The sequence below is a fragment of the Netta rufina genome, assembly GCF_964035555.1.
Source record: "Netta rufina genome assembly, chromosome: 5".
Lineage (NCBI taxonomy): Eukaryota > Metazoa > Chordata > Aves > Anseriformes > Anatidae > Netta > Netta rufina.
This window is the reverse complement of record NC_140128.1, coordinates 38,555,232-38,624,265: the sequence shown is the minus strand read 5'-3', so window position 1 is coordinate 38,624,265 and position 69,034 is coordinate 38,555,232. Positions and strand designations below refer to the sequence as shown.

At 50.0% G+C, this 69,034-nt stretch overlaps 5 protein-coding genes across 7 annotated transcripts; 1 reads left to right on the top strand and 4 right to left on the bottom strand.

The window, feature by feature from the left end:
- Window positions 1-8,589: 8,589 nt before the first annotated feature.
- Window positions 8,590-13,949, bottom strand: TMED8 (transmembrane p24 trafficking protein family member 8; the record flags this gene model as incomplete). Its single annotated transcript, XM_084287918.1, has 6 exons — window positions 8,590-8,807; window positions 9,790-10,089; window positions 10,367-10,508; window positions 11,423-11,552; window positions 13,689-13,767; window positions 13,877-13,949. The coding sequence occupies 6 exons, from the start codon at window positions 13,947-13,949 to the stop codon at window positions 8,590-8,592; spliced, it is 942 nt and encodes a 313-aa protein (XP_084144044.1).
- A 6,273-nt stretch (window positions 13,950-20,222) lies between these two features.
- Window positions 20,223-25,849, bottom strand: NOXRED1 (NADP dependent oxidoreductase domain containing 1; the record flags this gene model as incomplete). Its single annotated transcript, XM_084287917.1, is given in 9 exon segments — window positions 20,223-20,514; window positions 21,156-21,378; window positions 21,575-21,729; window positions 22,343-22,523; window positions 22,881-23,053; window positions 23,358-23,530; window positions 23,534-23,682; window positions 24,380-24,509; window positions 25,808-25,849. Coding segments are annotated over 9 exon segments (1,518 nt in total).
- VIPAS39 (VPS33B interacting protein, apical-basolateral polarity regulator, spe-39 homolog) lies at window positions 25,229-35,848 on the bottom strand. 2 transcript variants are annotated; one of them, XM_084287311.1, is made up of 20 exons: window positions 35,794-35,848; window positions 35,615-35,707; window positions 35,431-35,530; window positions 34,499-34,642; window positions 33,814-33,852; window positions 33,422-33,486; window positions 32,455-32,511; window positions 31,422-31,514; window positions 30,739-30,772; window positions 30,190-30,292; window positions 30,076-30,103; window positions 29,810-29,883; window positions 29,175-29,250; window positions 28,743-28,877; window positions 28,138-28,179; window positions 27,631-27,720; window positions 27,124-27,210; window positions 26,650-26,739; window positions 26,364-26,468; window positions 25,229-26,139 (listed from the first exon to the last, which is right to left on the bottom strand). In XM_084287311.1, exons 2-20 carry the CDS (start codon window positions 35,705-35,707, stop codon window positions 26,119-26,121), a joined length of 1,476 nt encoding a protein of 491 aa, XP_084143437.1. In that variant the 5' UTR covers window positions 35,794-35,848; the 3' UTR covers window positions 25,229-26,118. The 2 variants fall into 2 exon arrangements, with proteins under 2 accessions (XP_084143437.1, XP_084143436.1); XM_084287310.1 differs by lacking the exon at window positions 35,794-35,848 and having other exon boundaries at window positions 35,615-35,748.
- A 152-nt stretch (window positions 35,849-36,000) lies between these two features.
- On the top strand, window positions 36,001-41,738 carry AHSA1 (activator of HSP90 ATPase activity 1). Of its 2 annotated transcripts, none has more exons than XM_084287206.1 (9): window positions 36,001-36,184; window positions 36,318-36,508; window positions 36,665-36,747; window positions 37,100-37,217; window positions 38,814-38,902; window positions 39,198-39,329; window positions 40,078-40,179; window positions 40,877-40,928; window positions 41,331-41,738. In XM_084287206.1, the coding sequence occupies exons 1-9, from the start codon at window positions 36,105-36,107 to the stop codon at window positions 41,501-41,503; spliced, it is 1,020 nt and encodes a 339-aa protein (XP_084143332.1). In that variant the 5' UTR covers window positions 36,001-36,104; the 3' UTR covers window positions 41,504-41,738. The 2 variants fall into 2 exon arrangements, with proteins under 2 accessions (XP_084143332.1, XP_084143331.1); XM_084287205.1 differs by having other exon boundaries at window positions 36,003-36,184; window positions 39,195-39,329.
- A 9,722-nt stretch (window positions 41,739-51,460) lies between these two features.
- Window positions 51,461-65,191, bottom strand: ISM2 (isthmin 2; the record flags this gene model as incomplete). The annotated part of the gene is made up of 6 exons (XM_084288388.1): window positions 51,461-51,978; window positions 52,396-52,473; window positions 53,169-53,309; window positions 54,111-54,492; window positions 54,801-55,061; window positions 65,054-65,191. The coding sequence occupies 6 exons, from the start codon at window positions 65,189-65,191 to the stop codon at window positions 51,461-51,463; spliced, it is 1,518 nt and encodes a 505-aa protein (XP_084144514.1).
- Between the last annotated feature and the right edge of the window lie 3,843 nt (window positions 65,192-69,034).

Sequence of the window (69,034 nt, the reverse complement as noted above, 5' to 3'; positions counted from 1 at the left end):
GGGACAGGACAGCTGCTTCCTGACCCATACCCACCCTCAGTCCTTACCAAAGCCCCTCCAGCCACTTTCCCTCTGAGCCGCAAAGAGAAGACTCGCAGCAGGCTGGGAGGACAGGCAGGCTGAGCGACCTGGGGAAGGTGCCAGCAGCACCCCGTGTTTTTAGGGCACCCCAGTGACACCCAACAGCACCCAGCCCTGCCACTACCTGCGGGTGGGCCCCAGCGTGCCGACCCGCTGCGCTCCAACACCGGGCGCCACCAGCACATCCACGGCGACGCTCGTGTCCGGGGAGTACGAGCTCCAGTCCCCCAGCCCAAACACCACCAGCTGCTTGGGCAGCGGCAGGGGCAGCCAAGCCTGGTAGCCCATCTTGCTGGACTGGCTGGGAGAGAAAACAACAAAGAGAGAAAAATCACAGAGAAGTACACAGCAGGCTCAAAAAGACATGCAAAGGTGTGGAAACATCTTTATAGTGGAGGAAGGAGAGAAGGAGAGGGTTTGCTTTGGGGTCGGGACAAAGCGAACAGGTGGCCTGAGAAGGGAGCAGGGCTGCTCAGAGCCTCCAAGCCCGAGGGGAGCCCGGCCTGCCCGCACCTGCCCAGCCGCCGCGGCCGCTCCCGCAGCCCCCACAGCGCGTAGAAGGCGAGGCCGCCCTGACGGGCACTGCCGCCCGCTGAGGGGCCCGGCCCCGGCCATAACCCGCCCCAGGCGGCGGGGCGGTGGCAGGCGGGCAGCATGGCGGCCGGGCGGGAAGGGGAGAGCTGTGAGAGGCTGCGGGCCGCCGCCATTAAGGCGCCGAGGGGCGGCGCAGCTGAAGGCGTGGGGCGGCCATCAGCAGCCCCCGCCGCCTCCTCCCTGCCTGGGGGAGGAAGCCCCGAGGCAGAACTGGGGGACCGAGCACTGCTGTGACCGTCTGTCCCTGCTCGTGCTTCTGTGGCCGTGCCCTGGTGGCAACGAGGAGGGACAGCGAAGTGCTCTCACATCCTAAACCAGGCGTCGTCCTTCTCTGTAGCGAATTATACAGCCACACATCCCCGTCTGGGGGAGTAGTTGTCTGTGATACCTGAGTAATGTTATCAGTGAATGTTTCTTGTAGCTTGCAAAAAGAGGAGCTTGTATTCAGCAGTTAGGTCTACCACCAAAAGAAAACAGGATGGGAGTAAATAATAATAATAAAAAACCAGCACATCCTTTACTACAGTGTGTATTCCATTGCGTATCCAAACCCACCACAATAGTGAATAGCACTGCTAAGTGTAAAACTGCTGTTGATAACGAGACAACACTGAAATCAGTGACAGGACTTCGTGAACAAAGGAACAACGCCGCCCACACACACCTGGAAAGGAGAGTGGCCTCCAGGCAGGGCAACCCAGCCCACCCAAGTGAGACCTTTGCTGAGCTGCATGGGATCATACCATTCCTGCTGCAGTCCAACCACAAAAAACAAACAAACAAACAAACAAACAAACAAAAAAAACAAACATGGAAAGGGTAGGAAATGACTAACCTTGCAAAATTTCACATCATTGCTCTGCATCCCTACCAAGTTGCTTCATTGTCCTCTTGGTCTAATGCCTGAGCCATGACAGAGGACAGAGATTCATAGTGAGCTAATGGTTATCAAATAGCTTCAGCACTGCTTTTATGTGCTCTTTAAAATAAATAAATAAATAGAACAGACGAAATGTGTAACTTGGCAGTCATCTATCCCTTTGATCATCTTTCTGTATGATTGCGCCTGCCCATCAATTATTTTGTAGAAAAGTTCCAGGCAAACACAGGATGAGAACAAAGACATCTGAACTTCTGCAGTACTTGTCCCAAGGGGTTTTAAAACAAGACAAGTGAGAAAAGATGGCTAAAGCTCATTTCTCATTTTGACCAGGAGGTGTTCTCTGAAGATGTTTTCTTCAGGCTATATAAATACAGTCTTCGTAGCAAGATGAAGCCCAAGGTCAAGCAGCTATGAGGAAATTGTGAAGGGCACTTTTCTTTAGATAATTTCATCAGTATGTGATAACTGAAAGGATGCTTTTAAACCTTCAAATTGAAGGCTTTAGTACCAGATTAATTAGTTAGCCATAGGGGATCTCTGCAAATTGAGGTGAAAAGTACCGGTATTAAGCACTGGGAGGAAGACCATTCAAATTCTACCTGGTTAAAATTACATGAGCTTGGCTACTAGCTTGTTCCTCTCGAGTTCTTCAAATATTCAGTATAATCACTAGTGCTGCAGAGAATATGAAGAATAAAAAATCCCTGACAGTCATTTTAACAGACAGAAAAATTCCTGGCTAAAGCCATAACCATGAGCTGACAACAGAGCATTTTCCTATCCATTTGCAACTAGAACGTTTGGTACACTCCAAAGTATATCTTTAATACCTACTGCTTCTTTGCTCATAGAAGTTTTAGTGCATTCATGTTTTGTTGGAAATTCTGTAGTTTGGTTTCTCATATGAAGACATTCACTTGCTTTCAACAGGAGACAAGAGGAATGATTGCATAGTGAAAAGTTTATTTAAAGGGAATAAGTTCCAATATACTATTACAAATCAGCCACAACACATTAAATATAAACAATACAAACCAAGCCTAGAAGGAATGCAAGCACGCTATAAATATATCTTCACATGTGCCCTTCAGCAAGAGAGAGTCAGTGCCACCTCTCATTAAAATATCCTGTTCTCCACTTAAAACTCATCTCTGGGGAAGAGATGAAAAGCAACAGGTTGGTGCAGAGAACTCAGTTTTGAGATTACAGGACATCATAAATATATCACATAAATAAGGACTTACAGACAACCATTACAATTCACAAGAATATACATCTGGGGGGGAAAAAAAAAAAAAAAAAAAAGCACAACCAGCTACAAGATACTCTCCATTGAAAGACTGTGCTAGCAGCCTGGAGCAGCAAGTTGAGAGCAGATTGTTTCACCCTGAGGTGAGCAGTTAGTCACTTGGGCATCATGGAGGTTGCACAGAGATCATCACCAGCTGTTTAGTTTCTGAGAATAGTTCCTAAACTTCAAGGTTTTTACTTGGCAAAGCCTCTTTAGCTCTGAACTTAGTGCTTTAGCATCCAGCTTCTTATGTAAGAGACTTGACTCACCAGTCCAAATGGCTTAAACTAGATAACCCTAACCAACAAATCACAGAAGTCTTCCTCTCCCTAACTGAGAAAGGGTACGTATTTATTGTGATGATGCTTCTGAGAAAGCAACATGTAAAATTCAGAACAGAATACAGAAATGTTGCGTGGAGTCAGGTTCACTCAGGCTGATGATCTGTCTTCAGCTGCAACAGCACAAGTGTTTCAGAATAAGATGCCAGAGACTCTTTGGAGGCAAATGTGTAATACTCCCACAGAAAATTCTCCTCCTAGCAACATCTGTTTGAACTCTGCAGTTTGATGTACACTCTAAAGCCCTAAAGTTAGTTTGTATATACTACAAATGCACTTATTTAGATGACTTAGCACGTTGACTCCTGCTTAACTCCTGACTTCTTTCACAGTCCAATTAGCTAACATATTTAACAACATTAGTTCACAGTTTTCCCTTCTACTAATTCAGATGTTCTGCTACATCTACATGACATTAATCATCACATACGATATTTTTCCCAGATACGAGAATTGGAGAAATTTCTCTCCCACTTGGAGATCAAAAAACCTGTGTTGCTTTGGTCTCTCATCTGGTCTCAATACACATAAGCACACACCCCTCAGCACTGAATTCAGATGCTTCTTAGGGAAAATGGTGAATGGCCACAAGGAATGCTATCTATGTCTATCTATCTAGTGTTTTTCTGGTCCTCAGGCTTAGCATCAGCATATCAAAAGGAGTAGTCCTCTGGTGTTCTCCAATATCTGACAGCAGCATATGATTTCCAAAGGCAAAGATCCTATGGTGCCAAAAAACTCAAACACAGTTTTACTATCATCTTACAGCAACAAGGCAGTCTAACAGACAGCTTAAATCTCCAGGAACGGCCTCCTGGGGCTCTCTTGCTTGACCTCTACTTGTGTGGAGTGCTTCCCCTCTACTGGAACGGGCAGAGAAACAGGGAGAAGAAACCCCTTGGCTTAATGACATCTATGGCTCTTATTTCAGACATGCTCCCTGCTCCTAAGGCACCTTGTGATAAATCCTCTATAGAGTGGCTTTAGTTGGGGGTAGAGACGAGGAGAAAGGGTATAAGCAGTGGAGTTAAAAGAAAAACAACACTCATTTAGGGATTCATTCTCTACCCCAATTCTCAGCTCACAAGAATGAGTACTTCTTTCAGCAACTGGACGTGTGACAAGGGTCACGGCTAGCCCACCCCGCCAGGTCCAGCAGCACAACAACCGGCCCCACTGCAGGCTGTACGCAGTTACGTGCACACAGTTACAAGGAGACAAGTGCACAGGACGGAGCCAGAAAGAAAGGAGCGTGGCTACCTTTTAGGCCGAGTTGCATAGTAACTCAACTTTCATTTCAGCACCGTAAATCAGTCAACTAAGCTCTTTCTCTCCTTAGATTTAAGCACACATTTTAATCTTTTCATCTTATGTTTGTGTAAGCGGCTCTTTAGCAATATTAATTCACATAACTATTAAATGGGTCCCAAACCTTAGTTTGCAACTAGCCTATGCCTGACACCAGTAATCTTTCACATGAATCTATATTGCAGGCCTCCAAAGAGTTTGTGAGTAAATTCAGTCAGTAATGTGGTCCCCGATTAAGCAATTTTAACCCTCAGTCCTCAGTGAAATGCATGCATTTTAAACTCCTGCTGCTACACTACTGCTAAGGGGGAAAACAAGAGGAAACTTAACTTATGACCTTCTTTGACATTAAAAAATGCCCAACAGATTGTAACAATTATTATAAACAAACAATTATACAACCTAGTTTTTATGCAAGTCCTATGCTACAGGACTGTCTAATGTCTCTGGCTGAACACCCATATCTTATTTTTTAGATCTAAATTATATTCGAAACAAAATGGAAAACAATTTTATGCTTTCACAAAAGCAAACCCAATTAAAAAAAAAAAAAAAAGACTGGTTGCAAAATGCAAAAGAAGCTTATCCCTTAATTGAGCTTTTTGAATTTCTAGACACAATCTACTGGAAGAAACACATTTTTTAAAACTGATCTGAAATCTTCCTTCAGGAGAAAAATAAGAAACTTTCCTTTCTTGAAGATTAATTTCCCTCTCTGAAGCGCAACTGCCTTTTAAATTCATTTTTCTTTCTAGACCCAAGGTCTAGTTCCATAGGTCTCCAATTAAAATAAGAAGGGCTTCCATCACTGCCTCAGCAGATAGCAGGATTGGATACAAGTCCAGGAGACACAGAAGGCAGAAAAAAAGACACATGAGAAATAAAATTATTTCTTTGAACCAACTGTGGGTTCAATTTTGAATAAGAATGGCTGCTGTTAATCACTAGCCATACAGCCAAGCTAGTTAATTTATCAGAAAATGAATAAAGACTACATATCCTTCCAAAGAGAAGTCGTCACTTGGATAATGAATGATATTTGAATACCTGAGAAACAACATATTCATGTAATGTGGAAATTAAAGAATAAATGAAGAACAATTATCCTGTACAACTGTGAAGCTTCTGTTTCCTGCAGATGAAATATTCCATGTCTAAAACTATTTTGTGTTCCTAAGAGATACCAGATACATCTGGGAAACAGAAGTAGCAAAATCACATGCAGCAAGCACTTTCAGTTCCTCCGCAGCAGGCCTCTTTATGGGCACAGTGTTTGCAGGACAGGCACATACAGATTGGGATGACGTACTGTACTCAATGCTACTGTTAAACTTAGGTCAGTGGGACTAGGAGATGGGGACAGTTCCAAACAAGTGACCGGAGCCTCATTAAAATGTTGTCCCATGCTTCAGAAAGCTAGAACTGAGCAATAGGATCACCACCTACGAGGCAATTTATCTTCACTAAACCACTAATACCGTGATAACTTGCACATAGTATTTGTTTCGGTAAGCAGCCAGAACGGGTAGCGAGGCAGGCCTTATTAACCTCTTATAACATGACAAAATGTCTTTTGAATTGTGATATAAGCAAAATATAGATGGCGTGGGGGGGAAGTGGCTGTGAATTAGCAATATGGAGGCCACGTTATATGGGCAACAGTTCTTTAGTGGTAAAAACCCACTAGTACAGAGCACAGGAGAACCCACTAAAAAAAGTAAAGTAAAAACCCACTAGTACAGAGTAAGTCGTGTAACTGAGGGTCAATAATTCTAGAAAATCTAATATATGTACAGATGAAAATTCCCTTTGTGATAAAAAAAAAATCCTAATTGGAAAGTGGATCAGGTTCCAGACAGTGCCTCATACATTAACCAGCAAGCGCACACAGCACCCTGCAGATCATATCAGAAAGGACCAAAGGCAGTCATCATGTGGGGTGACACTGTCGTTTTTGCAGGCAAACTGCAAGGTCTTTTCTGCCATCTTCTGCTTAGTGTCTAAGAACTTGATAGGCAACAGAAGAAAAAAGGGTAGAACCTTATGCAAGTTGCTCAGGCCTGACTCAAGTGTTTACAAAGGCTGTGGCATGGTCCTTTGTCTCCCCAGGAGTGGCTAAAGGAAGGAACAGTCCTCCCTGGGCTGCTAAATGAAAGATCACCTTGCTCTGGCAGATACCAAATCCTACTGTTCTACCTCCCTGTAAGATTGTCCTATGCTTCCCTCTACTTGAATAATGCAGCTTTGCAGTTCCCCTCTTGCCAGGTTCTCTCTCTCCTTTGAGAAAGGTGACTGCTTTTCCCCCCCATCACAGGCCCCAGAGTGGCAACAGCTCAGCTGCTTACCCTGATCAGCTCTGCTCCCTGCCTGCTCACCCTGAAAGTAATTGTGGTCCAACCAGTCTTCTGGTTTCCACTCTCCTCTGCTCCCAGCTCGGGCTGCTCCACTGTAAACGTCTCTCTCACACTTTCTTGACCTCCTAAGTGCTCTGGGGTAATGGAAAAGTAAGCAGAGATAGTAAAAAGAAGAGCTTGAATATAGAGCAAATTGCACAGCATTACCATATAGCCTTAATAGGAAATACGCAGCCCTCCTAGGAGAGTTAAATCTTTGGCTTTAACTACCCAAAAATCATTTTGTCCATTGTTCCCTCTCAATAGAAGGAATGGACCAAGTAGAGGTGCTTTACCTGGAGGATTTAAAAATAAAACTCAGAACTCTAGTAGAATCACCATGCAAACAGCCATTTTGTGTCTCTGCAAAGAGGTATCAAAATGTAAATACAGCAGTATTCTTAAAAAGAGCATGATTTTAAGTTAAAAGTAGTAAAATAAACACCACTTACAGATAAATGTGATTTAAAATTAATCTCCAAAGGATTAACTTAATCCTTGTTCAGCTCTGCCAATACTCGAGCAGAAAGTGATTACTAATGCCATCGCTAGCCACCAAAACAGGCAAGGAACTCCATCCTTTACCACATGGTCAGGGTTTGCAATGGCCTAGCTGATTCTGGTTTACAGAAAGGTTTGGTTAAATTCCATCCCTTTTGATTTTCTGAGCAGAGATACTCGTTTGCAACAATACCTTTGTAACAGAAATAGCAGCTGACAAACTACACTTCCCTGGGGAGCATTTTCCTTGCTACATATGCTATTACCCAGCTGGCAGCAATACCAGTGAACAAACATGCTGCTACTGAGAAACATTTCCTGTATATTTATTGGTTGTATCCTAGCCGTTTTGTACTTACTCAACACAGCAGTAAATCATTTCTTCTGTTTTACATCTGGATTACAGGAGGGGAAAAAAAAATAAAAATCTTTCGTTGGTCACTGGAACTTTAATCATAACTTTTATATCCCTCTAATCAACAGCTGCAACATCCAATTTTTAATCCATAGGAAAGTTTTCCTACGGACTTCTGGTTGTGCACCTTCCTCCCCAGCTCCCACACCTAACTCCTAACCCTACCGGAGGTTGGGGCTGGCTGTTGTTAGCTCGGCCTGGCCACCAGCACTGGCTGCCACTGGCCATGCTGCATCCCCTCCCATGAGGATGAAGGAAGCACTGGCTGCTGGTGACATTAGTGGTGGCAGGAGATAACATTATCGGTGGTTAGGAGCTAAGCCAGCCATGCTTTTGTCTCACTGCAGCTGACAGCTGCCCTCTAGTGATCCAGATGCAGCAGAAGAGTCTAAAGAATTATTTACAAAACAGTAACATATCAAGAATATTTTGACTTCATTTCGTACCAGTGCAACAGAACGAAACCGTGACCACCTGAACCTGGCCTCCAGGCATTTACTGGCTCCAACAAAGCCCGGCCGGATGCCCGCACAGAGCAGGACTTGTGAAGTTTTACAGACAGAACAGCTGCCCACGGACAACCAGAGTCACAGCCACCTTTCTCCACTGGGACAGCCGGGAAGGAGGATGCGAGGAGAAACCAGGTTGTGTCTGAAGAGGAGGTGGCAGAGTTGTGCCTTGGTTCTGTCACACAGCAGTGCCCATCGGGGAGTACCAGGGCTGGGTGGCAGCCTGCCATGCTCAGTACTGCCTACCTGCCATCCCTGCCCCTTCCCATCCCTTCAGCTAGTGTAATAGACATGAAAGAAGAGAGTCTTATTGCGGAGGAGAGAGTAGGAGTTATCAAATTTCAGCAGGTAGATGCCCTCGCCTGGGTAGTCGTGGCTGCCTGCCTGCACCTCCCGGTGGCTGTCCCTTCGGTACACAGGCATGATCTCTCCGTAGCGGTTCCGCAGGTAGCTCTTGGAGCCCCTCTCCACATCTCCAACAGGGGCGAGTCCTGAATGGGAGAGAGTGGAGAAGTAGGACAGAGCCTGTTAATCTACTAGATGGTCCAGAAAAAGATAAGACCAGATTACAGACACACAAATACACGGAGGGCTAACTACGATAGCGTTACACACAGTGTCTGCCCTCAGCTCTCTGCCAATACTGCTAACAAAGACCCACTTTCCTTACCACACCAAAGGACATGCTGAAAAACAGTTCTCTTGGGAAGACAGCATGCACTTGCCTGCCAGCCTGGCCTCCTCTCCCTGGACTTACCTTCTAAACAGCTCACTCCTTTTACACGTACCACAACAGGGACTCCATAAAGTGGTCCACTGGTATGGACATGGAGCAAAGGAAAGGCAGGGAAGGTCTTAGCTATAACCTCGCAGTGTTTGTACATCCTTGATTCACTTCTCCAAGAATAAACTCCTCACATAAGAACCTATGTACTTTGGAGAACTTGCAAGATTAACTTCAGACAACAAACCCCCAGCTGCACTGGTCACAAATACTCTTAAGACAAAGAATAGGTAACATGCTTTTCACATCTACAAGGACACAGGCAGCAGTCCTCTGAAATGCAGTCAACAGGAGCTCCTGCTATACTGGGAAAAGAAAAAAAAAAAAAAAGAAGAACCTTTTTGCTCCCACCTGCCACCAGAAATTTCTCAGCCTCAGAGGCCGAGCAAAACACTCAAGTTAAAGTTTCAGACCCTAATCTCATTATCGGCTGGAAGCTGAACAAGTGATTTCTGATTTATTTTTCGGCTTGCTGGATTTCAGGAATGTTCTTGGAGAACAGCAGCCACTCACATATGCTGAAGCAGGAAGGGTTAAATGCTTTCTCACTACAGCCTAACCAAAACCCAAAAGGCTGCAGAGATAAGCAGTCTGGGTAAGCAAAGTAGATGGAAGTTACAGCATCTGAAAGACAGTCAGCAGCATGGCAACGAGCGCCAAAAATCAACCCTCATGAGCTTTGCACCAACCTTCGATTTCTTCTTCCTCCTCTTCATCCTCCTCATCACTGGATTCGCTGACCTGAACAGTAATGGCAGTGCTAGTAACAGTGGTCCAGTCAAAATAGACTCCAAATCCAATGTCGTAGTCATCTGTAGCAAACTCCCAGCACAGACGTTTCCCATCAGGATGGGTTGGCACACGGACCGTCACCACCTCGCCTCGCTTCACCACCATCCTAGCATTCTTCTCCTTTCCCATCTTGGTTTTGAATTCCTTCATCTTCCCCATGGTCCATGTAGTGGGTGGAGCCAGAGGGGGAGGCTGAGCTGAGACAAGGGAGAAAGATCAGCAGCTCATCTTACTTTTTACTATTGACAAACTGTTATATGAAAACAGTGAAGCTATTTCTGATAAGACTCTTTTATTCTGGAGCCTGCTCCCAGAAGCAGATGTGAAGTTTTCACACAACACTAGCCAACAACCCACGCTTCCAGCAGGAGTCAGCAGTGTCTCTGACACAGCCTCTGCTCTTCTCTGGCCAAGGCAGGCACTGGCACTTTAAAAGTGCCCACACAGTCATTGACAAGTCCTTTCAGGCCTCACCTTTCCTCTGCTCCCCAAGGAGGTCTGCAGTCTCCAGCTCAGCTGAAAGGATATCCACAGCACCAGTGTGATCCGACTGAATCATGACGATATCCCCTCCTCCTTGGTGTATGTGGTAGTTGGTCATTCGAACAACAGCTTCCTGCACAAAGCACAGAGTCACAAAGATTATCACAGTAAGAAAGTCCTCAGCTGGACTTAAAACAAATCAGTAATAATCTAAAAATCTTTCTGAAGTCAAGTCAGATCCTGCAGAAGCTTCTGTTACAGCTGAAAAGAAATGGCTGGCTCTGAGGCATCTCTGCATTACTACCCTCCACAGCACCAAATTCATAAACTCTGGAGAAAAATGCTGCATTAATGTCACAAATTACTGACCCCTCAGCCTCCCCAGGAGTCTGGGCAGGCACATGTTTGCATCTGCCTCAGAGCTGTCATCTTTCAGCAAAGCAACAGCCTTGCAGATTTAGAGGACTACTCTTGGAAAGCACTCCCAAGGCTCTGCCTCTCCAGGGAGAGCTTTTCAGCTCTGTCTGCATTTAGACTGCACCATGATCACACTGACATTCACTGCATCCTGGGTAAAGGTTCATCTGGTTTATTAGCGCCAGCCCTCTCTCCTAATGCATAAAAATGCACAGCTCCTGAGCTGCAAAGTATTTCCCAAATGTATTTGTAGTGCAAACAAATTGGCTGCTCACCAAAAGAAGCAAAAGATGGCAGATTCCCTTCAGCTCCCTCTCCCATAAATCTGCAGGAAGGGGATCCCAAAAACACCCACACAAGATGCAGAAGGTGAAAATAACCTTGAAGCCTTAGCAAGCCAAAAACTGCAGGGAAGTAAGGACTAGCCAAAGACACAAGGGATTTCACAAAGCTGATTGTTACTTCCCACTAACATATAGAAGAAATATAATCAAATCTACATTAATATTATTTTTATCTTAACACAACCCTTAAAGCCTCTGTCCCACAGTTATTAAGCACAGCAGCAGGGTGGAAGAAATACTGCTGCACCTCTTTCCTTTCTGTTCAAGTTAAGAAACCCCCACTTACCTCTTTGGTGGGCTCGGTTTGGTCAGGCAGCTTCTCTTCTAGTTCAGCTGCTTCCTGGTCCTTCGAAGTGCTACCTTCTTCCTTTGAATCCTCTGTCACTCCCACACTCACAGGCGACCTAATCTGCGACCTCTCGGAGGAAGAGAGCACTACAATTTAGCACTTACACCCAGGGCACAAGCGGCAGAGTTCAGCCGTGACCGGGGTCACTCTACTCTGCAATTGGAATTCAAGGGGACAGAAGGCAACCAGCTTCCTGCGGTCAGCACCCACCACCTGTGCAAAGAGCCCCCCAACACCCCACTTCTGCCCTCATCTCCACAGGAGGAACTCACTAACACCGTACGAAGCACAGAAATCAGCAGTAACTGTTTCTGCTCAAGAAAGGACAACTTCTGCTGCGCCAGCTACTACTTGACATCTGCATATTCCAACAAAGGCCAGCTGGATTAACGAAAGGATTTGAAACAGTTTGGACAGCCATCCCGAAAATGCCCTCAGTTTAAGTGGTCCATCACACCTTTCCCATCAGCAATCCCAAAAAGTACAGAGAACACACAGGTCCCTTTCTGCTGCATGCAAATATGCTACACAGACAAGCAAGCTGTAAGTCACACAATGACAGCACAAGAGGTCCAAGATCTGCACTGTGACAAGAGGAGATGGACGTGTCAGAACAAAAAAGAAAGGTACAAAGAAGTAAACGAATGAGCAAGAAAGGAAACAACATCCTTGACATTCTTTCTCTTGTGAAGATTTTTCTAAATGACTGTTTAAAAAACAACTTCCTGCATGTTGTATATAACTGGAAAGAGTTGTCATCCCAAATTAACTCAAACGGATGCCAGAACAAGTCTTCTCTGTCATATTGTTAGACACTATGCGAAACCTCCCCGAGAAGCAACCTAGTCTTTAGTAACAGTTTCCTTTTTGAAAAGTTCAGCCTTCTCTCAGCACCACAAGACTAATGTAAACTGCCTCTGTCTGAAGGATCGTAAGTGTGAGAACACAGAAGTAATGAAAACTACATACACATTTCCTCAAATTTCTCCTTTCACAAAGCACAAATATTCTCATTAACAAGAGATCAGACTATCAGTCTAGTCTGGAACAGTTAATTTTATTTTTTTTTTTAATCGCAGCTCAACTCAGAGACGTTCCGTGCTGCATCTGTACAGGTGGCCAGAACAGGGCAAATGTGACTTTTGTTTCCAGATCTATACTCTGACTGGGAGAACGTACAAGCTCTGTGAGCAGATCCACAAATAAAGTGTTCAGCCAATTCCTCTTTAATTAACCCTTTTGGACCGTCACCCTTCCTTTCAAAGGAGATTCAACTTACACAATTTATCAGGTAACTTTCATGAGTATCCAGCATCTACTTTGGCTATTCTGCTCACAGCCTACATTCATTCTTTAAAGAAAATTAGAGGACATAGTAAAGAGTGATACAGGAACACATTTGGAGTCAAGAAAGTTGATATCAATGTCATTTGCATCAAGCCAAGATGACATCAAACTGCTATTTTACTAACTAGGGTCATTTGCTGATTTTTTCTGAATTTTCTTAATGAGGTAGTTATTTAATGAATTGTGTGATCTTCCGCCTGACAAATTTAACTTGCAAATTTCTAAAATCGTGCCACACGCAACACATGCATGCTGGTAAGTGACAACTCCGCAGCACGCAGTGTTTGTGCGTGCAGCCAGCGATACTGACCACAAGCACCACCTGCCCAACAGGTAATAACAAGCCCACGGCCGATATGGTGGCTGAATGGCAGCATTAAGGGAAGTGTGACGAGAAAGACAAAGGGTGAAGAAGAAAAAGCAAACAACACTGTCAAAAAAAAAAAAAAAAAAACGAAAAACGGTAAGATGCATTTTCTAGCTCAGCTTTCACCAGAACTATACAGGGTGGGAATGCTTAATTATTAAGTTGTCCTTCAGTGAGGACAGGGCAGATTTCCTGCGGAATTGGTTCATGGAGTTCATTAGCTCCTTAGTTCTCGCTGAATACAAACCCACCGGTGTTCCCTGCAACCTGACTGAGTCTGGGATCTGAAGAGGTGAGGCACGAACTGCACTTGGCTGTTTTGCAGGCTTTGTAACAACCTTACGCCTACAGGAACAACCCCTCCAGCGCTGATTCCCGCATGTACTGCCTGAAAGCCGACAGCTGCGTCCCGTGCCCTCTCCCCACCCTGACAGACCCCGCTGTGTGCCGAGGCGGGGTGTAGGGCCCGCAGCCCGGGGGGCTCCCTACCCGCACTGCGAGGCGCTGGGCTCCGAGGGCTCCCCCGGCTGCTCCGCAGGCTCCGTCTGTGGGGCTGCATCCTCGTTTCCTGCCCGCAGAGAGAACACACGGCGAGATGGAACAACCCGCAGCGCTGCAGGGCACCCGGACAAGAGGGAAAACACACCCAGCCCCCGCCCGCCGCCCCCGCCCCGTACCTGAGGCGCCGCTGAGGCCGCCCGGGGGCTCGAACCGGGGTCCCTGGGGGGCTGCGGGCGGCGCGGCCGCCATGGGCACGGCCGAGCGAAGCCGAAGCGCCCCGCCGGAAACAGCCGAGCGGCGCCGGGGCCGCGATGGCGCGGGGCGGCCGCAGGAAGCGCCGGTTGCCGGGGGAACGGGGCCCGGCGGCACGCGGCGGCCGCCATGGAGCCCGCGGCCCCGCCCGCCCTGCGTTGGGGCGCCGCGGAGGTGGCCGAGTGGGTGTCGAGCCTCGGCTTCCCCCAGTACGAGGTGCGCGGCCCCGCGGCGAGGGGGTGAGCGGTGAGGGGGGGGCTGAGCCCTCGGCTGACCCGCTTCCCGCTGCGCTTCCCCCTCAGGAGTGCTTCAGAGCCAACGGCATCACCGGCCGCCGCCTCGTGCTGGTGACCTGCAGCAGCCTGCCCGCCATGGGCGTCACCGACTTCGGCCACATGAAGGTGCCCCGGCTGCGACACCCTTCCCGGCCGCCTCAGACGGGTGCTCCGCCAGGCCCCTCAGCCTCACGGGGGGCTCACGAGTCCTCGGGTGTAAATCCATGGACACCGCGTGCCAGCAGTCCCTCAGGAGCGCTTGGCCGAGCTGTTAGCCTACACTCCTCCTCCGACCCCACAAAAACCCCTAGCAGGGTGCACGCGGCTTTCCTAGAAACTCCCTCAGAGTTTCTTCTCAGTAGTTTTCCGCTTGCTGATCTGACTTGATTCGTAGAGCGTCTGTAAATCTGGGCGGCTTTAGCGTGCTGCAATCGAGGCACAGTTCTCAAGCAGCAGAAGGTCAATTCGTTATTGCTTCCTTGCTTTATGCCCTGCCGAACACAACATCTCGGCCTCTTCCCTGTTTTATAAACATGTAATTTGCCTTTCAATCCGTCCTTTCTTTAACAAACAACAATAGTTAAGCTCTTAGCTGTAGTCTGGCCTTCCAAAGATTCCTAAAAGTTTCAAAAAGAAGCATTTCATATCTAAAATATATGTATAACATTTTTCTATCCTTTTATATTCATTGAGGTTTTCACTAGAACCATGGCGGAGGAGCGTGTTCTTGATCTTTTATTGCCTCATTTAGGGGTGCTAATAGGAAGCAAGAAACCGTACCTGAACAGCTCATTGCCTAGGTATTACAGCTCAGTATTTGAAACACCCTGGAGTTTACTCTTCATTAAATCACACTGCTTTTCTACAGAATAGTGTAATTATATTAAAATCAGCAGAGGTGTAGTGGTATAAGATATTAAGAGATTCTGGTTATGAAGTCTAGGTTAACACCAAAACAGTAAAGGACCGACTAAAACTTCTAGCTTTGGTGATTATTGTTTTGGTTTACTTCCCATTACAGCTCCAAACCTAACCCAAAGCAGGCTTTAGCCAAAGGAGATGTGGATTGTTGAAACAGGTCTTGCACATGCCTACACTGTGGAAGCAGCACAGGTGTTGCCTGTGCTTTACAGAGTGTAAAATGGAGAAGTTAATAGCAATTTGTCTTTCTCTTTCCTGGGATCTGTGGTTTGACTGCTGTGGCTTACAGTTACCACACCCTTCAAGTCAGTAAACACAACAGCTGAAGATAAATACTAGCACAGAGGTATCTAACAATTAGCATGTGCCCTACAAAGCAGTAATCATCAACAGAGAAGCGTGAGCTTAGGTTTGTTTGAACAGATTCACGAGAGAGAGAGATTTCAGAGCCTTTAGTTGTGCAGGGATGGACCCACTGTCTGAATCACAGGCATCTACTGTTGGCTATGGGTTTAGTTGTGCTGATCTCATGCTCCCCCTTAAATGCATTCTTCCCTTTGACATCAACCTGTAGTCTGGTCTCTTGCAAAGTCAAAGGGCTGTACCTTGAATCCAAACAGAGGGTAACATAGGCCAAAGCAATCTATTTATGTACCAAAAAAATCTATTTATGTACCAAAAAGCACTTTAAAATAACAAACATAGAAGTAAACCTAGTAAAACTGCTTTAGGCTGATTTATGTTGTTGATGTTAGCAGAGATGCAGCTAATACAGAAGGATCAGGAGGAAATCTTATTTGGGATCAGAAGGTACTAGCTTTGAGCAGGAGTCTCAGTTCAAAGCAGGTATGCATACACCTGGTGGTCACAGCCTTCCGAGCCTACAGAGCATAAACACAGAGACCTGGCCTGAGATGTGAGCTCAGACTGCAACAGAGTGACTGCAGTGAGCATCAGCATCCCTGGGAGGTCCTCAGAGCTCTACAAAAATAGAAGCAAAGAGAAAAATACCAATTCAAATATCATGTGATGGAAGTAAGACAAGCCCAGGAATAAAACAGGTTTTGCTTCAGCTGCAAACTAACTTTGGTTGAGTTGCAGGCCTGTCTTTTGTTCCTGTTTTCAATATCGGCTGAGAAATTGAAACTGACCACACAAGTAATTCTAAAAGGGAAAATGTAATAGAAAGTTCAACTGATAAAACAGATCCAAAAACTTTACAGATGTTTCCTGGAAGAGCAAAGCTCTTCATAGAATAAGGACAAGACTGTGGGTCACAGATGGGAGAAGTTATCTGGTTTTAAAAGAAAGGTGGTATCCAATTGCATTTTTTTCAGGAGTTAGAAGGGATAATTTACCAAGTCGCAGTACTTTGAGAAAGCAGTCTGATTCTGCTAGAACTGATTCATTAATGCCATTCTTTATCAGAACAAGTTGACTTAAATTTCATTTTCTTCCTTCTCCTTCTCCGTAATGGAAACCACAGAGGGACTGGAGGCTGCAGTTACTGAGCAAAGTCGTTTGTTTCACATTGTGATTTACAGTTGCTTTCCCCAAAGGACACAAAGTAGAAGTTCAAATAACCTGGGAGAGAGAAAATCTTTATGCTCCAATGAATAGAGCCTGAGCACTGCTTTTTTATTCTAGAGCACCAAAAAGCAGTTTCACCACTAAGCTGAACAATCTTCAGTCTTTGTTTGGAATGGAATATGCCACCAAAAATATTAATTAGCACCACCAGTTTGCCTGTTGGTCAGAGTCGAAGGCATCAAATCGCAGTGGTGATTTTTTCCAGACAGCCACCTTTCAAGAGTATTTCTAGTGCAAGCAATCGCAATCTTTGTAGTCAGTCATTGGCACTTGCCAAAGGTGGCGAGTATTTTACATGCTTTTTAATCCTCCCCCTCACATTGGGATACAGGGATTTTGTATGGCGGTTGTTTAACAGCTGAGAAACACTAAGCCACAGGCTAGAGAAATCAACTGCAAAGCCTGTTATTTCTCCTGCGGAAACTGAAGAAATTAATCAGAGCTAGAATAAGTGATAGCTGGCATAATTCAGCAAGCTTGGAGATGAGTCTCTTTCAGTAATGTTTTCTGAAGCTTGTAAGTGTCTTAGGAACATCTGACAGACTTCAGTGGAACCTAGATGTTCTTGAAGACCATGCTCTCCCCTGCTGTTTGTGTTTTCTAACTCTGCCCTGCTCGGCTGGAACCCAGGTTCACAGAGCTCTGAGCAAACTGGGGCCCACCTGGGTCTGTCAGTAAGGGTGGACTGGGGCAGGTGCAAAGGTGAGGCCATAAACCTGTGTGCAGGGGCACACCGGCTTCCCAGTAAGAAATATCAATGAAAGGCTGTAAATAGTCAAAACCCAGATAGTTACCATAGAAATTAGCATGATAGCATCGGTTCAGTGACACAGAAACATTTTGAAATTAGGGGAAATGGCAGTTTGATACAGAACTCCACATTACATTTCATGAAAGCTACTCAGCATGGGCAGGTGAAGTTACTGCTGGTTTTAATTCCACTGTATTGGTATTGAAAATGATATCAAAACCACTGAAAATATCACTCCAGCGTTTGTTTGATTTCAGACAAGGTTCTTCAGTGTCAAGCCAAGGCTGGGGGAAGGTTTTGAGGAAATGCTGTGAAAGATGAGTAAAACCTTGAGAACTGCATGTCAAAGCCTCAGTCAGATCAGAAGGGTACGTTCTCAGAGGTGACTCAAAAATAACGGCAAGTCTCTTCACTGAGGGTGCCAGGTCCAGCCAGCTCTTACAGCCACTCACCCATGATTTGAGCAATAGGGTTTATTGGTTTAATTGGTTTTTCCACCTCTTCTTCTGTGTATAGACTGTTGTTGACAATGTAACTCAGCAAACAGCAATGTTTTTGCGTTAGGCAGTATAGGCTCCAGCTCAGTCACCCATAACTTGTTTGTTCTGCAAGTGCAAACAGGAAAGCCAAGCTATTTGTGCCACTAAAGAGAGCAGCTCTGATGCTATCACCCACAGCAAATCTGGAGAATGAGCGGTCTGCTCTCCTTTTACAATGTCACGCCAAGATCGTGGCCCTTCTGAGTTGCAAATTCAAGAGTGAAAATGTTCCAAAATTCAGGAACTCGGTTCATTTTTCTGCTCAATGAATGATATATTGCCTATGAAGTGAGAATTCCTGACATTTTTGTCTTGTATTTCAGGTGATTTCACGACATGTGAGGGAGCTGCTGGGGATCGAAGAGCCAGTCTTCAGCAGATCCATTGCCCTCCCGTACAGAGACAACATGGGCCTCTTCCTGGAGCAGAAGTCCCGATCGGGAGAGAAAGCAGATGCCCTCACTTTCTCGCAGTTTGTCCAAGAAGCAGGCCTAGAGCCCTATAGCACAGTTCCTCCTTCGCAACAAGCCCAGGCTGGGTTAGAGGCAGATGCTGTCCCTTTATCGCAGGACACCCAGAGGCAGGATGAGAGTCACACAGCAGTTCCACCTTTGTAAGAAGCCCAGGTGGGACAGCAGTATATACCTTTATTACCCTGCAGTAAGGAGGTACAGTTCCACATTCTCCCCATAACACAAAAGCCCATTGCAGCTCTTGGCTGTTTGATTACAACAAACACATCCCTACACCGGCTCTTTTCCACAAGGATTTTCTGCAGTCCTTCATTTGCTTCCAGGATCTAAGAGAAGCAGAACCCATAAATCAGGCATGAATTTACCACCGTCTTTCCTTTCTGTTTTACTGTTGATTAAAGAAAAAAACCAACAATCATAGATGTGTTTTAATTACCAGTTTCTGCCATCAATGATCTGAAGGGGCTTAGTTACAACACAGACAACCAATCCCTGTCCTCACCACGGAAGTGATTTCCTGTGAGACAGAACCCGGCACTGGTTTATCGTAGTGAACAGTACTGCCACACAAGGCAGGAAGTGTGAGAGAACACTGTAAGGTAAACCAGAGAAGTTAGGGAATGAAAAATGATCTCTCCTGGGTGGATCTAGACAGAACACCTAGTTAAATGTTTTTTCCCTGAAGTACCACAGAGTCTGTAATGGTGGGGGGACTTCAGTTTTACAACCTATCTGGAACATGTACTGTCACCAGCAAGGAAGTATGAGTAAATGTCGATTAAAGCCTGGCTCAACAGAAAGAGTGCTTCTGACTAAATCATCGCAATTTTGTTTGGCCACAAAGCCTTCCTTGAGAAGGGGAAGAAAAAAGAAAAGGACATGGCCCAATCCTGATTAATTATTTAGACCAAAGCTGTAGCCAGTACAAAGCAACTGTAATTCAGATTTCCATTGGAACTGCAACAGAAACCAGTGAAGCTGTATCAGGTCATAGTCTGAGATGACTGTGTGATAAGTAAGTTAAGATTAAAACAAGGCAAGATTCAGGCAGTCAGGAAAAAAAAAAAAAAAAAAAAAAAGTTTACCAAGCAGTCTGTTGTATAAAACTTGTAAAAGCAAATGCATCAATAAGGTTATTGGCTGGAACATCTTCTAAGGAGTTCAAGAACAAATAGTGCTGCTTCTCTCAATCCCCAGTCCAGTCTGAGGCAGCACTCATTGTCATATTCCACAGCTGTCCAACAAGACCTTTGTTCACAGCAAAGCCATCCTTAGCAATTTATTCACAAAGAGGATTAGGCTTCAAGTACATGGAGAGGTGGTTCTTGTCTCCAAAGGTGAGAATCAAGAGACCTCAGTGCTGATATGTTAGTAAAAATGCTGGTTTTATGCTTGGCAAAACTGCAGATTGATGCAAAATGGTGTTTCAGGAAAGAGGAAAAAGAATGAAAAGAATGTAATTCTAGTTTGTAATCTTTTATAAGAGAAGATCTCCATCAATAGCTTGTATTACAACTGAGCAGTGGATAAATAAAGGTTTATTAGCTTTTTGGCATTATTTTTTTCCCAGCAATACAACGTCCTTACAGTCTGTTCCTCTACCAAATAAAACTGCATGAGTCCAGGAAGGAGAAATGATGGAAGAGGGTTATCAATATCTGGGATTTATCCCTTTGGGATGAGATCTCAGCAAAGCATTCTGCCATGGGCTTCATTATAGCTTATGAGGATTTAGAATCATAGTCAGCAGTTTCCTCTGGGATTCCTGAGAAAATGTTGGAAGCGGTTGTGGGCAGTGAGGTTTTGTGAGCCAACACCACGCCAGGCTCCACTACAGCTGACGTAAGAGATGTCTTGGTGCTGATCAGCCCACGCTGCTTTGTAGGCCAGTCTCCAAAAGACGCCTGGTACAGCAGAGCAAGATGCTTCTGAAGAAATTCACTCTTGTCTAGCAGCTGGCTAAAGGGAGACTCTCTCAGCTGTGCAGCTGTCAGGTCAAACCAGGGGAAGGTTCTGGGAAGAGAGAACAAGCAGAATCTTTTATTGTAGCTTGCTAATAACTTAACAAATAACGTCTTTCTTCAGTGTCTGACTACTATTTTTTTTTTTCTGGTCTTTGAGAAACAATCAGACTTCGAGACGTGAAGCTGAGGTGTTCCAGGCATTACTGTGCCAGACATAGCAGAACCAAATGTAACGCCTGTAGAGAGATCCTGTACCAGTAGGAGCCTTTTCCCTCAGTGTTCCCCTGACTTTACATCCTCAGTAACCTGGTCTTGAACTAATGTACGTTCATTACTCATAAAAAACGTCCTCTCCAGGTATTCCTTTTTTTTTTTTTTTTTTTTTTTTTTTTTTTTTTTTTTTAATCCAGTGTCCCGGTCCTGACCAGAGGCTTCAGACAATCCCAACTACCAGACAAACAGGAACAAGGGAGCAGGACAAAATAACTCAGGGATGATAGTCTGGTCTTTTATTGCTAACATATCTAAAGCAATCTTTCCCGGCAGGTGTGTGGTCCTGAGAGCAGCACACATTTCAGCACCTTCCAACCCAACAAGACAGCCCCGTGCTTTGGCTGTGGGATGTGGCACGTTTCAGAGCAAAGAGAAAACCCGGACAAGCAGCACCTCGGCATTCAACCTTTTACTTACTCCTCTTGAGTCATTGAAGAGGCAAAATTTTTGCTGACAAAACTCTCACGCTCAAACCGCGGGCAGGAAGCTTTCTGCTCGGCACAGATGGGGCAGTGTGCAGGAAAGCAGAGGTCATTGAGCAATTTCAGTGCCTTCTGGTGAGGCAGGCTCTGCCACATGCTGCTGTTCAGGGCTGCATAGAAAATGCCCACCAGCCATTTGCCATTGACTCTGATTTTCCCTGCACAACAAACAAAATCAAATGTCAACGACCAATATGCACACAGGTGTGAAGAGATTCTCGACTCACGGGCCTGCAAAGAATTGCCTTAGCAATCAGAGCTGGTTTGTCTGAAACCTCTAATTTAGGATCATTTCAGGTGAGGGTATTAAAATTAATCTTTGCTATTGAGTTTAAACAAAGCAAGAGGTTTTACCCTGTGAGCTGAGGGGGCATGTTGCCTGCACAACAGCAAGGTCTTGCAGCGCTGCTGTGACCGTCCCCTTCATCCCCCACTCCTTCGTGGGCTCCTGGCCAGGGCATTGGTACTGTGGCCTCACAATGGCATTGTAGCAAAGGAGTTGCTTCAACCTGAAAACAAATGCACACGAAGAACTGGGTGTGCCAGAACAGGAGGATACCTCAGAGCCCACCTCCTCCAGAGCCCCTGGCCCCTTCCCTCGGCCCTGCGATGAGCACCAGCATGGCCCTGCTTTGGCTGCTGGGGGAGAAGTGAGGAAGCAGCTGTCCTGTGTGGGATCTGCAAACTGAAAGGAAACGCCTTGGGTTTGCTTTTTTTTGCCTGAGGAAAATGCAGGCTGCTGCCTTGCATGTTTTTCACTGCGTTACCTCATGGTTATCCTACAGCAGTAACCGGAGGCCCTGGCAGGAGCGCGGTTTCAGTACCAGGGCAGTGTTTGAGCTGGAGCGGCTTTGACACCTCCTGACCATGTCTGAGTTCAGAGCCACAAAGCCTAAAGCTTCCTTTAGAAAACCAGCTGAGATTCTGAAGTGCTCCCATGCACCCAGCAGCTGGGGGCCTAGGGGACTGACTGACCACGACCAGGCTCGCAGCAATGCTCTGCAGCAAAATCGTTAGGCACGGGAAGAGCTGTGCTCCCCCGCAGCTCTGGCTGGGCCAGAGCACACACGCTGCGCTCACCCCTCGAGCTTTGGGCTGCAAAAATGGCCTGGGCCGTTTTACCTGGGCAGAGGGACCGCGGTGACGAGGCTGTACACCACGCAGGGTTTCCTGATGGCCGTCCGCACGGCGGAGCAGACAGATGCCAGGTGTGACGGCAGGCAGCAGAGGAACAGGATGTCTGCCCAGGCTGCCAGCTGCGCGTTGTCGTAGAGGCAGGCGAGGCCCTGCTCCTGCAGGTCTGCTGCAGCAAGAGAGGTGAACGGGGCTCAGAGCCCACGGAGCCAGCACGGGGAAGAAGCACCCACATGTGGGTGATGCACAACCGCCCCTCGCAGGCTGGCTGCCTGCCTGAAATGGCACAGAGGGTGGCTGGCTGCCATCACTGCTCCTGCAGGCAGCCTGCTGGCCAGGAATAGACAGAGAGCTCGGCCCATGCACGCTGATCTAAAGCCATAGAGCCGAGCCCTGGGATCTGGCTACTTTTCAGCATCTATAAAAAGCCGCTTAATAACCCCTGCTTCCTCTCTGCCCCGATACGATTAGGAGGAGGAGTTTTACACCGAGTCCCGCTGCCAGGCCCCGGCTGGGGAGCACTTACCCAGGCTCTCGGGGCGCCGGGTGGAGATGCGGACAGAGGGGCGCGGAGCCCGGCCCAGTGCCAGCAGCACTCGGGCCAGCTGCTTCCCGAGGTGGCCCCCGCCGATAATGCCGACCTTCAGGCCACGGCTGCCCACCAGGGACGTCGGCAATGCCTCCCCAGTCCCATTTGGTCTGGGGAAGCAGAGGAGCTGCCGTCAGCCCAGCAGGAGCCGCGTTTGCCCAGACCACCTGCAGCTCTGCCCTCCGGGAAGGGTCCCATGCCATGGTCCTCAGCAGGGCTACCAGAGAGGCAGAGGCTCCCAGGGACACGTTGGTGCTATCTGGACCTGCACCAGCCCGACCGGTGATGTGCCTGCATCACGCTTTAGCTCAGTAACGATGCAGCACTTTGGGAAGAGCTCGGTGCTGTGAGGTCCCCCCACCATGACACCAGAGCAGCATGCTTTGCCAGCAGTGGGAGCTCACCTCGCCTTACCTGAGGGCCTGGAGAAGCCTGCAGAAGAAGACGGCGTGGGCACACGCGTTCACTGCCAGCCCCTTGCGGCGCCTTGTCAGGTACAGCCACCCCTCCTCGCCTTCCACGGCTTCATCAGCCTGGAAGGACGCGAAGGGCTCTGCAATGTCGCACATCTTAGCCCAGGACGAGCATCAGCAGCGAGGATTCAGAAGAGGGGCACGGCCTCCAGCCACACAGCGCTGCAGCCCGTCCCGGTACCTGCTAGAGAGGAGGTAGAGACAACACACAGACCCCGGCTCTTCTCGGGGCTTCTCCTTGCAGACATCTCTTATGTCCCCAATGGCTGCAGCTCAGCAGCAGCATGCAGGTGCGGGAGCCCTGCCTGGTAGCTGCAGCAGTGCTTGAAGAGAGCCACAGGGATGCTTTTGGGGGCATGAGGCAGTTGTCACACCAGAGTGGCTATGAGCAGCTCTGAAAACCAGTTTGTGCCCATTGCCTCGTGCCAGGGAGCCTGCAGCACCACTCAGAGTACCACAAACCCGCACTAGAGATGCAGAGACACCGAAGGCTTTCAGCCATACGGCTCCCACGAGGTAAGAGGCCTCACTAGGATGGAAACTCCCTCAGCCAAGCCTGAGCCAGGGACAAAGCTGCCCCATGCCTGCCACACCACATGTGGTTGGGGTCCTGACCTGCACCATCCCTCACCTGCAGCTTGCCAAGGATCTACCCGCTCAGGGTCTGTCCTGGTTTGTGTCCCCGCTGCCATGGCGAGTGCCCGGTTACCGGCTGCCTCGGGGCACTCACCCCTTCCTACAAGGAGCCAGGAGCATCGCCTCTTCCAGAGCCCAGCAGCTCCACTCAGAAATCCCACAACCAAGCACCGTCCTGGCCTGGGGCACATGGTTAGCCCGGCAGCAAACCTCACCCCAGCCAGCAGCACCTGGGCTGCATTAGGAAGCGGGCCACGGGAGGCGATCCCTCCTCTACACCAAGGGTGCTGCCTCATTCTGGGCTCTTCAGCACGGATGTGGACATACCGGAGAGCCCAGCAAAGGGCTGCTCAGGTGGCTGAGGGACTGGAGCATTTTTTGTATGAAAGGCCGAGAGCTGGGACTGCTCGCTCTGGAGAGAAGGCTCAGGGGAAGTCTGATCAATGCGTATAGATACCTGATGGGAGGGAAGGAAAACAGGCAGACTATTCGTGGTAGCAGTGCCCAGGGACAGGATGAGAGGCAGCGGGCACAAATCGGGAGATTTGAGATCCCGTCTGAACACATGAAAACGCTCTGAACACAAGAAAACAGTTTTTTTGTTGTTGTTGTTAAACAGGGGGGTGGTCAAATACAGAAAAAGTCGCCCAGACAGGCTGGGGAGGCTTCAGCTGTGGAGACACTGAAAACCCAACTGGAGACAGTCCTGGTCCCCTGCTGTAGGTGACCCTGGTTGAGCAGGGGGAGTGGATGAGATGATCATCAAGTCCCTTCCAACCTAATCAGTCCTATGATTCTGTAGGAAAAATAAAGTAAACCAGCAGTGACCACAGAAACTGAGATCACAGTGCACAGTGCAATCAGGATCCTGGATCCCAAACTTGCCCTCAAAGTGGTGCACTACTGCACATAACCTTCAACTCTCTGCAATGACCCACAGGGCAGCAGAGCTCCTGCAACATTCAAATGAATTCATGTGTGCTGATGGCTTGGAAGGTGTGAAATAAGGTAGTGCTGCAAGCAAAGCCTCTTCCCAGTGACACTCAATGTGCTTTTCAGGACCTAAGAAAACACCCTGCATACTGACTTTGCAGAAGGTGAGAAATTGCTCAGGACCTGCACAGAGTGGCAAAGTGCTCAATGCAGGAAGGAAATAAACAGCCCAAGGAGAAAGAGACAGCTTTATTTCAGGAATGGAAGTGAAGTCTGGAAGGATGGAGCCAGCAGTTGCCTGAGGAGTTGTTTTTCTGAGAAAGTGCAATTCAATCCTTTCTGGCATAACACTCTGAGAAAAAAAAATTGCTGGGGCCAGCAGGGTTGTGCTGACTGAGAAGGGTCGCTCCTGGCTCTCCATCCAACCCAGCAGGGTTCTGACCAGCTCCGCACAACGTGCTCGCTCTTCCCCTTACCAAGGTATCTGCTGAGAGCTGCAGAGTGCCAGCATGGGGATACAGGCAGAGGCTGCTGCCCTGCCTCTCTGCAGGAGTTCATAAAACGCTTCTTTTCGTAGGGTGAGCCACAACAAAACGAAGAAATGGACTTTAAGGTGCAGCTGGCCCTTTCCCCCATCCCACTCTGACGCAGGGAGAACACAGCCCAGTTGGCTTTACTCTCTCCACAGCCATGACTGGTGATGCCGAAGCCAGCTTGAACGTTACAGGGACTGGTCAGCACTGCCTGCTGGAGACCCATGAGCGTGGCTGACCTCTTCCTCTTGCTAGTTATAAACTCAGACACCACACAGAGCAAACGTACCCTTGCCTTGCCCAGCAACTTCCCTCTGTAAACAAAAGCCATGCCCGGCTTACAGCCAGGTCAAAGAGAATCAGATTCCGAAAGGAATCAGCCCTGGTGGATCAGTTCCGTGGTTTCACTGGCTGCATCAGAGCCGCTGCCTTCAACCAGCCTCAACGCTTCTGTCCCACGAGCCACGGGCACCCACTGTCACTGACGAACACTGATCATGCAATGAGGAGTAACAGAGTTGCTCTGTTGGCGCTGGACCAGGTTTTGCAGTTCCCTCTCTCGCTGGCAAGGCAACGTCCAAGCAGGCTGCTCGCAGGTGCTCAGTTCTTCCATCGGATTTGCTAAAAGAGAGAAGAAAACACGACTAACATCAGTGCTGACCGCAGATCTGCTACTTCTATCAGCTTCACCCTTCACTCCTACATTCCTACACTGAATGTAACCCCAAACATGACAGTAGCTTCCCAGGAGGGAGAAAAGAATGTAGGAGAGCCATGCCCTTTCTGCACACCTAACCAAGAGCCATCTCTGATGAGAGTTTCTGCAACAAGTAGGTGTTTCTTACCGTGTTGTTGAGTATGCTGTTTATCTTCTCTTCCTCTGCAGAGCCTCTCTCCACCTTGCATTTATATGCCATCAGCTGGATGCGATCCTTTAGATCCCTGTATGTCTAGATAAACAGCAAAACCAGCACACATCTGAGCGAAGGGGACACTTCCACAGTTGGAAGTTTTCCCAAGACTCAGCAATAAGCAAACCCCACCAGGCACACAGCAACAAATTGCATGGGAAAGCTGGGGAGAAAGAGCAGGCTCCTGTCCCCTCTCTGCGCACACACAGCAAGGACTCACATCTATGACAACATCGTGGCACTTGTATTTTGTGGCAAGGTTCAACCGTGTCTCCACATCCTCTACCAAGCGCACGTATTCCTGCAGCACCTGCAAGGGAAGGAAGAGTGTGTCAGCTCCCTTCTGCAGGTACTTCCTGCACCATTCTTTCACTCCAGTTACAAATTCTTTCAAGGTCACTGGTCACACAGATTTGGCTCCATCCATCCTAAGGCAACAAGTGGCCGGGACGAGTTTGCTAAGGACTCCAAGGGCAGTAAAACTTTGCTCACAAAGCTCCAAGTCCTGTTCTACCTCATTTCTAGGGATGAGGTCAGCCTTTGCCAGATAGATGAAGCATATAGAAAGTAACTATAGCAAACAAAGCTGGCAGTGCACTGTGGAGAGCTTGCTCTGCACGCAGCTCATCTGGGGAATCGATCATGCCTCAAATCCCAGTGAAGACCAAGAGGACACAGGCAGATCCTTGCTCACCTGGACAGGCGCGTTGTTCCTCTGCAAGATCTCCACCACCCGGTGGAAGCCGATAGGTGCCTTCTTCTTGGTGTAGCCCAGCCAGTTCTGAAATGACAGCCAAACCTTTTGTTAAACCTAACGGGCAGTCCCTCCAGCCACTGCAAGAGGAAGCAAGAAACTGGTTCTCCCCTGGAGAAGGAAGAAATAACATCTGTCCAGCTGCCAGCAACGCACCCCACCAGCCACCACACGCACCGCTGGCAGAGCCCTTCATCCAGGGGCTGGGCTCAGGTTGGCTGTGAACCATTTGGTAAAGGGGCATGAGGGCAGCCTGCGACTCTGGCGCAGCTGCTGCAGCCAGTCCAGGCCCAGCAGAGCTCAGGGAGAGGAGGAATATATTGTAACACCCTGCTGGGCCCTGCTGAAATGAAACCAGTCTGTCTGGTAACTCTGGAACAAGCCAGCTATCAGGAGGAGATATCAGCACTTGGAACTGAACTCCCAGCAAGGCTTTCCCCAACTCACCTTGGTGGTAAAGAGGGCATCCACATCCTCCCAGGCTCGCAGCTTGGCACGGGCAGCCAGGGCAGTCAGCACATATTGCTTATCAGGAATCTGCAAGGCAGAGCTGCAGTCAGAGCACTAGCACTGCTCAGAAGGCCTGCGTGGGATGGAGAGGAACGGCACCTGCCCCCAGCCTTGTCAGAAACCACAAAAACAGCCAGGCAAGGAAGTGAGATACTGCCTGAGACCACGGTCAGCACTGCAGAGAGCAGGAGATGGGGATTTGCAAGTGCTGTTGCAGCCAGGATGCATTGGCCCCTGCTCAGTGGGACAGTGGAAACCTCCACATGACTCCCACTTGCATTTCTGAGCTTCCACAATGGGCCTGCCCAAGGAGAATGCAGTGCTTCTCCCAAACCCCTGTGTCCGTGCTGAGCCTCTCAAACTCCTGTCCAGCCCCCTCGCTAAACACAATTCAGTTGCCCACGTTTTCAGCTGGTGCTGCCACACTGCAGGAAGCTCACATACCTTAAATGTTTTCTTCAGATTGGTTGGGCTGCTGAATGTTCCCTAGAAAGAGCAGACAGTCAGTGCAAACTCAACAGAGAAGGCCAAGATAGAGGTTCAAACACCTTTCATTGTAAGGCATTTGCCTTGTACGTGATGAATCTCCCTGCTATCAAAGTCTTTATGAGCTTTTTGCTCATTACAGTGACAAAGGAAAAACTGACAGAAGAGAGCAACCAACCTACTCCATTAGGTCTCTGGTTTGGTTTTCCCTACATTCTCTCAAGCTGTTGCACCTCCAGCACTTCAGAGACCAGAACCATACACCTCAGCCTCGTGGGATTAAGGACTAATTCTGTCTGCCTGGGGGCAGCACAAGACAGTGATTTCTTTTAGGAAGCAACACTGTGATAGGTCACCCCAGGTTGAATGTCCTTTCTTAGAGCAAAAAAGAAATCTCCAACCTGGTCCCAGATGGCTGAGGTAGCTTCATTTCTCTGGTCTCTCTTACAAATGAAATATGACCTCCCCCCCTTCTTTCCTTAACATGCCCAGCTTAAACACCTCACATACTGAGGGCTACGGGGATGAGATGTAACCTTGGTCCTCTACCACACCATCCTCACCTCGGCCTCCGTGTAGTGGTAGAAACAGGAATAGAAGAGAGTGGTCACTAGTGGCATGTTGAGAATTGAGGCCTTGCGAGGGTATTTCTGAAATATCTCTGACTGCCCAGCGGTCTCCAAGCGCCGATCGTTGGCCTGAGGAAACAGACAGAGAGGGTGAACACGAGTCAGGGCAGCCGCCTGACCCAGTTATGGGGTTTAGGTCTGGGCAGAGGGTTGTGATAGCAAAGCCCAAGCACAGCCTCAGCACACCACGCAGTCTGACATCTGCTATTTCACACGTGGGTCTGGGTCTGGCACAGCAGCTTGCAGAGCAGTTAAACTACACCAGCCAGGCAGGCTGTTTAGATGCAGTGTGGTAGGAGTCAGGGACAGATAGGGATCTCAGATAGTTGCGGTCACCTCCTGACCAGCAAAAGAAAAAGTTCATACCTCGATTATGATCTGTCTCTCCAGCAGCGTGTAATGGTCTTGGATGTGGGAGATATCCTCAGGTGAAAATGGCAGCCTGGCCAGACACGCAGGAAGAAAACAGTCAGCAGCTCTTAACATAGCACACTTGCTAAGGATGTTTTCCTCTGCTGAATGTGCTCTCCACATACAGGGATGTGGGGAACACCCCCTACTCTTCCCAGCCTGACAGTAGGTACTCAAGCACTTGCCCCATCAACCCTGCATTCACTGCCCTCTCCAGCTGCCTTTCTCCCAGACAGGCTCCACAGAAGAAAAAATTATGTGGCATCCCTTACAGAAAAACCTAAAGCTGATGTTACCAATTTCCTTAAGTGCTCAAGCACCCAAGCCTTCACCCTTCACAACCCGATCAGAAGGCCCACAAAGCATTTCTGCCCCCAGGTAAGTAGCAAAAGATGCTGGACTAGTGATCAACACAAATTCTTCTGTCTGCATTACATGTATGTCCACAAAACCCCACTGCCACTGAGGCAAAGCCAGCATCAGCTTTGGAACTATTTAAGCTGCAGTACTTGGACAGGGGTCTCATTTTCTTTATTACCAGCTTCTGTGGAGCACACATTCCCCTCCCACACTCTTCCGTTTTTCCTTACCCAATGCATCCTTTCAGAAATTCCCTCTTCTTTTCTACATCCTGGATGTTCAAATGCTCCCGATACTGAGAGAGCTGGAGGGAGACGGAAAAGAAGCACAGTCTGTCTCATGAACTTAGGATGTACAGGATTCCAGGGGGCACAACAGGGATGCAAAGCTCTCGCCTGACAACCAGACACCCTGCAGCCACCTCTCCCTGCCCTTTTCATGCTCAGTGCACCATCTTCACCAAGCAAAGGGAGCTTCTGCTCCTGGAAATACTCACAGCGACTTCCTCAGTCCTGTCTAGGAACCTGCAAAGGGGATTAAGCAAGCATTAAATGGAGGCAGATACCTAGCAGTGTGCTCAGATCTGCCACGTGGCTGGGCAAAGCCTCACCTGAGCAGATCCAGAAGCATCTTCTGCTCACCGGTCTCCTTGAGGAAATGGATCAGATGGCACAAGGCCACCTGCCGCACCTCCAGCTCCCGAAACAAGATTTCTACAGGAGAGAGGGATGTGCACGTGTGAGCAAAGCAAGTTAGCATGACCAAGCCAGAGGGGGCTCAGCACGGTGCACGGAGCTGCAAGCAATTAGCAGGATTCAGCAACCTTACCCCACCTCAAAGCCTAGTCTCCAGGGGCTACAACACAGAAGAAGAAACACGTTCACTAGGCTGCTGGGTGAATTCCAAGCAGAATGCCACTCCTGAGGATTCATTCTGATTTACCCCTTCACCACCTACCAGCATTTAAAGCTCCTCTCTGGGACCCTGATGGGCACCACCACCCCCCTCCCACATTACACCCACTGCAGGAATATTTCACGCTCAGTAAAGCAGCAATACCTCGGCTGCTGTCTCCCTGTGACTTGCAGCTGGTAAAGAACTAGCCTCTCTGTCCTTAACTGAAACACGCTACAGAAATCCTCGCCCCAGTCACACTCACCTCTCCTTAGCGTCCGTTTCAGGAATATCAGGACCTGTGAGCACAGAGAGGCAGCTCTCAGCTGAACGTACCGGTCTTCACCAGAATTAAGACAGAGACAGCAAACTGTCAAGTTTGGCCAAGGCCTGGGGAAACTTTTGTAAGGGTGTCTGAAGGCACAGCTCTTACAGTGCTCCGCTGAATTCTGCAACCCACCGGACACAGGGAAAGCAGTGAGCCAGGGTCGCAGCTGCCTGGCTTCTCTGAAGCTTAGCTTAGAGAGACAAAGAAAAACCTTTCCCTGAAGCATCCAAGGACTTAAAAGACCTGGATGGGGGAAGCTTTGACACAGCTCCACCTGCTGCCTGATACCGTGGAAACCAGAAAAAAATGAAGTCTCAAATCTTCTGTGCTGCAGGGAGCAGATTAAACCTTGGCCTTTAAGGAGTTGCTGCAAGGAGCCCTTTGAGGGCGGAAGGATCGGGTTCCTTGTTATTACCTGATAAATTCTGCAGGCTGGCAGGAACGCCTGCAGGAATATGGAACTTTCCAGCCTTAAGCTTTGACAATTTTCCGTAACTTCTTCACTTGGGCTAAAGAAACCCCATCCTGCAAGATGAGGAGGCCAACTGACTGTTCACACAAGCACCCTTTGTGGGGTCACCCAGGGGATCCCAGCCCTGTACGGCCCCAGCAGGACTCACGGCTGTAATGACATTCCCATCGTGCCCTGCCACAGCTTCATCCAGGAGCACCAGCTTGTCCTGCAGGGAGCGAAATCTCTCTAGAGAGCACACCTGGAGAAAGAAGAGGTACAAGCAGACATACAAGACATCAGGCAAGTCCCCACGCTGAACCAAGCCCTAAGGTGTTACCCGATCTTTCCACATGAGCCCTTCAGTACCACAACTCACTGCCCCACCAACCACTGGAGGACTTCCCATTCAGCTGAAGCCATGTGCTGTGCGATCCCTGAGAAGCTGTCTGCTCAGGTTACAGAGTTAGCCCTTGTTACTGCCTGGGTTAGCACAGCAGACACCGTACATTTAGTACAAAGACTCTCACAACAAGGCCAAACTTCCCTGCATGCCACAAACCACCAGTCCTGACAGGAGGAGGGAACTCCATAGTGTTCTTCCCATGGAGGAGAATGGAAAAGTAGAACTGCACGACTCTTCCCCCCTTCTTTACCCTGTAATTGTGGCCTCTCTCAGCCTTTGGTCCACCTGCCCTCTGTCCAGCATGCCTCAGCACGGCAGCTATTAAGGACAGGCAGCTTTGAAGGCAGCTCTTAAGGGCTGCACACAGCTCCTGGGCACTCACTGCGAACTGGGGCAGCTGACACTAAGATTCCATCTTCATCCCTCCGTTTGCCACCAACTAAGAAGTGAAATAAAGCCCCCCAGCCTTGGATATCTTCCATAAACAGAGCCCCAGGGAGATGAAAGGGTAGAGAGGGGTGCAGCAGTGCAGGTACCTCCTGTCAAAGCTGAGCAGACTCAGTTAATAACCCAACAAAACCCTCCAGGTCTTCTGCTGCTCCTGAGCTACAGTGATCTCTGCGCTGCCACCTGGCAAAGCAACAGACAGGCACAGCACCATCCCTGCCAGATGCTGCAAGCAACACGGATCCCTTTCCTGCTCATGGAACAGCCAGAAGCATGGAGAAACACAAAGCAGTTTGGGAGCATCCCCCCCCCCTCCTCTTGAAAGCAGATGAAAGAGGAATATTCTTACCTTGCCCCTCTGCATTCGCCTGACTGTATCTTTGGGGCTCCAATCACTGCTGTAGTCCTGCCACAAGAGAAAGAAAGAGGAACTCAAGAGAACAACAAATTACTGAAAACCCAAATATAAAAGGGGAAAAAAAAAAAAGCTGATCCAGTTCCTCCCTACTAGGGAACCACTGCACACGAGCATCTCAAGTCAATATATAACTGCAGGTCAGATGTTACGAGCATAAGGGCACAGAGAGCTACTGGAAAGGCTCACAGAGTGCTTTTATACTCCACTGGTAGAATTCAATATTGGTCAGATAGAAAGGAGGCTCAGCGTCTGACTTGAACGCTGTGTGTCTATGTCTGCTGGTAAAGGCACCGGTTTCTGTCTGTGCTCATCTGTGTGGCCAGCTGTGCTAGCACTGTGCACGTCTGCAGCTGTTGGGGACGTGTGCTCAGCCTTGTCACAGTCCGGACCTGTGGACAGGGTACCACAGCCTCACACCTGCTGGGCTGGGACAAGAGGAATTCACCCAGTCCCCAAAACCCCTGGATTCTGCAGCACCTAGCACTGCCTCTATGGGAGAAGAATGCTCCTGCCAGCTGATGCCCCATGCCTGTGCCCTCCCTGTCCCAGGGATTCACGAACAAGAAGTTTAGAAACTTTTAGGTTTCTTTTAATGAGCACACAGTTCATCTGACCAAACATGAAAGCAGTTTACTGGCAAAGCGCTATTTAGAAATCCTTTTCACAGAGACTGCTGGGCCTTCAGCAGGGGAAGGAATAACCAATACCCTCAGCAAAGCTCCCTATTTCTGGGTAAGGGCAGAGAACACCTAAATCAGCACTGGGTCTGCATTTTGCAGCTCCCTGTCCTAATCCCTGCATTGCCCTCTGCTGTCTGAAAGAGCCATTAATCAATTCCCATAAAACCTTCAGAGCACAAAAAGCTCTCATCTCAGCACTACAAACACAGGCTGCTCACCTTGTACTCAGCTTTTGGTCTGCGCAGCTCTGGGGCATAGTTTTTAACTCCTGTGTCCGAGAGGGCTGAAAGGGAAGGACAAAACTGAGGAGCACAACAAAATCCTGACTCATACCTACTTCCAAAACTGCCCTGTCCTTGGTTTCTGTGTCAGAAGACCCAAACGCAAGCATCAAATGGCTATACAAAGTTGCTTTAAACCCAACAGTCATGAGTTGTACATAAACGGATTCCCTCAAATCATCACGCCAACCCTTTTGCTGCTTTGCTGAACAACTTTCAGACAACCCATTTCTGTGATACCACGAAGATGACACCACCTTTTTTTGGAAATGCTGTGGTTTATGCAAACCTACACCCATCCCAAAATGACGCAGGGGTTCTGAACTTACCATCCGAAAGGGACTGTAAACTGGGAAGTTTGTTTCGTCCTGCAATCAAAACAAAACTCATGAAAGAGTGTCTCTGCTCTGGTAACATCTCTTGCAGAGGGAACACGGGTCGAGACTGCAGTCCGGTGAGCTGCAGCCATGCGAGTGCAGAACAGGCCACTCTGCAGAGATACGTGCCACATTGGCATAGCTGGGGCTCACCTGCTTGCAGCCTGAGGCTTTGAAATAGCCTGTGCCATCACAAACCATGTGAAATAGCCTGTGCCATCACAAACCGTGCTGCACACTATCCCATGTTGCACACTGCTACCAGCAGCAGCGAGCCAATGAGGGTCAGGTGAGGCCTGCATGGATCAAACCAGTCCTTTTGCAGCCTGCTCTTTTCCACTGTGCAAACAGATTGTGAAGTGCTGGGCTCTACCTTGCTATTCTGTGGAGCCTAGCTTATCAAAAGCCAAAATCCCCAAATCCACCTCCCATAATGTGAGAGCTGCCTGTCTTCTGCACAAGGCAGGCACAGTCACCAGTTTCTGACCGGTGACAGATGCACCCTCACAGTGAAGAGGAATTGGAGCTTCCCTGTTTTGTAATACTCTTATTAGTGATTTACATAAGGTAACTTGATTTCCCCTTGATATTCTTGTGGGAAAAGCCATTTGCCTGTACTGTGTATGAGGAACCTCACCTTTGAATAGGCTGCTTAGGGAGTAGGAGGAAACTTGCTTGGGTAAAGCGGCATTGGAGGAAGAGCCCTTCTGTAGGCTGGAGTCTCGGCCCTCCAGGGAGGCAGAGCTGCTGGAGGCGGTCTCTTTGATTGACCAGGAGATGCCTGTGCACAGACAGAGGGTATTCAGAACAGGGAAAGAGAAACCACCCTGTAAACAAAGTTCTTACAGCAGGGCAGGAATATTATCAAGGGTGAATCGGTCAGTTCTGCACTAACTGTCCTGGTTAAGTCTGACACCTGGTGCTAACTGGATGCACTGTGCAGAATCCCAGTTTCATGTAACAGTACTTGTCAAACAGCTGCTTACTGCCCTCTGGAAATGGTTGCATTTCAGCAATGCTGTACAGCTTGTTATAGCTTGTATTAAAAAGAAAAGCATATGCTACTCAACATTTGGGTGTCTGTTATGAGGTAAAGCATCATCCATGCTCTACAGGTACGCAGCCAAGACAGAGAATCCCTGTCTTGCCTCAGATAACAGACAAATAAGAGCAGACCTCCCTGGACAATGGGGAACTAAGACAGGTTTCCTCCCCGCACTGACAAAACAGCTGTCAATGTTCACATGCATTCCTCTCTCTTCTGTTTGTTCAAGACACGGGTTTCCCTTTTTCATGCATTTTTTCACATGCTTTAGGACAGGGCGGTACAACAAAATAGCTGATGGGCAGAGACACTGGATGGGAAAAGGCAAAGTAAGGACTGCTGGGAGGAGCTGCAGCACAGGCCAGGAAGGGGCTCAGTGGGTGATCCCCATGTAAAATGTTCGCTGGCTCGCAGGTGCCACGCTTCCTGCGGGCGATGAGCTCCAAGGCAGGGCAGCCAGCAGCGGGGGCACAGACCCGCAGGGGTGGGAGGGGGCCTCGGGAGACCCCGGGGCCTGCACTCACTTCCCACGGGCTCCCCGCTCCAGCTGACCTTCTCCAGCTCGTCCTCCTCATCGTCGACGATGTCCCGCAGGCTGTTCACCGCCCGCTTGGACTCCTTCAGCTGCGGACAGACACGGGGGGCTCGCCTCAGGCCGCCTCACCGGGGAGCCCCGGGGGAGGGCCCCGCGGGGCAGCCGGCCCCTACCTGGCACAGCTCGTCGTCCTCGTCGTCGAAGGTGAAGGCCCGGCACTTGGAGCTGTGCCAGTACTCCTCCTCGTCCGCCCGCGGCCGGCTCATCTGCAACGGCAACGGCAGCGCCACAGCAACGGGGGGCTCAGCGCCTCAGCGCCACGGCCCCCGCCCGCCGCCCGCTCCCCGCTCACCTCCCCTCACGCCTCAGGCACCGGCCGCTGAGGAAGGGCGGCCGCCGCGCGCGCGCGGGGCACGCCGGGACTTGTAGTCCGCCCGCCGCCCCCCCGCCCTTCGCCTGCTCCTCGCGTGAACTACGAGTCCCGGCGTGCCCCGCGCGGGCGGCTCCTGAGGGGAGCCGGGCGGAACGAAAAGTCGCGGCGGAACCCCGCAGCCGGGGCGGCGGAAGGGAGCGGGGCCGGCGGCGGAAGGAAGGCGGGAGGCCGGCGGTTCTAGCAGCTTCCACGGGAGGCAGCAGCAGCAGCAGGAGGAGGAGGAGGTCCCGATGGCCAAGTGGGGCGAGGGCGACCCGCGGTGGATCGTGGAGCAGCGGGCGGACGCCACCAACGTCAACAACTGGCACTGGTGAGGCGCGGGGCCCGGCCGGGCCAAGGGAGGCGCCCCCGGGGCTGGGGGGGGGCCGGGGAGGGCCCGGTTCTGCCCCCCCCCGGTCCCCGAGGGCCCGTGACGGACCGCCCGGCGCGGCGCTTCCCCGCAGGACGGAGCGGGATGCCTCCAACTGGTCCAGCGAGCGGCTGAAGGCCCTGCTGCTGCCCGTGCGGGTGGAGGGCGAGGAGGGGGCCTGCGAGGTGACCGAGGTGAGCAAGCTGGACGGGGAGGCCTCCATCAACAACCGCAAGGGGAAGCTCATCTTCTTCTACGAGTGGGCCATCAAGCTGGCGTGGACCGGTGAGTGGCGGTGCCCCGGCTTCGAGGCTGGGTGTAAGGGGGAGGTTAGGGGGGCCCAGCACATTGGGAACTGCACTAATGGGGAGCGATGTCACGTTGCTCGCAGCACAGCCACAGTAAGGGACGGTGGTCCAAGCAAAATCGCTGTCGTTGCAGGCACCTCGAAGACGGGAGTGAAGTACAAAGGCTATGTGGAGATTCCCAACCTCTCGGATGAGAACGACGTTGATGAAGTTGAGGTGAGCGCGGCTACAGGCTGGCACTGCTGGGTGTGCGGCTGTTCTAGGGAGAGCCCTCAGGGCATGTTTCCTTTGCGTAGAAATTTCCTGCGTTTGAGACCTCTAACTTCCTGTTGCATCTTTTATCAAATTAATTTTTGCCTTTCATGTACGTGGGATCTGTCTGTAGCACGCAGAGGGTTTTAGGTAGGTGTGTATGTTGCTGTAGGCCAACAGTAGATGAAATAGAAGACTTTGTAAAACTGCAGTGCAGCTTGTGAAAACTTAGCTGAAGTCCGGCTGTGATGTTGGATCTAGTAACAGAAGGACTGTGCAAGCACAGATTTGTTAACTAGCGTTTGTCCTTGTTTAGATCCTTGTCAGCCTTGCTAAAGATGAGCCTGACACTAACTTGAAGACCCTGATGAAGCAAGAGGGTGCAGAGAAGATCAGAGATGCAATAAAAACTTACATCAGCACTCTCAAAACAGGTACATGAGAAGGAGAGGGGTTATGGGACCCTTAGGGGTAGTACTCAATAAGGGTTGGGCGCAGAGGAGAGGGATTATTCCCCTCCTCAGGAAGGCTTTCAGGAAACAACCGTTACCTTCTTATCTCTTTAGAAAATGGTTAGTGTTTGGCACAAAGCACTTCTGTCTGTAGACACTGTAGTGCAGTCCAGGTTGACTTTGATGGGAATCCATTAATGAAGAGCATTTTCTGATGGGTGTTTTTTAAAACTGGGACTGTCCTTCTCCTGCTGAAGGTCAGCTATAGGGAAAATGAACCTGGTGATGTGTGTTTGCTGCCATGGTGATGCTGAGTGTCAGCCACTGCGTGTGGCACGAGCTGGCCGTTAGTGAGCTCACTCCATTCAAAGGTGTGTTTTTCTCTACTAGTGTGGCAAAAGAGAAAAGCAGCGCACTGAAAAGGAGCCTGGGGCTATTTGGATTTGAGAATAACTGGTAACTTAAAGGTACTCTGCAGGTTTTGCTGGTGTCACTCAGTGAGCAGTCTCAGCATCTGGAACAAAACACTTTTAGAGAAAAACAAATCTCTGATTCCAGCAATGCTCTTTGGTAGAGTTCAGCTCTGCTCTCTAATCCAGGCTGAAAATCCTAATGTCACTTTTTGTATCTGTTTTATTACATTACGCCACACACACTCAACATTCAGGTTTCTTTCAGTATAAGCCACCACAGGTTGCTGGATCAAGTTTCTGTACCCTCGAGTTTTTAAATTTCACTGTTCAAACTGGGAGGTGCCGTCACCCAGAGGAAGATGAGAATGATGTTCGGAAAGAACCCTATGATCTGGTGGGCTGAAATAAAGAGTAGCTGGTGGGAAATAAGTATTGCAGCATTTGGGATTATAGAATTTTTAATAAAGTTCTGTTACATGATGGAGTTTTGCCGGTTGGAACAGACAAAAGGGAAGGCAAGATCAAACCATCCTATGAGAGGTAAAGGCAGAAGTGACAGAGCTGTAGGAAAAGCAAACGTGATGACGAAATGAGCTGAAACTTCTGGTGGAGTTACAAAAGTATTTGGGCAGGGCACCAGAGAGACCTCCTCCGGGTTTCTGTGTGTTGCCCAAAAAGGATAAATTGAAGATGGAGTTAGAAGTAACTAGAAATAACTTCATTCTGTACTACAGTCATCTGAGAAATGGGGAACCAGTCTGAAAAGCAACTTAAAGTTTGATTTGTTCAGATCATCAAGGTAAAAGTATCTGAAACCCAATTGCTATTTGTACTGGGGAGTGAGAGGGGAAAGAATCAACATGAGAGCAAGGCAGATGTTGGCAGAAAAGTGATGTGTACGATGGCATATGCTGAGGCTAGGAATAGGAAGAAAGTTCCTAACTCTTGCGGTAGACAGGTTTTCTTATGTCCTTCAGCGGTGAGTAGTGAGTGCAAAATGAGACCTGTTTACCTTTTTTTGTTTGTTTAACTGGTTTCAAGATGGGGCTGCCAGCAAGAGCAGGGGAAAAACCAGGAAGACCCTTTTGGTTGTATGTTTCAAATGAGAGATGAAAGGTCTGTTTGATCTATTATTGGTTTCACGGGCACATTGCTGTCTTTCCAGAATTCACCCAGGGCATGATACTGCCCACAGTGAATGGTGAACACATGGAAACAACACCTCAGGTGGCACCTAAAGCAGAAGACCGCAAGGTAAATAAAACTGCAAACGTGCTTTTGGGTCTCTGAAGAAGTGTATTAGATTTTGGGGCTTACAGGAACAATGTTGTAGGATATGTGTGCAGTAACTGTCAACCTGTGGTTCAGGCCTGTTTCCATTTGTAGCAGAAATTAATTCAAGCAGACCAATAAACCCACTTTTTGTACTCAAACACGATGTTGCATGTTTCCCTAAGGCTTTTGTTTTTTCCTTGGGTACATGACTATTTACTGAGATGATTGAGAAAAAGTACGTGTGTTTTTCAGTTGTTTGTTGTTTTGTTAGAAGGCTGCCAGCAGCAGTTCTGCCACGTCGCAGTCCAAATCCATAGGAGTCAAGATCCCTACATGTAAAATCAGCTTGAAGGACACGTTCTTAACATCTCCTGAGGAGCTCTACCGGGTATTCGTTACTCAAGAGGTAATTCCAGGCTCGTTCTGTTGTTGCACACAGGAGGTTAGTTATAAGAAGCTTTTTAAGGCATTCTGTAGGACACTCGCAATCCGTGAGAATGGAACAAGAAAGCTGGTCTGCACAACAGTTGCTAGAAGCTCGTGCATGCTGACGAGAGACTGTTTCATGCAGCTGACAAGAGACTGTTAATGCCAGCCAGCTCCAGGCTGCTGTCAGCACCTGGCTGTAGGTGTGTCCCTTACTGCATGTGATCACATCTCTTGGGATTTACAGTTGCATGCTTTTGGATTTTGTTGTTTCCTTTTAAGTTTAGGTGCCGTTAGCCTTATTAGGGGATAGATCCTCTCCCTGCATGCTTTTACATAGTGTAAGTACAGACAGCAGCATTGTATCATTAGTTAAACATGGTCTTAGCTTTTGGTTCCTCCTTCAATAAAATAAATATCATATTTTCATTGGACCAGGTTTCATTAGGGAATTAATCAGGGTAAATCAAAGCATGGTTTAGAGAACAAGTGCACAGAGCACATACTGAAAGCTGGGGGTTCTTTTCCCTTGGTAAGCAAGATGCTGCTGTAGTGGCTATAGCTGTGCTTTTCTGGCCAGGCCAGGGGTCTTGTCTTTTCTTGTTGAAGACCTCGTTCTGTTGACTCACCTCCTCTTCCAGAAGTTTTGTAGCTAGGTGGGAGCTATTGGGAAATAATTTTGCCGGTGGATAATGGCAAGTAATCCTGGTCTCCTGAATTCTTTTCAGATGGTCCAAGCTTTCACCCACGCACAAGCAGCTCTGGAGGCTGATAAAGGAGGCAAGTTCCAGTTGCTGGATGGCAGCGTCACAGGAGAGTTTGTTGACCTAGTAAGTACCAACTAGTGCAGGTGCATCTTGCTTTGGGGCAGCCTTTTTGGTTTTGAAGCAGCAGTTTTGTAATACTGTAATTGAGTTATAATGCACTAATCAGGAATCCCTAGCTGGTGCCTGGTGGTTATCTATAATTGCTGTTGAAGGGTTCCCTAGAGTATAAGTAAATGCATGGGACTGTAGCCTGGGGAGAAAATCTGGCATCTAGTCCTGCATCTGCCCTGTCTTTGTGTGATTTTAATTAGTTATTGAGGGTGGGAGAGGTATTAAAGATAGCAACTGGCCCTATTCCTCTTTAGCCCTTGTGCCAAAGAAGTCTTGTGGACAGGGAATCTGTCTCAGTGTTTGAATCAGAAATTGCAGTCTCAGTGACTTTGTTCCAGTGATAGGTAGCACCTGAATGTGGTGAACAGCGTTCAGAACTTACACTCATATTCTGTGGGCTACTATTGGAGTCTGAATCTGTAAGGCTTCCAAAATTACTTTTTCCTGTGTTCTTGCCCATGCCTGCTTCAGGTTTAGCCTGGTCTGCCTTCCTAGAAGAGGGGTGGAAATAAAGTGCCACTTAAAATCAGCTTGTGGTGTTCTTGAGGGACTTCTTAAGATCAAACACAGTTATAGTTGTTTTCAGTTGGACTGCGGGATTTGCAAAAACTACTATTCCTCAATGTCTCTCTCTGTCTCTCTTTCCCAGGTCCCTGAGAAGCAACTTGTTATGAAATGGAGATTTAAATCTTGGCCAGCTGGTAAGTAGTCCAAAAGGGACTCTGGCATTACAACTTGAGCCTGTGTTTGAAGGATTCCAGCCCCACTTCTCACACAGCACTCCGGCTAGCAACCAGGGTGCCTTAACCCTGGTTCATATCCCACACAGTGGGGTCAGTCGTGATCCACTGGTTAGCAGCAGTCGGGGATCAGGAACAAGGAAGCAGCAGCTTCAGCCACAGCCAAGCAAGCTGTAACTGCTTTGAGCCCTGTGAAAAGAGCTCTCTCCTCCCTCTCTTAGGAAGGCCTGCAGCTGTCATAAATAGATCCTACTGGGGAGGAGCCTGGGGAGTCTTTTTAAGCGGTGCTGTGTGAGAGGAGGAGGAGGAGAACGTACTGTGCGTACTGCCTGCTGCTGACAGATTTATTTTGCTTCCTTCTAGGGCACTTCGCAACAATTACCTTGAACTTCACTGACAAAGGTGGTGAGACGGAGGTGTGCTTGGAAGGCAAGGGCATTCCTGCCAGCGAGGAGGAAAGAACAAAGCAAGGCTGGCAGCGCTACTACTTCGAGGGCATTAAACAGACATTTGGCTATGGCGCCCGCTTGTTTTAATAATGGTTGTTGGAAAGGCTCTCCCTGAAGACTCTGCCACGTGGACTGATACATTTCTCACCTCTCCCTTTCTAATCTTGGCCCTGCTGCTGGGTAGAGTGGGATGACAGGTGATGAGGAAGGCCATTGAGCAGTACCACTTTCAGTCCCTCACTGCTTTATGCATGTCTCGTGCTGCAGGGGATTCTCTTACATGTACATACTTCTATTGCTAAATAAACCTAACTTAAAAAAACACCACGGTACTTGCGTGTTCAGATCGGCTTAAGTTCAAAGGTTTGGTGGCCAGGCTGAGGGAGGGATCTGTCTGGAAAAACACTGATCAGTGAGGAGTGTTGATCCCGATGTGATTTACTCCTCACTTCTGGGTGAGTGGAGAGCATGAGCCTGATGCAGTTTTTAGTTTGAGCAGCTGCTTGCTTTCTCTCTGCTTTTGATCTGCTAGTAAATGTTTTGAACCCTTCCCATTTTTGAAGAGATTTAAGATCATGTTAAAGCTATCCCTCTCCTCCCTTGCATATTGCTCTCTAACACAATCCTTTCACACACTCGTACTAGCCTGCTCCCCAAGAACGACGATTATTTTGTCACTCAGTGTCCAAGGAAATCAGCAAACCACTGCTGGGCAAACTCTCACCTACAAGATGGTTCTAGCAAGGGTCAGCTACCTCTAAGAGCTCCAGGCCAAAACAAACTAGATTCAATGGGGGTGGGATTTATTCCTCTAAGATAAACAAGGTGCAGTACTTCTGGCTGACCCCACTTCAGCTGCTGCCTCTGTGGGTGAGGAAGAGCCATTAGCTTGTTCTCTTCTGCTAGTACAGCCTGTTCCCTGAGGTATCTTCTAAAGCACATAAACTGGTTATTTGGGGGAAGAGAGGGAGGGGAGAGGTGAGTTCCACTTGGAAGTGTCAATCTGACTAACCTGTAGGGTGACCGAAGTGCTGGATTTTGCATTTTAGGCATCAGCTTCTCTTATTATGGTTATTGCTACTAGTGGTGATCTGCAGAGCAGCACCAGCAACTTGAAGTAATGTTGCTGCATGAGAATTAGTATGCTTTTTTGATTCTTTGATTATTTTTTTTTTGTCTTTTAAATTAAAAACACTTATCCATCCTCATCTGTAGAAGACAGGAAAAAACGTAGCAGGAGGAATGTGGAAAACAGAAGGCAGGAAAAATATATCTGTTTTTGTAAACAGACACAGTTTGAGTTGCCTTTTAGCACATGGAGAGCATTTCTAGCCTTTTCCCTCCCACTATTCTGGAGTGATTATTTGTGATACAGTGCTAATGAACATCAAGAAAGTGGTACGAAACAGTATATGACAGAAAATATATCTGACTATATGTCAGAAAAGTTGTACAAAGCATGAGCACCTGTACTTACGGGAGGGCTTCCCTATGCTTCCCTATGTCATGTTTTCCTGGACGTGTCCTGCAGGGCTATCTTCCTTGAAGTGCCACCCCTGGGAAAGGGGTGGAGATATTTTCCTGGGGTTCCTGTGCACAGGATACTGTATGCATGTTTTTGGGCTTCAGGATCAGACATGGGGTGTGCACACCCCAATGTCACTGCACAGCATGCCTATGTGCTGTGTTTGGTAATTCCTGAGCAGAATTGTGGGAAAATAAACAGCCAGGCCCACTAGCCTGCTCACAGACAAGACGAGAGCTTTGTTAAGAGCAAAATTATTTAAAACTGAGAAGACAAGCACACTCAAATAACTTGAGGCGAGCCTACCTGAATCCCGCTGTCCTTGCGGTGCTTGGTCGGCCGGCCACGCTGTGGCAGCAGCGTTCCCGTGCTGCAGGGCCCCGTGGCGCAGCTGAGGCAGGGCAGCAGAAGGCAGGCTGCACTAATCACCTGCTGCTGGAAGGTTAGGAAGTGGGACAGGAAGGCAGCTGAAGTGGAATTTTAATTGCCTTCCTTTCATCACAAGCAGGGTTTGCTTTGGATGTCCTGCTGCTACTCTAATAGGACACGCTTTGGCCTCAGCCAGCAGCTCGCAGGCATGGGGCTCACGGGCTCGGGGTTTGCTCAGAGGCTGGCTGAGGGCTCCTTCGGCAAAACCAGCAACCCAGGGTCATGCTGGTGCTGCACCAGCTGGCTCCCTGCCCCTCCGGCTGGCAACTGCCATCCCCGCAGGATGCGTAGCCATGCCTTGGCTGCTGTTCTCAACACAATGTATGGGATTAAACCACGGGTGAAGGAAAGCATGTGCGCAAACAGCAGGCTACGAGCTAGTGCTTAGCCTGAGGCACAGTGAATCAGGATACACTAACTTTGTAAGGGAGCACAGCAGCTGTAATGCCTTACAGTACTCCTGCTGTTCACTTGGTGAAGGTGATCTGAGCCTTGCTTTACTGCACGTGGCTGAAACTCTGCGTGGTCTCAGCAAAGCATCCTGCTTGTTCACCTAAAGCTAACATCTGGTGTGGCTATACAGATGCTAATGAGACGCCCTAGACCTGTGCTTTACTTGGAATTGTCAGGAGATCCGGACACAGTTTGCAGTCCCTCAACTATCTGGGGGAGGGATGACTCTGTAAGATGAGGAAGAAAAGCGAGTTCATATTCCCGTGCCCAGAGGCTCCTCAAGAATCTAAAATGATGTGGGCTAAGAGGGAAAGTCATGAGAATTCAATAAAACAAAATTGTTTTGTTAAAAAACACACAAACAAAAACAGATATCAGAAGTAAACAGTGAATTTTTCAGTGATAAGAGGTCAGAGGTGAATGCTAAATGACTACACAGTTATGAGGCACATGGAGATGAATAAGGCATAGCCTTACAAATCAAAGAAAAAGATGTGGAGCCCCAACCAAGGGGAGTTGGTCTGAATTTCTAACAGCTGGTGCCACTAAAAGTTTATGGGGATTCAGAACAAGGGTGGACAAATTCATGGAATTAAAAAACCACCAAGGTCTATTAAGCAAAAATGACCACTGCATTTGACTCAAGACATCTTTTGGCCACCAGCTGCTTGCAACAAGGAAAGCATTTCAGGGAAGTAGCAATATGCTTGTCCTTCTCTTCTCTTTACTCATTCTTTCTACTTACCAACTGTTGACTACCGTAAGCATCCGCTGGTTTAGGTGGACCTGTGTTATGACCCATTTGTCCCTCGCTGGTGTGTTTTAATCGTTTGTCTTTGTGAAACTTCTAAGGGAAAGTCAAGCCACAAATCAAAGCGTGTGAAATCCCCTAGTTTAGGTTGCTACTGAAACTGCTTTGAAACATCATCCCAAAGCTACTTCACTACCAGTGCTATAAGAACAGAAGTTAAAAACCAAACAAAAACAAAACAGTGGCAGCAAGTTAAAAGTAGTTGGATGTTTCCAGCATGACAAGGCCTGATGCAGTTTACCCTAGAAGACTTAGGGTAAGAAGTAACAACCAGCACACCTGTATCTTCTAAATCAAGCACGGTTTGTATCCTAATTCCTGTCTTTGGTAGAGTATCTGGTCTTAATATTAAGACCTAGGGCACTGCTTTATAGGATATTTTTGTTAGTAAATAAGGGAAGGCCTAACAGAGCTTTAATGAAGCCAGTACTTTTCAGTACAGACGATAGTATGATTGATAAAAGTTTAAAACAACATACAACACCACCAGGGCTTTAAAACCCTTACAAGACAAACGTAGAGTTGAAAATGTTCTTGAACAAATGATGCAACAGAAAGAAAAAAGAGACCTTTCAAATGAGGATAAATTTAAATTGTGATGGAAGAGAATAAAAGCTGCCTGAACAGGCTGGTGTCTGTAGGTATTGGGAAGAAATCTTTTCACATAGCATTAAGAAAGCTCTAAACGAGACCCTGTGGCTTTGGTTTGGAGCTCAGCACTTCAAGAAAGCTGTAACTTACCTGGAGGAAGTCCGCTGCTGGGCAATGAGAACGATCTGAGGTCCAGAGGCACAGCTTCTAGGGAAAGCCTGACAGACTTGCATTTGTTTAGTCTAGAGATGAGAAGATGGGGTAGGGGGGATAGGGAGTGGGGAAATAAGGAGAGCAGTGATAAAATTCTGCAAATACATGAGAAGTGGGAGCAAATAAGGAAATAATATGCTCTCCATGACCATTGCAGATAAGATACAGTAGGCTTAAAATAAAGCAGGAAAGACTTTGGTTGGCTGCTAGGAAAATATGTCTCCCTGTAAGACCAGTAAAGCTGAGGGATACGGTGGCACCTCCGTCACCGCAGCGCTTTAAGATCAGGAGAGAGCGAGACCCGTTGGTGAGGCATGATTTGCTCAGGTCCCCATGTAGATGATTTCTGGTGGGCCCATCTGAATCCTTTTTCTGTGGTCCTCCACCCAAGGTGCAAAGGTCGTGATGGCAGGGGGAGGACTTTCTCCTGGCACTTCAGAAACCTGTGGTGGCCCTGCCAGGGCAAGCCCCTGCAGGACAAGCCTGTGAGGCCACTGTGGCAGGGGGATGCAGGCTGTGGGTCTGTGTGGGGCCTGGCAAGGCAGGGCTGTGGTCCCTATGGACAAGCCCCCATGCAGGGTGAGAAGAATAGCTGACATGCTTTCGGGGACCTGGAACAAAGCAGGGGATGGGCCTCACCAGCTGGGCTTGTCTCCGGCATTTCCAAGGGGCAGCTGGCCGCAGCGGGCAGGGGAAGGAGGGTGAGAAATTCCTTTCCCAACCGCGAATGTGTGGGACCATTCTCTGTGGGAAGAGAAGGAGCACAGCCCAGCCCGTGGACACATTTGGCAGGGTTACTGTGGCGTGGTTTCGCATCCCCAGGGCCGCAGCTCAGTGTCTCCCACTGTGGTGTTGGTGCAGGTGGAACAGAGGCAGCACTGGGCTGGGCACAGAGCAGGGCCCACCTCTGGGCTCAGGGACAGAGCAAAGCCCACGGCACCAGGTCGTGCTGCAAGATGCTTAGACCAGTGTTTGTGCCATGGCCAGCAAGGCAGCAGCTGAAAAAAATGCAGCCAATGGGATTTATTTTATTTTTAATGCTTCAGTTTTAAGTTTAGGCCCCAGGACTGTCACAAACATGCATTGCTGTTTTCTAGCCCAAGGCCAGGACTCATGTGCCAGGTTTGCTCCGCTCAGCTGCACATCAGGTACTAGGGAGGTGGCACAGCCGAGCCACCTGAAGCTCCACACCAGGCTGGCAACCCAGAACAAGTCAGTTCAACCCATCAAGAAGCCCTGTGTGTAAAGCAGCGAGCAAAGATACAGCTTGAGACTTTGCCACAGACTCGCTCTGCTCTTGGGTGGCACCTGCAGCTCTGGTGCCTCTTGCCCTCACCTGCAGAACTGTGGTGGCAGTTCTTATTTCCACATCCTTGCCCCATGGGATCTCTGTACCACAGGGCTCAGCACCCAGCACTGCACGGACCTTGTCCTGCAGAGCTGAGCTCAGCCCACTGCCCCCAGATTGGGCTCCAAGCAAGTTTTGGTGCTTCAGAAAACCAGAGGGGAACTCACCATGACGGAGCAGCCTTCTTCTAGAGGAGACATCTGCTGCTCCCTAGCAGGGGCCAGTGAAGGCGCCAGGCAGCTGTGGAGCAGAGCCATGTGCCAGAGTCCCAGATAAACCTTGTCAGATGTGCAGCCAGCACACAGCAAAAGGAGCAAGAGCAAAGGAGAGGAAACAGCTGGTAATAGCAAGAGCTTGGAAGTGGTCACAATTTATGCAGCAAATTAACGGCCACAAAAAGCTGTGATCCCTGGGAAGCTTTGCTAATCCCTCTGCTATCATTAGCTTCTGACTGTGGAGGTTGTTTGCCAAATCAGTTTTCCAGCTGGGGTGATGCTTTTTTTTTTTTTTTCTTTTTTTTTTTTCTTTTTCATCTGCTCTCATGCTCAACACCTGTTTTCAGCAGCGTGTTTGTGTAAGGTCTGAGCACAGAATAAAACCTGGCATCAGGGCTGAGGCACAGGCAGTGCATTTACTTCTCAGCAGGCTCTGATAACCTCATGGGGGGTTTCCATCCCTCTGAGCTAGAGCTTCACACACCCTGTCACTGCAGTGGCAGGCTCAGGATGGTGTCTGTTCCCTGCAATTCTTGCAGCCTTCTTCTGCACCCCTCTGCCTCCCATTCCAGGGATGGCAGTTCCTGTCATTACTATTAGTTGAACTTCACCAGCACCTTACAGCTCTTCTGTGCTTGTGGCATGGTAGACAAAGGCCATTTCCCACCACCCTTTGACACCAACCAAACCAGGAGATGGGGAAAGAGAGGTAAGTTAATAGACATGTGGAAGAGTGATGTGACTTGCTGAAAGTCACACCATAAGGTACTGGCAAGGCAAAGAAAATATTCCTCCTGCTTCTTATGCTATGCCTTCATCTACAGGATGGGCTATACTGACCCCAGGCCCCTGGCTAGCATATGAGCTACATCTGCATCTCTCCACTGCCACTTCCAGAGTATGGAGCCTTGGGATGGCCCAGAAACACAGGGAAACCAGAGGCTGCAGAAGCACAGTCCTAAAGTGAAATGCTTAAATCCCTTTGAATGAAACATGGATGTTTTGCACCAGACCTGCATGCTTATGTATGTGGGGCTGCCTGTGGCTGCCAAGTTGAAAGCCCTGTTGTTTCCAAGCATCATAGACCAAACTGGCAACAGCAATCTTTATTTGCAAAGGATGTCTATAATACATTGGGTTGGTGTTTGTTTGTTTTTTTTTTGGGGTAGGGGAACAGCTGGATGGACAAAGCCTCTACATTCAGTTACGCACATATGCATGCACATACACAAGGTCCCTGTCCACAGCATCACTCACCCCTGTTCTCCAGCTGCCACAATTGTCACAGACAATAAATAGCGCATACAAAGGAACCACAAAATATAACACCCTGGGGATGGACAAAGCTTGTAAAAAACACGAGCTCTGAACGTTTCGTAACACCTCACAGTTCAAGAGTTGGGATTTGAATCATGGTTATGAAAGCGTTTGAAAGTGTCCTGCTTTGCATCCCTCTGCTGCCATGCCTTCTTCTTCTTGGAAACAGGAGCATCAGAATGCCATCAGGTCAGGAAAATCAGATTCCTCTGAGCATTTGTGATCAGTTGGAAATCGCTGTCTGCAACATTCAGAAGAGGCTGCATGCATCTCTGCTCTTCCAAGTGTGCCTGACACCACCAAATTCAAGTTAAGGAAGCAAAGTCACCAGGTTCCTTGCAATAGAGCTGTGGCGAGGGACCCACAGCATGCAGCGCTCAGTGAAGTGTCGTCATGCTCAAACAAAACAAAATGTTCTGGCAACATAAACTTCAGTCCTAACTGAATGACATCAGCAACACATTCATGTATAAAGTGCTTTATTGCAGTCAGAATAAAGAACTCTCTATCAAATTTTGTAGAAATTAAAAAATTATATATATATTATATTAAAAACACAATAAATTTAGGGAAGGGAAGTTAAGAGATTCATCATTTAAATAGCAATGAGCTGGACAGAATCTTTGATGGCATATAAAAATAAATGCTTACTTAATGTCTACTTTTCTTATGGTGCTCCGCAAAGCCTCCTGCTGTGTAAGGTGCTTGTGTGAGGAACAATGCTGCTTCTTGTTTCTCATGCTCCAGGTCATGTGTACATCTTCCAGACCATAAGGGCAGCCAGGCAGAACAGCCACTTGGCTTTCAGATTTTAGTGGGGACTTAATGCAAGAAATGTTTCTACTTGCCCTTGGACAGGAACTACATTTATTACAGAAATTATAGGTTCATTTTTGGGGGGTTAGACAGGTTGATGTTCCCAGTATTAAAAGGGGGAGGATGCAATTCCTGGGTAACAGTCATTATAAGAGCACTTCCTCAGCGACCAGCCAGTCTAACAAATTGGCTGAGCTACTGAATGCCTCTTTCAAGAAAGACTGTTTGCACAGGCACTGCTTCCATGTGTGGGTCTAGTACTAGGAACATACAGGTGGTTGTTTTACAAAGGGGTCTGGTGGTAAATAAACTTCTCTGAGAGTCCTCTGATGTTTGTGGTGATCTGCGGTATGGGAGGAGATCTGGAGATGCTCTGCTGGATGACAGAAGGCAACAAGCTCGTCCTTCCACAGCCTCAGCCACTTGATTTGTTTGCTTCCAGTACAAACACCTCCGTGTCTGCTGGTGAGCCTCCTTGCATAAGTCCCAGGCTCCCAGAACCCAGCTGCCATCATCACTGCCAACCCCTCTTGCCCACCTCCTCGTGAACTCTTTATAAGAAGCTAGGGAGCAAATGACCACTTTTTCTAGGGAGAATGTAATAGTAATGAAAATTTACCAGGGTCTGGGTCACCATTCATGCCCATTTGGTTTTAATCTTCCTTCTTGTTTTTTACATAATACTTGTCATTTTTGATTGCATGCATTTTGGAAAAGGGGCCGTACCTGACTATGTTTTGATAGTACCCATAACCAGGTTTGGTGGCTACGAGTATGGAATAATAGCTAAACAAGAGTAATTCAGCAGTAACTTCATTAATACTTTTGTTCTGCCAATAATGAAGTCCTACGTACTGATGACCATGGATGCATTATACTACTAGTGATCAAAACAAAAGGATCAACAGATACTCAATTTATATAAGATAGTCCTAGAAAGACTGCCCAAGGAGCTCTCTGACTATGGCTGCTCACTCGCGCTGGAGAAGGCTCCTGAAATGAGAACAGAATTAGCACAGGACAGTCAACCCAAGGCCATCTGAACTGACACAGACACTTTTTGGTCTAACAGTGTTCTGCACAAAAGGCATGATGGAATAAACAACTGCCTTTGTTGAAATCTCTAGTTTAGAAATGACTCCATTCAGTTGCTTGACTTACTCTTTTATTTCCTCTGATTCATAAAGCTTGCTAAATGAAAGCAGCGAACAGCTTCAGCCATGTTCAACTACTGAATGTCCAGAGATAAAAGTGCTCAGCTCTGTTTCTCTGTGGGAAGTTTGGGAGCTTGAAAGCACCCCAAAATAGGATAGGAGAAACTGCCAAGGATCTATGAAAAGCTGGAAAAAAAAAACAGGCAACACCAAAGTGGCAATGGAGAGTGTCACAATCTGTAGACACCGTGTATTGATATTATGAACCATTGTGTTCCTTGCTCATTTGGAGCCACGTTTGCTTGCCTGGCAAGCCTGGAGAGCAGCAGGATGTGACCAGGACTTGCTTTCTCTGGGCTGCCTCTTGTGGAGGATTTGGGCAAACAGCATGGAGAAGGATGAGAGGTGAGCAGCAGACTAGAAAGGGGACAATGCTGGGTGCTCCTAGTGGTGACTTTTCCCCATTTGCTATGGGGAACTTGGCTCAGTGATTTTTGCTCCTCTCCAGCAATGGCTTGGCTGCTGTGGGAGGGAAATGTAGGACTTTCTGATGAGCCATATTACAGTCACTCCCAAGCATGGAAACCCACTGGGGAGCTGAGATGCAGAGCAGGGCTGGTGATGGGCCTTGCACCAGTGCTGCCACCCTGCTCCCCTGAGCTCTGAGGGGGTTCAGTGCAGCCCTGTGGCATTTCCCCATGATGATCTCCTTCTGAGGTCCACCTTCATTCAAACTCTGGCACTGAGTGCTCTCTTTGACAGCTAAAACCACAGAGGCAAGGTGATCTTGCCACGGGAGCCCACACAGCCATCCTTTTGCCTTGCATACTCCCAAGCTCTGCTCGCAAGCAGGCCCTTTTCCCCTGACACTGGCCACCACCTCCTGCCCCCTGTACCCCAGCTCTGCACTGCCCACAGGTGAGTAGCTGTGGGGGACCTGCCCCAGGTGGCACAGCAGAGGTGACACAGTGACACTCCTGTGCCCTCACAAATCGAGACGAGACCCTTGTGCTCCTCGCAGCCCCACAAGGAGCCTGCCAGCAGGGCTGGGGCTCAGGAAGGATGCACGAGCGATGGTTCCAGCCCTCACAGCATGGGCTGGGGCAGGACCTGTCAGCAGCCGGGTGCACGGTGGCCCCGTGGCCTTGTGTCTCCTCCCATCATGGCTGCAGCTAGTACTCCTTGGCCTCCTGCAGCTGGGAGAGGTACTCCTCCTCGGCCGGGTTGTCGGCACACCGCTGCCCGTTGTTGGGCGGCCGCACGGCGTGGTACCGGCTCCAGTCGCCCTTGCAGAGGATCCAGGGCAGCATGTCCACCTTGTAGTGCAGCTCTGGGGAGAACTCGGTGCTGATGAGGTTGGGGACGCCGGCACCCTTGCCCCGGGTGATGAGGCGGGTGTGCTCGTCATAGCAGCAGTGCTGGGCCGCCAGCGTCGTGCTGTCCAGCGAGAGCATGGAGCGCAGGCAGAAGCGCGCCGTCGGCTTGTAGATGTCCAGGCGCTCCTTGGGGCCGCTGGCATCCCGCCAGCGGAAGCTCTTCCCCTGCCTCTCGTCCCGCAGGTTGACGGCGCTGTAAACGGCCTCCAGCGGGTAGGAGCAGGGGCAGCTGGGCAGGTCCGTCAGCACTTTGCTGAGGTACTTGGTGAGGAAGTCGCTCTTGCAGTTCAGCCACTTCTCGCAGCTGTCCACATCTGGGGGAGAGGCAGTGAGAGGGTGAGGGCACGAGCACGCCTCTTTGCCCCACCACCGCTCGCCAGTCCCACCAGGAGAACACTCAAACCCTTGGCAAAGCCACCAAGCTCCCTAGGAGGGGAAGGACAGCAGCATCCCACCATGGGGCAGCTGCAGGAGTGTGAGCCTCAGGCTGGCTTCAGCCAGTGTGCCATGGAGTAAGACCGTGTCCACCACGTCCTAGCAGGCTGTGGGAGTCACTGGGCATCCCACCATTTCTGGTTTCTAGCACCAGCCTACACACGGCAGTGACAGGACTGAGGTTTGGACCTGGACCCAGGAGCCCCTGGAACTGCCCTCCCCACCAGCTGCATCTCCTCACAGGGTTTTGCATGAAAGCACCCAGGCCCCAGTGTGGGGACGAGGCAGGGGCTTACCCGAGTTGAACAGCTCCGTGGTGTTGTCACTTCTGAAAGGAGTCTCCTCTGTGGGGAAGACCATTTCTCCCTCTGCTCCTTCAGAGGGAAATAAAAAGAAAAAAAAAAAGAAAAAAAAAAAGGAAAAAAAAAAAAAAGAAAGAAAGAAATGAAAAGAGATGGGCTGAATCTCAGGTTTCCTTCCAAAGTGCACCTCTCCCTCCACTGCTTTGGTGACAAGGCCCTGTGTCTGCGAGGAGGGTCCATGAGGAAGACATGCAGGACAGACTGGGCCAAGAGGACCCAGGCCCAGGGCTTATACAAATCCCAGCGGATGGAGCTGGCTTTCTGTAAGCTTTGGGACTGGATTTCAGACTCCCTGTGAGAGAGGTGCAAGGAGCTGCATGTGGAGCTGGGCTCCAGCTCCACCATCCCTGGGCTTCACACAACTGCCTGTGGAGCCATGAGCCCCCCCCAGAGCTTCTTCATAGAAACAAGCACCCACGTTCATTAGCCCAGAGCACATCCAACGCAACTAGCTCTTGAACCGTGAGCAACACCCTGGAGAAGATGGACTTGGCACTTGAAATCTGGGCCTGTTCCCATTTTTGGGAACAAGGGTCCTCTCACTGACCTGTTTGCCATGAATGTCCCTGCCCTGGGCACAGCCTGCTCCCTGTGCCTCTCTCCCTCCCCATGGTGCCCCAAACCCAGTTGCAGCAGGGGAACAAACCCACACTGGGATGGGACAGTGCCCCAAGGGTGCTCGAGCACCGGGATGGCTGGGGGCTCACCAGGGCAGCGCGGCAGGTCGCAGGTTCTTGACTCTGTTGCTGTGCAGGCATAGCCACAGGACCGGGTCCTCTTCTGGTTGCCGCTGCCACAGGTGACGCTGCAAGGGGACCACGGGCTCCATTCCTCCTCATCTTCATAGTCTGCACATGGCATGGGACAGGCAGAGAGGGATGAACCTTGCAGAAAGTCTCAGCAGGAGGGGAGCCAGCAGCCACCCCAGACATCCCTCAGCTCTGTCCTGCCCCTGAGATGCAATTTATGGGGACACAGGGCTACCCAGAGGTGTCTGGCTACATGGTGCCAAGGGCCAACCCTGCCCTTGCTGGCAGCCCCCAGGCAAAGGCTCTCATTCTCACAGCCTTGCTCATGGTTGTAGTGACCTATCTGGGCATCACTGCCCATCCCCGTCCTCACTGGACCTGCCTGACCCCACAACCACAATGCTGCCAGCAAAAGCTGTCTGCTTACACACTCATGGATAGGAAGCTCCAGGAGCTGTGCTGTGCTCCCCTGACCTGCCCATCCACTGGCCCCTGCATCTAACCTCTGCAGTACTTCTGGGAGATGCTCAGGCCTGCAGCAGAGGTTTCTGGCTCTGGTGTCACCTCAGAGAACTGTTACAAGGGCAGCAGCACTCACAGCTAAACATTTGCACCATATTTCTAGTCTGAACGTGTCTGCTGGAGCCCACGCTTTGTCTGATGACACACAAGGGAAACTCCTGCTGTGAAGCTGGCGTGCCAGGCTGCTGGCAACCCCAGCCAGGTGCTGCCCGTGCCCCCCGGTGTCCCTGCTTATTTTCTAACAGGAGCTGAGCACAAGCATGCTCTGGTCCTCAGGTGCCCATCCTACAGTGAGATAGGGCTGCAGTCAGGCCAGGCAGGGGAGGACAGCGATGGTTTGCAGGGCAGGTGCTGCTGCTCATGCTTGAGAGGACTCACCATAGTTATATTTTTCCTTAAAGATCCAGTTCTTCTGCCTAGCCCACCGCTGGTCCCAGTCACCTCCTACTCCACTGAGCATGGACTCCTCCTCCTCATAGTCTGCTGTTGTGTAATCTTCCTCCTCCTCCTCCTCTTCTTCTTCCTCCTCTTCCTCTTCCTCCTCCTCCCTGTCCCCTACATCCAGATTGTCATCCTCTTCCTCCTCTTCCTCCTCCTCCTCTTCTTCCTCAGTGGGGTCAGTGTATTCCCAGAAAAGAGGCCAGAAGAGGTCCTTGTGGGACAGCCACTCAGACGATGTCAAGGACCAGTCATTGCTTGTCTCCTTCAACAAGTCCATCTCCATCTCAGCCTGAGGATCGTCCACTACTTCAATGGTCACCTGGAAGCCAGACACAAGGCAGAGCAGTGAGACAACGACCCTGGCCACAGGATGTCCCCTGGCACAGGGACCGCCTGTGTGCTGACTCCACGAACACCAGCACGAGAGGTCATCTCATCTGGAGGGGCTGAGCAGGGGCAAAGCGGGAGGTGCTGCTTGTGGCAGCTCAGCAGGCTGGCCAGGGGGGTCTGGCGGTCACCCAAACAGCAGAGCCACAGAAACAGACCCTGCTTTCAGAAGTTTTCCTGTCAGGGACTCAAATCAGGCTGTGGAGAGCCCAACCCATCCCACCCAGCCCCGCTCCCCACCTGGATGTTGGGATTCTGGGCACTCAGGTCGACGTTGGCCAGTCCGGGCAAGCTCTGCAGGTCCAGCACAAAGGGCAGACTCTCCTCCCGGCTGGCACCGCCGGGCTGGGGCACCGCTGGGCTCCTCGCCACCTGCTGAGCAGCTCCACGACGCCGGTGCCGCCGTGGGCCCGCCTGCCCGCTCCGCCGCAGGCCCCGCGCCTTGCCCGATGGCGGCAGCTCCTCGTCCCCGGCAGCACGGGGGTCGGACGAGGCAGAGACCTGCAGAGGGAAGAGGCTGTGAGGATGGGTCCCTCGCCTGCACAGGCATCTCCTGAAGGTGGTGGCTGCCGAGCAAAGGGGGGAGCTGGCAGGAGCTGGCAGGGACCCTTGGCTGCGAATGGCTGGGCTGGCCTCGTGTCCCCACATCCCTCACCTCCGTGCTGGCACAGAAGGGCGTGAGGCAGAGGGATGGAAACTGGAGATGGGAACAACTGGCAAAGCCCCCCCGTGGCACGGGTGTCTCTAGGAAGGTCCCTGGGGCCCTGTGGCTCCACACGGGGCACAGAAGTGCCTGAAGCCCCAACATCTCTGCCAGCAGCGTCTATTTCTGGCTGAAACCCCCTTTTGTTCCCAAGCTCTCGCCCTCTGCATCAGCCCAGACGAGAGCGGTGAGATTAACGAAGAGAGTGGCGTGCCCCTCCCCACAGGGGATGCGGAGAGGCATTTCTACCTGCAATTAGAGCCAGATGGTTTGGGGAAGGACTCCCCTCCCTTTCATCCTGATCACTGGAGCACTTCAAAGGCAGCTGGAGCCCGGCCAGGCTCTCATGAGCACACACAGCCTGTCCCCAGCCCTGTGCCCGCACATCAAAGCCTGCGCCCCCCTGTCCCTGGGGGAGGGAAAAGAGCAGCAGGGACACTGCTGGGCCCTTGGCTGCTGACCAGAGCGGGCTGGATGCAGGGCAGAGCCTGTGACAGACTTCACCAGATGGGCCCTGAGGAAAGAGGGCTGTGGGAAGCAGGGAGGTTGTGCCCGGGAGGAGCCTTTGGGGCTCCCTTCTCTCATCCAGCACCGCAGGGTGCAAGGCAAATGGGGCAGAGACAGAGCCCTCTGCCCTCCCTGTCCAAGTGTTTTTGGGGAACAACTCACGGGAAGGATTCTTGGCTCTGCCCCAGCTCCTTGCCAACTCTCCTCTTGTGTCAGGCCCTTCGTCACCCTACGGTGGGGCATGCTGCAGTAGGACACCCCAAACCTTCCCCGTGCTGCTCCTGGCCACAGCACAGAGCTGGTGCCTCCTGGGGGAGAGGAACATCCCAGTGCAGGCCCTTCCAGGGACACAGGGGGACAGCCGGCTGTGTCCTGGGCATTGGTGAGCACTGGCCACACGGCACCGCTCACTAGCACTGGGCTTGCTCCCAGCTGCATGTGCCCAACGCAGCCCCTGTGCAAGCACGGCCAACAGCACACTCAGCCAACAGACACTTGTGCGTAATTTGCAACAAGCTTAACGGGGCTTGGTAAGCTCGTTTCACAGATGACCCAAATTTAATACACATGGAAAGTGAGGTCTCCTCTAGCAATGAGATCTGAGCTCACCCAAGGACATCACAGTGACTGAGCCAGGAACAGACTCCAAGTCTCCAAACTTACCCTCAGTGCCTAATTCAGATTTTACGCCCAAACAAGCTCAAGAAATTCAGAGTGCTGTTCCCACAGGGAAAATGTAAAACTGCCACAGGGGAACTGGCTGTGAGAGTGTTACCAGGCGGGCAGAGCTCCCTTTGATCCCAGATCCTCTGGGGGCACAAAGTCCCCTATGTCTGCTCTGGGTGGCCCCCATGGGTGACCCCCACTGAGCTGCACCCCTGGCAAGGAGCAATTAGTTCTCCATTTCACTTCCAGCAGCCCCCATGCATGCCTCCAGCTCTTCCACAAAAAGCTTCCCGGCCCCATAGCTGCTGAAGGGCTGCCACTACTCACATGGGCTCTGCAGGGCAGGGTGTCCCAGGAGTAACTCCTTTAGTGACAAGTCACTGCAGCGGGTACCCAGCCTTTCCCTCATCCCAACACGTGCATTGCTCTGAGGCTTTGCTGTGTTAAAACTTGGCCCTACATCAGAAGATGTCCCTCCTGACCGCAAAAAGATGTCCCTCCATGACACCCACCCTCTCCTCAGCCCTGCCGAAGCAACAGCTGGATAAGGCTGTCAGGCCTGGAGCTGAGCTATTATTGTGCATTAGCTCACAAAAAAAAGAAGAGCTTGGCTGTCTGGAGTGAAAATGATCTGAAGGCTCTGTTGAGGCTTTGCATGGGGTTTGTGTACATGAGGTCACACACAGCTTCTCCTCTCTGGGCCAAACCTGGCCATCAGTAAACCACCACACGGTCAGCAGCTCCCCTCTCCTTCCACCACCAGGAAAGCATGATTGCCACCACACACCAGAAGCAGAGAGCACGCTGCCTGGAGCCCTTCCCAAGCAGTCCAGGCTCTCCCGCATGTAGGGCCACCTAAACACTTCAGGGCACAAACTCAGCAAAGATGTTAGGAAGTGGAAGGAACTCGTCAGCAATTCACACGGTGCCAGGCCTGTTTTGTACAGGAAAGGGGTAACGAGGTGTATGGGAAAGGTGTAGGCAAGGCCACGCATCTTTTCTATGGAGACTGAAGGCTGATATTTTCCCATTTCTAGTCTGAACACCTCTACTAAAGTTGCTTCAAAATGTGAAGATGACGAAGAGAACAGCTGCAAAACCATTCCAAGGGATGTAGAGATTTTTCCAGTGAAAGAGTTGTCCAATTCAATTTGTTTGTCAGGTTAAAAAGATAAAGCGATGACTTGATTTCCTGGTTCTTTAAGGAAATAATCCATCAGGCACCAGGGACTCCTTAATCTAGAACAGAAACACATAATGGGAACCAACATTTGTGAGTCAAAGCCAGACAAATTCAACTGAAAAATAAGGACCATGCTTTTAACACTGTAGGTGACTAACCACAGGAACAAGCTAACAAGGAAAGTGGCAATATCTCTTGTGGAGACAGTCCAACACAAGGTACCATCAACTCATATGTACAGCATCTGTGCTGTGGAAAAAACTTGGAGATCTGATTATTTCCTCTGGTCTTAAAATATGCAGCTTGGCTATAAACTTCTCTGAGACTCTGAACTAAGCCTGTGTTAAGAAACCACAAGAATGACATTCACACACCGCAGCTCTGACATAAAAATGATTAGAGATGCGAGATCTCAGACCCTACAGCATTTTAAAAACCTGAAAGCATCAACAGATCAGTCCCTGTGCTGGGCTGTCCTATGACAACCAGGGACACAACTTTGCTGCCACCAATAATCACCGATACTTGTCCTCCCCACATGTTCTTCGGCATCTCTGCAGGCACTGAAAGCTGCCAGGGCTCAGCACTTAAACCCACTGGCAGCACTCTCTGCAGCTCCACGCATCGCCGAGCGGAGCTGCTCTTCGTTACAGGGCTAAGCCCAAGCCAAGCACGCTTGAGTCAGCTCCCCGGGGAGCGAAGCATCACCACAGCCTGTGCATCGCTTCCACCCACATCTGCCCTGAGCCAATTAGCAGGAACATAAACTCGTTCAACTTGAAACCTGGGCACATGGGAGTCAGGTCAGAGGCAATGTCCAGGTTGTGCTTTGGGCTCGTTAACACTGCAGTGAAGAAAATGATGTGCTTGCTAAAGGCTGGTGTTGCACTGTGGGCTATAATTATAAGGAATGTGTTTTTTTCTTGCTTAATCATTACTGCTTGTATTGTTTCTTTTGAATGGCTTTACTGAAACAAGAACCCAACCAGAAGTATTTATCATTTCCTGAACAGAGTCTACACAAGTGTCTTCCTACTCTTTCCTCCAAGCTCCCTCCAACACTGTAAAATCCACCCTGCACTCTGCTGCAAACCTGCCTGCTTATGGAGCAGTAAACTACAAAGCAGAAATTGGGACTTTTTTTTTTTTTTGTAAATAAAACTTTTCCCTCCGTATTTATACAAATGAGCTGCAAAGATCTGGAGAAAACTTTCCAGATTTTTTTTTTTTTTTTTTTTTTTTTTTTTAAGTTTTAGACTGAAACCAGGCAGGAACAACTCCAGGACAAGCTTTTGATATAGAGCTGCCAAGCACAGGGGTGCAGGCTGATGGATTCAAAAGGAAGCCCATCCTGGCTGGAGCAGCTCCCAGGCCTCAGTCAGGGCATCTGTAGAAAGGCTCAGAACAGCTTTTGCTGGCCGGAGTGGGTGAAGGGGGAGGTTATTACATTACTAACAAGTAACACTCTTAGGTCTCCTTAAAATAAACATTTAACAGTAGGGAACATCAACATATTCTATCTTATTCCATCAAATTCAACATGCCACTCTGCCTCTGCAATGTAAGGCAGGGGACACCTCCAGCTCCTCCTCTTCTTCTGCCCGGGTGACAGACACCACCAGCAAAGGGCTGTGGTGCAGGTAAAGCCCAGGACCGAGATCTCCCTGCTGCTCCCCTCACTCGTCCACCAACTCACACAAGTTCTTCCTTTGTTTTTGTTTTGTTTGTTTTTTAAATAAAGACACGAGCAGCTCCCTTTACCTTTTGGGAGAGCTCTGCAAGTGCTTGTGGAGTAGATAAGCCACTGGCTGTCGTTCTGCTGTGGGCAGATCCTGTTTATGACAGGCCAGTAGGAGCTGGCAGCAAACCATGGGCTGTGTGGGTCATTGTTACACCCCCACGATTATAGTTTTCACGCAGTTATCAAAACACTTCAGATCATGAGGAAACACTCTTCTAAATGGCCACAACCCAATCGTCCCGAGCAGGGAGCTGCAGGAGGCAGCATCAAAGGCTTCCTCGTGTCTCTCAGTTATTTCACGATTGCGACAGCTGCAATCTCAAAACTCTTTCCAAGCTCTGGGACTGTGCTGTCTCGGAGGCACAGCCGGCCCCGGCGTGGAAGACAGCACAGCACGGAGAACCACCAGCACGCAGCGCTGCGAGGGGCAGGGACACGGCCTGGTTGTGTGCGAGGCCCAGAGCAGGGCGGCCGGGGTGCCCTCGGTGCTCCTCACCACACGTCCACAGCCGCACAGCCCGGACCCTGCAGCAGGCTCTTCTGTGGGCATCTGGACCTGAAACGTGCCCATGATGGCCTCAGCCAACTTCCCGGGCCTCTTGTGACATGAAGAAGCCAAGACCTGAGGAAGGTCCCCCTAAAGGCTACCATGGCTCAGCTTCTCCTCCCCGCCTGCCTCCCTGGAGGGATGCAGACAAACCCCGCCACACGTGACGCAGCGCGGCGGTGGGTGCGGGACCAGGGCCCCACAGGGACCATGCAGAGAGGGGGACAGACACACAGCCGTACCCTCTGGTGCTCTCAGGCAAAGCCCCTTGCTCGGGCACATGTTTTCTGTTAACATAGTTGAGCTGTAATACGCGTAAGCTCTTAATGCATCTGCCTGAGTTGCTGTTAACTTGTTCCAGCTCTAAAACCCACGTGCTCCAGTAACCATTAACTTGTCCCAGCTAATGATGTACATTTGTCAGCCTGCACACCGCAGCCCTCCAACTGCTCCAGCTGCTGCCTCTGCCACCACTGCAGCCCGGGAAAAGCCGTGAAACCAAAACCCCCCAAACACAGCAAAGCCAGTGCTCCCCGTCCCTCCCACCCCCCACCCAATGTCCCATGGCTCCTGCCAAGCTGCCTGGGTTTCTTTTTCCCAAAGAGAAAAATCGGAGGAACCAGCTCAAAGCCAGCCACCCACTGCAAGGGAAGACCCCAGCCATCACCCTGCATCATCCCCAAACCCACCAGCACTTGTCCCAAAGCGCGCACCACCACGGGGTGGGATGGAGGAGCACCTGCAGGGCAGCATCCCCTCGCCAGGCTCCTGCCATGCTCTTTGTCACACGATGAAGGCTGCCCCAGCTCAGGACGTGTTCGCAGCCCAGACCGGGCCAGCCAGCAGCTTCTAGTCCCCGGTGAGAACCCCACCACAGTGACCAGGCTGCGTGCAGCTGGATCCTGGCCTTGCATCTGTCCAGCGGTGCCAGAGACCAGCAGAAGGCGGCAATAGCCAGGAGGAATTTACTGCATTTTGTTCCCTTTGAAGCCGTGTCCTTCCCCTGGAGAATAAAGCAATCCACAGCCGGTGCCCTTCACACCGAAGCCACCCGGGACTCACAGGCATGTGGGTCACTGTCCTCTTGGCGTTATCTCTTAAGTACCGACCAGCTTCTCAGATAAGCCCCAAACAGCTTCCCAGAGGAGCCCCAGGAGTCCCAACGCGCAAGGAAGGCACAAAAACTGAGCAGCTCTGAAACACACCGTGCAGCCTGATGGTTACAGCTGGCCATATCAAAGCACCTCATAGCCTAATGAAGGTGCCCTGCGAAAAGAAATGTTCTATTAATAAAGATGTCCTTGTGTTTTTACAAGCTTCTGTCTGAAACAGAAACATTCTTACACAGAAACACTGCTGCCGTCTCTTCCCTGCTCCTTGGCTACAAGCTCCAGCATTTTCAACGAGAATTGAGGCTGTGCTCAGGAGGCTGGAGCAGTGCACCTTGCTGTCATGGCCACAGATTTCCCTACGGGAAGCGTCCGGGTGTCTGACCTGGGAATTATCCTCAGCGGAAGAATATTTATCGATGCCATGGGAAGCAGAAGGCTCCATTTCCCACTCCCTGCCCCAAGACGCTGACACAAGCACAGCAGCTGTAACTCCCTGGTGCACGCACCACACTGCCTCGCTTCTGTTTGCAGCTGGGCTTGAAGGGACCGTGGCTGAGGCACAATCTTCCCACCTGATCTGTCTTTAAGAAGGTCTGCAAGAGCCCGACACCCTTCCCCTATCCTGGCTGGTGCTCAGCCCCAGTTTCAGCTGCTGGGGAGCTTTTGGCCACTGCTGACTGGGAGCAAATAAAGGGGAGCGTTTCCCAAGGGGTGCCTGGCTGACTGGGAACAGCTGCTCCAGCTGGGAAGCCAGAGGGCCGGGCAATGCCCCGTGGAGCGATTTCTGCCTAATCCCTTCCCTTACATGTGCCTTTTACAGGAACCCCTTTGATTCCCACAATGGGACCGCAGCAGACCCATGTGTGCGGTGAGAGGGGAAGGAGCCCCCTTGTCGAGCAGCTTCCCTACACCCGCTCCCCATTGTTTGCGCTCCTGACTCAGCCCCAGGGCGGGAGGGTTTTCAACTGTGTTGACTAAGATAATTTGGCACTTCTCAAAAGGAAATTTGCTACAAAGGGTAAAGTACCTCCCCGCGCACAAAGAGGCCCTTTCAGAGCGGAAGGATGCTTCAGTGCACGTTTTGTACCCGCAAATCCGACCTCCACCAAGGACAAAGCCAGGGACAAGAACGCTTAATTGCTGAAGAAATGAAAAGGTAAAAAGCACATCCGCAGGCAGAGCGACTCTGCTACTGACCCAGCCTCTGCTACTGACCCAGCCGCACCGCACGGCCCGGGGCTCCCGGGCCCAGCAACCCCCTGCAGCCTCCCCCAGCATCCCCGGCACTTGGTTTTAAACTTTCTTTCCCTTTGCCACTCTCGCTGCCCATGCAACCAGTAAATAATAAGCTCTGTTCTCCCTCCCTTAATTCTCACGGGCCAGGCGCCAGCCCCGCCAGGTGCTACGGCCAAACGCAGCCCTCATGCAAAGCCTGGCGTTTCTTTTGTTGCCGTCCCTTACCTCTTATCCGAGCAGCCGGCTTGCAGCCTCAGACCAGGGGAACCCCAACGGCAAGCCCTGGCCTGGATTTCCACCTTGCAGCCCCCCGGCAGCATGGGGGGCAGCTGGTAGCCCCCGGCAAGCCCATCGGAGCCAGGTTTGGCACCACGGCATGGAGCCACTGCTGGGACGCTCGCTACCAGCGCCAGCACTGCTGTCACTGTTACTGGTATTTCTGTGCACAGCTATTTAAGTGGGTGTATCTGAATGCAGTTTTAATCCCTTCCAGTGCTTGCCTTTCTAGTGTGCTAGAGCATCATTTATTTTGTATTTACTGGAAGAGCACGAGAACTGGTTTGTATCACCAGAAAGAAGCCAAACATCTATTAGCAATGCTGAAAGCCAATATTTTGAAACCCAGGGAGTTTATCAAAACATATTTTGCATTTAAACGCCCTGACTTCATAAATAAACAAAGCATTAAGCAATGTGAAGAGCTGTCCCTTGTCAAACAGGGGACCGCAAGCTTTTCCAAGCACTGTTATCCAGCTGTGAAGAGCTGCTGGCCTGTGTCACCGCCTGGACCTGCTGCACATCTGCCCAAGTCAGAGAGGGACGCATCTGGCCTGCAAAAGCACTTCCGAAAGCCCTGCTGTACACTTGTCTGCTTCTTTGGAGCCCCTGTAGCCTTCTGAAACAGTCAAGAAGCCTCACCATTAATGGATGTCTTCTCTCGTTAGATTTTCAGTCATAGTTTGGGGAGAAAGTATTCAACTTTCAGCTGCCTTTTCAACTGCCAAAGAGACTGAAGAAATAAAAAATACTTTTGCTAAATCTGTTGCTTGTGCTGGACTCAGGTAATTAGGGCAAAGCTTTTCTGCACAGTATCACAGCAGAGGAAATGCAAGTGCTTGGTCGTTTTGTAAAGGCTGGAAGTGGCAGATCCTTACTGAAGTACGGGACTTTGGGACATAGCCACAAGGCCATCACCCACAGACAAAGCGTGCTTCCTCAGTCCTTCCTGCAATTAGAAAACTTTCTAACTCAAAAAGTTGATGATAGCCTTAATGTTTTTAATTTTTCTCAATTGTTTTAGTACAGAAGGGCAACTGCGAGGCTCAGTACAGCTTATAAAAAAATCCCATTAAAGTTTAAACAGGGGAAAAATGTTTGCTTTAAAGAAAGATGCTAAATTAGAGTAAGTGAATGTTAGGTAATTGTTTAATCGTTTTGATCGTCTATCTGCTCTGCGCCGTCACTTCTTTGCTTCCCCAGGCCCCCTTCCCTCTGCCCACATCTGCAGGGCATTACCCATAACGTAACCAATACTCCAGATGTGGTTGCCCTGCTGCCATAGAGACAGGACCTATCAGCTTTGCAACATGAACCATCTGTGCATATGACCCAAAATCACTCCGGCTTTTTTTTCTAACCACCATACTGCTGCGCTCGTGCTGTCCGCTTGGCTACTCCAAATTCGTCCCCACATGCACCAGAAACAGAGGATTTCCTCCCAAAACGTGGCCAATGCATGCAACGATGCCTGCTGCCTTCTGCCCACTGCATTAGCTGGATGCCTGAGCCTGGAGGGGTGCACAGAAAGGAGGAACGGGAGCAGTGACAGACCCTGGGAGGAGTCCTCCGTCTCCTCGTCCTTCTTGTTCCTGGGCTGAACCGCCGCCCTGCAGCCCGTGCCTACAAACTCGTTTGATGTTTGTGTTTCTGCAGGAAGCGCAGGTCCAGAGGACAGAGGCTCTGCTGTGTACGTACCGATGTGATCTTTGGCCCGCCGCACAACGCTCCCCATTCAGAACCATTTACACGCTGGTGCTGAGAGCAGCTCTCCCCACTTTCCACGTGGCTGCAGATGTCGGATAAACACCGGCCTGAGGCAGCCCTCAGGGTCCTGCCGCGGGGACCCGCACCACCCCGTAACGCGCTGGCTGTCCCTGCCCATCGCTCGTGGCCCCTTCTGCAACGTGGCCGCGATCATTTTGCAGATTTCACGGATACACCCCTACTCTGCAGCCCAACAGCCCGAGCACGTCCAGCCTGGCATCTCCCTGGTGGCGTCTACACTTCTGCTTGAAGTTTCCCAAGCAGCACCGACGTGGCGTTAGCAGTGCTGTGCCATGCAGCATCCCCGCGGCTCCTGCCTGCATCTCCCGCTCCCCGCAGCAGCCGGGACCGCAGCAGGCTGCACTCAGCCCGTGCCCCTCTGTTCGCTGTCTCAGTTTGGCTCCCCGTGCAGCAGATGCGTTTCCACACTTGTTGCTTTCCTGCCGTGCTGCGAGGAGCTGCCGGAGTGGCTCCCGGGGGCTCAGCACCGCGGGGCGCTGCAGCAGGGCACGGCCCCAGCCCCCTGCGCCGCGGACCGACCCCGCGGCTCCCCGCACATCGCTCAGCCGGTGTCACCGTGCCCGGGCAGCCCTTCCAGCGGCAGCATTCCTGAGGGGGCACTGGGAGCACAGCCCTGCCTGCCGAGCTCTCCAGAGAAGGGCTCCAGGACGGGCTCCAGCCCCGCCGGCCCCGGGCTCCCCTCCCCAGATGGGAGCCCGGGGACCCCCCTCCCCCGACCCCCGCCGCCCCCTCACCTCGGCCAGCTTGGGGCTCCTCTCCCTCGGGCTGCTGCCGCGCTGCCTCCTGACGGGCAGCCCCCTCACGGCGGCCAGCAGGGTTGTCAGGAAGACAAAGCCGAGGAGCAGCACCACTTTCCCCCTGACCAGCGGCATCCCGCCCGGCTCGGCACGGCTCGGGCTCGGCGCGCACCCCGCCGGGCACGGCCGGCCGCCGCCGGGGCCGTCCCTTCTCGGGAAAGGGGAAAAAAAAAAAAAAAAAAAAAAGGCAGAGAAATAACCCCCCAAAAAAAAGCGCAGGGCTCCCTCCCGCCGCCGGCCGAGCACGCTCGGGGCTCGCCTGCCGGTGCCGCCGATGCTGCGGGATGGCTGCAGCGCCCCGTGTGCGGGCGGGGGGGGGCCGGGGGAGGAGAGGGCTTCGCCTCCCCACCCCCCGTGCTAATCCCGGCGGCAGCCTCATCGCCTTCCCTCCTCCCCCACCGGACTCGCTGCTCCCCCGTTCCGCCGCCGGGCCGGGCCCGGGGCTCTTTGTTCCGCTCCCCCCCGGCACCGAGGGGGGGACCCCTGGGGGCCGGGAGCGGCCGGGGCAGGCCCGGGCCTCCCGCAGCCTCCCCCGGGCACGGCCCGGCCCCGGGGCTCGCCAAAGGGGGCTCCAGGCGCAGGACCCGGCCCCCAGGAAGGGTGCGGGGCTGCTTTCTGGGGGGCAGGGGGTCAGCAGCCCTCCGGGGAGCAACCCCTTGGGGAAAGGAGACGAACAAACCCCCTCACAGCCCCCGGGGCCCTGCCCGCACCCCCAGCCCAAAGCAGGACCCCAAACTCCTTCCCTTCCCTCCCCAGCGCTGACATCTGCTGCGTGCAAACTTGGGGCCGGGACAAATGGAAGGAAGTGTTTCAAACCAGCCTGCAAGACAGATGTGAGGTCAAGCGTCCCATGCGAGATGGATCAAGGAGCCCTTTCAAACATTTTGTTAGCAGCATGACAGCCGATAAGTCTGACAGCCACCGTACGCACTGCCGGAGGGAATCCCCTCCAACAGCACCCAAGGGCAGCAGGCGGCTTACGGAGCTCCCCTGGGTGCTGCACACCCAGAGCGGTCCCCTCTGCACACCCACCTCTGCAGCAGCCACCCAGCCCGTGCTGCACTGGAGACGGATGAGAAACAGCCAAACACGCACCTCACAAGCAGAAGTTCCTCACCTGAGAGTCCTAGGACAGAGGGGGACACTGATCTGAGCTCTCACACAGGCTATAGCTCTGCTCAGCCCCAGTGGTGCAGCTTCAAGAAAAATCACAACAGAACTTTTATTTTTAAATTCTTTATTATGCAGAACATAGAATATATTTGAATGGATTTTTTTTCCCAAGCAGTTTGTTTTTTTTTTTCTCCAGTGTTTTTTTTTTTCTTTACATGCATTGTTACCTTTTTAAAGCCAATGTACCATCTGTTTATCTTTTCCCTGCCCATAGAGCATCCGACTTCATGTTAATCCCCAGTGTAAAAAAAATTAGACATCTGGCATAAAATATTTTGGGGGGAGCCCATTTAAAAATTTTATCTAAAATGTCTTATCTACAAAAAAATCCAATATATTATGTACATTATAGCAACACAGAGGCATAGGAATACAGTGCAATTCAAGACTAAGTGCTGTGACTTGGTAATTCTGCCCAGGGCTTGTGGAAATGTGGGCCACCATTGGCTTTGGGACTGCTAACCTAAAGCCTCAGGCTCCAACGTTACTCTCATCTCTCTCAAACTGTCCTGAAGTCACTGTCGGAAGGCTGGAGATGCATTTAGCTTAATATACCGTTAGGGGGTAGCAGAAATACTGTCTGGACAGCATGAGCTTTGGCAAAAAAAAGTTAATGCTTTACAATGTCCAGATGCTTTGGTGCACATTTCACTTAGCCAAGGGTATTTTTGGAACTGCACCAACCCCTGGCGTATTCAAGTGAGACCTGTTCACCTAATGTTGAGAAAATTAACTTGCTAGCTGCCACTGCTTTTGAAGTCCCTGACCCTCTCAGTAATTCTGCTTTCAGCAGCCCAGGGACCAGTTACCAACGTTTGCTACATAGGAACATCAGTGCAGAGCTGCACTATTTCTGGCCTTCACATACAGGCACCTCTCCTGCTCCTCAAACAGCTGCTCGCCAGGCTCAAACGCAAATAGAGCCGGACAGCAGTACGTATTGCTTAACTACCAGCACAGGGTACTCTTCCGTGGGCTAAAATCCACTGCATGCTTCAAGGTCAGTTTTAGTTTCAATTCTTCATACCAAGAGTCACAGTTTAAGGCCTTCGACACACACCACACTCATCTCCTTCACCCAGCCCCTTGCGGGGACGTAAACACAACAGCTCCAATGCCTGCACTAAACACTTCTCTTCAAAGCTAATGCACAGTACCTCGTCACACAAACACCGTGTCTGTGCTTTAAATTCACATCCAAATCTTTCACAGGTAAACAACTTGCAAGACTGGGAATGTTTACAGGAATAGGAGCCATCACAATGACATCTGAGTTGTTTTTTGTTTTGTTTTCTTTTTGAAACCACGTTCAAGTTACACAGGTCACACGACCGGTGTTTTTCCCAAATGGTCTGATACCACTTGGGTGCCAGCTCCAGAGCTGAAGCCAACAATTCCCCTGGTGAGGGGTCAATACCAGGCATTCACAGATGTTTCTGTGCTTCACTAGTGTTAGAACAGACCGCAGGCACCTCGGCTCCCTGTACAGAAGGTGCAACCCACACAGATCCCAGCACGCTTGGCTCTTTCACAGAGCGAGCACAACGTGCAGGGTTTCAGACTGAGCATTTTACACTGGGGTAAATCTCCACAAGTTTCATTCCGTGATGAATTGAGGGAGCTTATGCATAGCACTCCAGCTACAGTGGTGCTAGATTTCTCTTAGATGACTCTTAGATGAAATGGACATCTCATGCTCACAGCTTTCCTCCAACCTTTCCTATCGTCTGTCTGAATAGATAATAGATAGAACTGCCATAAGCTGAATATTTTTCAGAGGTAAAGAAATGAAGATTTGCACAGAAGGAAAGGAAACACTTGTTTACTTGGTGTGAAGAAGTTTTAGAGAAGTGTCCCTTTGGCCACTGAAAGTTGCATTCCTATCTTAAGGATCCTTGTTCCAGTACACATGGAAGATCCCTGTACAGCTGAGAGTAACTGGTGACTGACTGCCCCATTCCTCCCTCCATCTCTGCTGTATCAGGAAGTCAGATTTCCTTCATCCACACAGCACAGGGCTGGATCACCGATTTCGCTGGAACACTCCCCTTTCCTGCTCTGTGCAAAGGTGCAGCTCTGATGCTGGGCACCACTTCTGCACTCTCAGAGGAAACATCAAGAGAGGATGGATGAAGCGATTCCTTCCCTGAATGACTTCACCACGGTAAGATGTTTGGTTGGTTCACTCCTGAGCCTAAAGCAGAAGCATGCTACACCAATAATCCAAGAACCAGAACAGCTCTCTAAGGACGCTACTTAGAAGGAAAAAAAAAATAGAAACTGAACAGAATTAAATACACCATATACACAGATACTATACAAGAGTTTGTGTTTTCTGTAGAAACAAAACCAAACACTTCATTACAAAACAAACAAACAAATGAAACAAACAAACAACAAACAATAAAAAAAAAAACTTTTTCCTCTCTTCCAAAGAACTAAAAAGAAATTATGAATCAGGCTCCTTAAGACAAAGGTCTCCTACTTGGGAAGGCCAGATTCTAACAAGAAGCAGATCCCTTACCATTCGCTGGGTAATAGGAGATTCTCTACTTTCTTAAAAGAATATGGCCATCAGCCTTGAAAACTATAATGGTTCTGAACTCTTCACTCAGCTCAGCAGAGGCAAAATCTTGCTTGCTAAGGTCTTCAGAGCGGTACCGGGAAGATAACTATTGTATATTTACAGGCAAGTTTAGCCAATGTACAGTACAGGGCAAAAATCCTTTGTTCAAAAGCAGCCTT

What these genes read in the sequence shown, in the direction of transcription:
- VIPAS39 (XM_084287311.1), bottom strand. Translation starts at nt 35,707, where the DNA reads ATGAGCCGGCCGCGGGCGGACGAGGAGGAGTACTGGCACAGCTCCAAG. An exon ending in AGAGACAGATCATAATCGAG is followed by an intron (nt 28,878 to 29,174) that starts GTATGAACTTTT and finishes CTGTTTCCTCAG; the next exon opens with GCCAACGATCGGCGCTTGGA. An exon ending in ACAGCATACTCAACAACACG is followed by an intron (nt 26,140 to 26,363) that starts GTAAGAAACACC and finishes TCTCTCTTTTAG; the next exon opens with CAAATCCGATGGAAGAACTG.
- AHSA1 (XM_084287205.1), top strand. Translation starts at nt 36,105, where the DNA reads ATGGCCAAGTGGGGCGAGGGCGACCCGCGGTGGATCGTGGAGCAGCGG. An exon ending in CATCAGCACTCTCAAAACAG is followed by an intron (nt 37,218 to 38,813) that starts GTACATGAGAAG and finishes CTGTCTTTCCAG; the next exon opens with AATTCACCCAGGGCATGATA. An exon ending in GGGTATTCGTTACTCAAGAG is followed by an intron (nt 39,330 to 40,077) that starts GTAATTCCAGGC and finishes AATTCTTTTCAG; the next exon opens with ATGGTCCAAGCTTTCACCCA.